We start from the raw sequence: 71,064 nt of genomic DNA, 5'->3' as shown, positions 1-71,064 counted from the left end.
ACTTCACCTTCTCCAGAGTCTCAGGAAAATCGGTGCGCTCCTTTGTTCTACGTATGCGGATTTTATTCCAATCCGAACCACTTTCACTCAGTCCATAGGCCATGAAAGCGCCGTCTTCGGAGAATGTTTTCTGGCTCAATGCCGTGGTTCCATCCGCGGATAAGCTATTGGCATCCAGGAAAATCACCTCGGGGCTGTCCAAAGTCTCCTGCTGCATCAAAACACTCTGATTCTGCAGGCCCGTGTTCTTGAAGTAGTAATAGTAACTTCCGTAACGCATGGGGCATCCATACTTCGGGAAATTCCACAGCTTCGTCAATTTATTATTGATACTCTCCCATTCCTCGCATTTTTCGAGAAACGGCTGGCTAATGTTGTTTTGCGCATTCACAAATCGTTGAGTTTCTTGCGAATCAGGATCTTCAAGCCAACGATAAACGTCTCGTATTCTGTAATCATGTATCATTTCCTCGGCTTTATTATCCTTCCGTGCTTCTGGGTACACAATCCTCGCATTCGATTCCTCGACTGACGGACGACTCAGGTCCGTGGGACGATTGACCGAAGCATTCGGTCGGGACATGGTCAAGTGATCCAAAGGTTGCGAGAGTAGGGTCTTTTTTATGGTCTGATGGCTGCGCCTATTTGCACTTAATTTGAAAAATAATTTCAGCATTTGTTTTCGAAAAAAAAGACGAAGGAAGTTTAACGAAATTCAAATTGATGTTCTGTCAAAATGACATTATTTTGAAGGCCAACTTTTAAAGAAATATATCAATAATTTAATCTATTTGTTAAACAGTTTTAATAATTTGTTTTTAATTATCTTGTCGTAAATCTAATTGAAACTATTAAAGTCGTGTAATTTTTTTCGGTTAACTTTAAGCGACAATTTTTTGCTTAAAAGATTTAGATTTTTCAGGATTGTGGAACATTCATCATCTCACATGCAGTTAGGACCAACTTTCATTTTGGGGGTCTCTTTTCTTTTCCTCGCCGACTTTAATCAGCGCCATGTCGCTCTAATTGCAGCAATTAATTGTCCAAAAAAAATGTTCGTGGCATGGCACGTGATGAGCCAAACTTTCAGCTGTGAATTGATGAAAGCCTGTGGAATGTCGTGAGGTGCCTGGCTGACTAGGGTAAGTCTAGTGGACCGGAGGTCTACATTAAACTATTGAAATTCCAGTGCAATGTGTCGTGGTCGCGTCGTTTCTGACCAAAAGGGAGGCCGGAGCCCCTTCCACGACATATTGACATCCCTGGGACGTTTCTCTGACCTCGTATTGGTGGACTGGCCGTAAGCCTAAGCATGCTGAGCATGTCAACAAGCCGGGCCTACACACAGCCGCAGAATAAGAAAGCCAGAAGGGCGGAGGGGAGCGAGGACCGGGGCAACAATCAAGAGCGCTGACAGCCAACATGAGCGCAACAGCAGCAGTAACAAGGAGTGCACTGAGAAGAAATCGAGGAATTCCCTTTCCTACCACGAAAATACATATTATTAAAATTAGATTTCGCTATATTGAATCCGAATCTGGCTTTTAAGAAAATGTTGGAATAGCGATACTTTGAAAAGAAAAACAAAGTCCACGGCTTTCTGAGATTTTATAATTCCCAACAGGTTTTAACTAATGCCAATCCCTTCGATTGCTGAGTGCTGATTGAGATCAAGACCGACTACTGGATTTATTCAAAGTCATAGTTTGTATAATTTGATTTAGATAATTTAAAATTACGTTTCGAACCAATTTAGGGATCTTGTTCTTCTCAAGATTTATATTTATTTGCAGTGTATACTGGTAGCCTGTAATCGTTCCACGTTGTTGCATCGATTGGATGCTGGACTCGATGATCGTCATTGGGGATTTGTGGCTCGATCGAGATCGAGATTCTCGACTTTGGCTCATCTTCATCTCTGCAGTGATCACACGCACGCACAACACACACACACACACCGTTGCGCAGTCCTGAATCTGTATCTGTATCTGTATCTGCATCTGTATCCGAGTTTATGGAGATGGAACCGCGTGTGTTTTTGTCGCAAATCGCCAAGATTGCGATCTCATTAAAGCGAATTATTTGTGTTGCTGACTATGTTCTGGCCCGTTGCATCTCTCACTGCGTTCTCCGACTCGCTCCCTCGCCGATTCCCTGGAGAATCGGGAACGATGGGACTGCTCCTGCTGCTCCTGCATTCACGATTGTTATCGCTGGAACAAAGTTGTTGCTCTTCTGCGAGTCCCCAGTCGCTTTTGCTCCCAGTCAGCGATTTGCCAAACGTTTAAGCTACCCGGGTTGCAGTCCAATTCCTGCGAGTTAAATGTGCGATTAACGCTCTGCCGAGGCCATAATTTATGCCCTGGCCCTTGTCAATAAGTTTTAGACTTCTGTCGCACGATCTCTGGCCAAGCCCAATTTATGTTTCTTAGCTGAGCAGTATTTAGCCCCAATGAAAATTTAAAAAAGGTAATCCCGTCTGGATTTAAATATATTTAAGTTTTTTAACCTAACAAATAAAAAAACTGTTTTTATTTCCTTTAAGGGGGGGTAAAGTATTTAAATTTTTTATTTTGCATTTTTTTGTATTTTTTTTTCTGAATGCACAATAATAATATTCTTGAGAATATTGTGTTAAAATTTTAGATTGATCCGAAGTTATGGGCAGTTGACCGTAGGTAAGTTGAGCTAACTTTTTGTATTCAACTTTTCGGTGTCCAAAACTTAAAAACTCTCTCCTGAAAAGTTACCCTTTTCAAAGTCGGTGTACACGATCCTGCAAAATCTAACGGATGGATCGTTTTGAGATTTTGTACAGTATTTCTCTACTAAATTCCTCAGGTAATTTTTTTTCTTTTTTTTTAATTTATTATTTTTAGAGCAACAAATATCTCGACGGTTTGGGCAAAAATATGGGTTTTGACCTTAAAAAATCGAAAAAAAAAAAATAAAAAAATAAATCTCGACAGCATTACCTGAGGAATCTTATCTTTTAACAAATTTTCATATCAAATGATTCTGTGACTAGTTATCGTGTACACCCCAAAACGTGTTTTCTTCTCACTCAATTTTTAATATTTTTGGATGAACAAATTCACACATGTTGTTTAAATGTTGCCCTATAACATGCAAAAACCAAAATTGAGCTGAGACTTTCCGTATCGCCTTCAAAAATGACCGATTTTGCATCGAATTAACTATACCCCCTTAAAGAGCTTAAAAAAAGAATGTCTTTTCCACTAAAAACAAATATGATTATATTTAGTAATCACTTTTTATAAGCTTCGAAAATAATTTGTTTTTAATTAATGTGCTTCGTAATTCTGATGGATCGAAGATGTTAATTAACATCTAAATACTTGGAGAATGTTTGTCGTCAAGCTCGTCAGACTATAACATGATTTGCCTCCATTTAGATATCCCTATTTCCATTTAGGTAAAATCACTGTGGACTTATGCCCAGCCAGATATTTATCACTTTCGCTTCTCAGGTTGTGCTATTTAGAGGAAGCCGCAGAGCTCATCAATCTGGGACCCGTCGACCCCTCCCCTCCCCTCCCCCCCACACAAAATGTATCTCATAGTCAGCCACAACAGATGGGAATGGCTTTGGACTGGGCGGATGTCCCACGAGTCTAATCAGGCTGTAATTTGAAGGACAAGGCAGCAGCCAGCCATCAAACTGCTTGAGTTCGCCTCTGACTTATTGCAGGTGACTCTTTTTTACGACTTTTCCCACTCCAGGTCACCCCTTTCCGGGGCTTTTGATCCATTTGGGGTCCGTTCTCCAGCCGGACATTTGGCAAATGAATGGCCAGTGATTTGGAGCTTGGCAAATGAATGAATTAGTTCCTTGGAGACGACCAGTGGCTGTGGCCCGTTGATTGATGTTCCCGGGCAAAGTCCAGGCTAAAAATTGTTGCTTATTGATAATAAATTGAATTTTGTTAAAAATACCCCTTTAAATATTTATTTTAATTCGGAACTGAAATATCGCATTGCGCTGAGAGATGAGAGATTTATGCGTTTGCCTCAAACTGTGAGATAAATGGGCGCAAACCCAATCGAGAACGCGTAATGAGAAAGCGCTGGCATCGGAAAATGTTTACACTGAACAGACTCCAGGGGAAATAGGGGGCATAAATATTGATAAATAGAGTTTCCCCTCGTTGCGTAGTTTAGTAGTCTGGTCTCTCGATCTCGATCTCGGGCTCCTAATGAGCTTGAGGGATTTGGCAATTTGGTATTCCAATTCCGAGTGACCAAAACGGACCTAGCACACACGTGGTCGAATGCCAGCTCATGCGTGGGGATCGATGAACGGATCGCCTCGGCTTTTGGCTAGTTTTCTATTAATTACACTGATTTATGTGCTCATTGTCCATTGTGTTGTGCTGTGTTGCCTGGCACCCGGCACGGAACTCTCCTGGTCGCCGACTTTATGATGGTTAACTCTTTTAATGGCACTCGGGGGAGGTGGTTTGGGTGCCCAGCTGAATCAGGGGAAAGCACTTTTCCATTGTTATAGTTTGGCCAAAAGAAAGTTGATTACGATTCTCGACTTGCCGGCCGCAGATGCCAACAGATAAATATGGAAGTTAGCCGGAATCTATTGTTAACCAATTTGAGAACGCATTAGCCACCGATTCGAGTTGCTGGATAAACATTCTTTTCTCTGTAAAACTCAATTTGCAATTCTATCCAAGGGCAAGAAACTCCCGATTTGAAGCGGATTCATGTGCTGATACATATGCTGATACACAACCGCAATCTCCACCGTGTTGTCTGTCTCTGTCAAAATAAATTTGAGGCATGAAACGAGCACGAAGCCGGAGCTGTGGAATAAATCAGTTTGTAAACATAAATAAAACAACAGAATTTATTTTTTTCGCACATTTCGTGCATGGAAAGTCTCAGCTAAACTGCCATCGTCATCGCCTCTGACAATAGGCCAAGCAAATATCCTATCCCAAGTGAGGCAGGGATGTGAGGCGAGGAGCACTGCCAATTAATGGATCCAGATACAACACATTTTCCGATTATAAATAATAATTTTTACGATGCACAATTTATTGGCCAAACGCAGGAGGTCAACGCTAGCGATCATGGATAGATGCAAATTTCTTCAAGATGGAAGATTTCAGCAGACTACAGGTAATTAAGACTTTGGCCAATAATTATGAAACCTATTTTAAAAAATTGTGCACAGATACTCCATAATATGAAAGACTAAACCCACTTACATTAGGGCTTGTTACACTTTCTGATTTTTCATATAAGTTTTTGTTTATTTTTTGTATATGTATAAAGCCCTTTTCTGATTTTTGATTAAGCAAACAAATAAGTTGCCATTTGACTTCAATTACGACTTTAATTATTGACATTGATAGCTAGGACTGTAATATTTTACCTGTATTAATACTTATAAATAAATATGAATTTAACCAAAAATAGATCACTATTAAGTACATTTGTAATAAAGATTTGCAGTGGGTAAAAATGGCAACATTAAGTTCAATATCAGCCCACCATTTCACCTGTCAACGAGGGCCACTCCCGCTATCAGTCCACCAATTTTACACTTGAATCAAACAAATAAACATCGGATTCGATGCCACCTGATGCCCTGCCCCTCCACGGACATCCCACCCCTCGCTTCAGTTTTGTGTATCTTTGGGATGCGAACGAGCCGCGATTTGTGGTGTTTTGATTCCGCTGCTGCGAGTGTTTGTCGATATTTGAATTATTTTCATCGCCACTTGCCCACTTAGTGGTGGGGGTGGATGATGGTGGAGGGGCTGTGATTCTGTGATTCTGTTGTGGGCCACTTTTTGGCCACAATTGTGTGGCCAGTGCTCCGTGCTCAGCCTTACAGGGCCATCCCAAAGCCCCTTCCGCTGCCAGGCTCGCCCGTTGTTGTAAATCAATTGGACGCTGAGAGCCCTAATGTGCTGTCGATGGGTTTACAATCCGTCAAAACAGTTGCCATGGACCGTGGAACTGCATCATTGCCACCAGCGACCTATTAGCGCGCGCTCCAAATATACAATCAATCTGGAGAGTTTTTAATTGCCTTCCCCGGGAACTATAAAAATGCATAGCAGCAGTGGCTTAAGTAAAGTATTTCAACCAACAAAATACCACTGTTTCAAATATGTTAATAGTGAGACAAATATGTTTTACTTTGTAGTAAAATCTATATACACAAAGTGGTTACAATTGTTTTGACAAATAATTATTTTATTGGAATTTAAACACAGACTAGGGCTCACACCGAAACAAGTTTAAGGAAAAAGGATAGGTACAGAATCCCAGAAGACTTTTGTATTTACGTTATTTGTTACGTCAAATGCAGGCGTCGAAAAGAGCTGTAACATTAAACTAAAACATTATTGAAATTCAAAACTCTTAGAAAATTTGTAACCACACCAATAACAAGAAAGGAAAGCTAACTTCGGGCGGAGCCGAAGTTGATATACCCTTGCAGAATACTCTGTAAATTATATTCTCCAAAATTATTCATATGATGCGTTCTTAATACTCATAAAAAATCCCAACGTCCTAACTTTAAAAACACCAAAGTTATAGCATTTCCAATCGTTCAGTTATATGACAGTTATAAGATATAGTCGGCCGATCCTTATGAACTTTGGTAGGTCGGATTGATTGGCCAAAAATAAAACCCATAGAAAATCCCAACTTCCTAACTTTACAAACACCAAAGTTATGGCATTTCCGATCAATCAGTTATATGGCAGCTATAAGATATAGTCGGCCGATCCTTATGAAATTTGGTAGGTCGGATTGATTGGCCAAATATAAAACCCAAAATTCCAACTTCCTAACTTTACAAACACCAAAGTTATGGCATTTCCGATCAATCAGTTATATGGCAGCTATAAGATATAGTCGGCCGATCCTTATGAAATTTGGTAGGTCGGATTGATTGGCCAAATATAAAACCCATAGAAAATTCCAACTTCCTAACTTTACAAACACCAAAGTTATGGCATTTCCGATCAATCAGTTATATGGCAGCTATAAGATATAGTCGGCCGATCCTTATGAAATTTGGTAGGTCGGATTGATTGGCCAAATATAAAACCCATAGAAAATTCCAACTTCCTAACTTTACAAACACCAAAGTTATGGCATTTCCGATCAATCAGTTATATGGCAGCTATAGGATATAGTCGGCCGATCCCGGCCGTTCTGACATATATACTGCGTGCAAAGGAAAAAAGGGTGTGTGCAAAGTTTGAACTCGATAGCTTTAAAACTGAGAGACTAGTTTGCGTAGAAACAGACAGACGGACAGACGGACAGACGGACATGGCTATATCAACTCAGGAGGTGATCCTGATCAAGAATATATATACTTTATAGGGTCGGAGATGTCTCCTTCACTGCGTTGCACACTTTTGACCAAAATTATAATACCCTCTGCAAGGGTATAAAAAGGAGTCTGTTCTACATATACGTATATTTATACCCTTGCAGAGGGTATTATAATTTTGGTCAAAAGTGTGCAACGCAGTGAAGGAGACATCTCCGACCCTATAAAGTATATATATTCTTGATCAGGATCACCTCCTGAGTTGATATAGCCATGTCCGTCTGTCCGTCTGTCCGTCTGTCTGTCCGTCTGTCTGTCCGTCTGTCTGTCCGTCTGTCTGTTTCTACGCGAACTAGTCTCTCAGTTTTAAAGATATCGAATTCAAACTTTGCACACACCCTTCTTTCCTTTGCACGCAGTATATAAGTCGGAACGGCCGGGATCGGGCGACTATATCCTATAGCTGCCATATAACTGATTGATCGGAAATGCCATAACTCTGCTGTTTGTAAAGTTAGGAAGTTGGGACTTTCTATGGGTTTTATATTTGGCCAATCAATCCGACGTACCAAATTTCATAAGGATCTGCCGACTATATCCTATAGCTGCTATATAACTGATTGATCGGAAATGCCATAACTTTGGTGTTTGTAAAGTTAGGAAGTTGGGATTTTCTATGGGTTTTATATTTGGCCAATTAATCCGACCTACCAATTTTCATAAGGATCGGCCGACTATATCTTATAGCTGCCATATAACTGATTGATCGGAAATGCCATAACTTTGGTGTTTGTTAAGTTAGAAAATTGGGATTTTCTATGGGTTTTAGTTTTGCCCAATCAATTCGACATATCAAATTTCATAAGGATCGGCCGACTATATCCTATAGCTGCCATATAACTGATTGATCGGAAATGAAATAACTTTGGTGTTTTTAAAGTTAGGAAGGTGGGATTTTTTATGAGTATTAAAAATGCATCATATGAATAATTTTGGAGAATATAATTTGCAGAATATTCTGCAAGGGTATTTCAACTTCGGCTCCGCCCGAAGTTAGCTTTCCTTTCTTGTTTTTGCAGTTTTTAGTTTAAGCTCAATGAATAAGAGTGAAAAGGGTTAAGAGTTGGCTTCGGAACCTTCTGTTTTCGGGGCGTCTTTAAATCCATTTAATAATCATCTTTAAAAAGTTCACAGTCGGCACAGAACCGCCCCAATATAAGCTACGGTTTTATTTTTGATTTCAGAAATTAGAGTAACTGAAACTATATATCTTAAAGAACATTGTATTTACATTGTACTTACATCAAACCTTTTCAATATAATTTAATCTAGTCAATTTCCAAAATCTAGAAATAGTTCTTTGAAGTGATTTGGAAAATAAAACTAACGATCGCTGTTAAAAATGGTTTTAGAGCCTATAGAACACATGTAAATTCTTAATTAGAATCCATTGGTCTTTACGGTTAATAAACTCCTGCTGCAAGTAGCGCAGATCTCCGATTTGGTGGTAGCGTGGCTTGCAACTAATACATATTACGACAGAGATAATTCCATACAGAGGTAAAAACACGCAGAACTAGTGGTTCAACCTCCGAATGGCTCCAAACCAAAGTCAAACCATCACATCGATCACCTTATTGCTTTCTGCAGCCAATGGGCAGCAGAACAGAAGCCTTCCACTCCAACTGGCAAACCTGTTGGGTTACTTTCGGGAAGCCAAAAAAACGAACTAATATTGTAACAATGGCAGCAGAGCGATCAAAAGTTACAGCCCGGCAATGTATCAATGTCAGAGGAGGCTGGGGATCGGGATCGGGATCGGGATCCACCTCCTTCGAGGGAAAGAAGCACTTTGCCATTGGCGGAGGACTCCGATCCCATTGTCTCGTTGGGATTCGGGGCCTGCCCAAATGTCAACTGTTTGAGAAGTTACCTCTGGGCCTGGCTCGTCTTATTGGTGGATCCACCGGCCAAGTTGGCCATTGTTCGTTCGGCATTCGAGCATTCTGCTGGCGATCTCTATATGGACTCGCCTTGTTGTCGCTGTCGTCGCCGTGTCAAAAAAAAGAGGGAAAAGCAGCTCGCAAGAAATGTAATCCCAAGGCAAACAAAAACACTCCATAAGAAATAATAAACAAATCATTTCGCCAACACCAGCGTAGACAGTCGACCAGGGAATTCTTTCGGTTGTGGCCACCCGCATACGAGGCGATATTGATTCGATCGCAAGGCTGTCAAGCCTGTTGCGAGGTGGGTCCACCCCAACCCCCTCCCCTCCCCCTCATCAGCCCGTTTCCCCCCCTCCAATCCAATTTCCAACTGCGAGCCGTCGAGGCACTTGATTTGAGTTTTCATAATTGCATGTCTACGGTGGAGACTTGTGTGGGTGGGAAAGGGAGGAGAACATCTCCCTCGCTCACATGTGTTTACTTATACTCGTGTGTAATCTGCAATTGCTCTCACTCTTTACAGTGACGCCCATAAGGTTAAGTTCATGCGCTTAAAAAACGTTGCTTAAGTGAGGTAACTATTAAGGTTCAGCTAATTCGTAAAATTATTATCAATCAGTTTTTTTTTAAATTATTTATATTCAATAATAAATAACAACAAATAAATAAACAAGAAAGTTTTTATACCCTTGCAGCTGTTATTCTATATTTCGGTTTCAATGCTTAACAAGAAAGGAAATCTAACTTCGGGCGGAGCCGAAGTTGATATACCCTTGCAGAATACTCTGTAAATTATATTCTCCAAAATTATTCATATGATGCATTCTTAATACTCATAAAAAATCCCAACTTCCTAACTTTAAAAACACCAAAGTTATGGCATTTCCAATCGTTCAGTTATATGGCAGCTATAGGATATAGTCGGCCGATCCTTATGAAGTTTAGTGGGTCGGATTGATTGGCCAAAAATAAAACCCATAGAAAATCCCAACTTCCTAACTTAACAAACACCAAAGTTATGGCATTTCCGATCAATCAGTTATATGGCAGCTATAAGATATAGTCGGCCGATCCTTATGAAATTTGGTAGGTCGGATTGATTGGCTAAAAATAAAACCCATAGAAAATTTCAACTTCCTAACTTTACGAACACCAAAGTTATGGCATTTCCGATCAATCAGTTATATGGCAGCTATAGGATATAGTCGGCCGATCCTTATGAAATTCGGCATGTCGGATTGATTAGCCAAATATAAAACCCATAGAAAATCCCAACATTCTAACTTTACAAACACCAAGGTTATGGCATTTCCGATCAATCAGTTATATGGAAGCTATAAGATATAGTCGGCCGATCCTTATGAAATTCGGCATGTCGGATTGATTAGCCAAATACAAAACCCATAGAAAATCCCAACTTCCTAACTTTACAAACACCAAAGTTATGGCATTTCCGATCGTTCAGTTATATGGCAGCTATAGGATATAGTCGGCCGATCCCGGCCGTTCCGACTTATATACTGCGTGCAAAGGAAAGAAGGGTGTGTGCAAAGTTTCAATTCGATATCTTTAAAACTGAGAGACTAGTTCGCGTAGAAACAGACAGACGGACAGACAGACGGACAGACGGACAGACGGACATGGCTATATCAACTCAGGAGGTGATCCTGATCAAGAATATATATACTTTAAAGGGTCGGAGATGTCTCCTTCACTGCGTTGCACACTTTTGACCAAAATTATAATACCCTCTGCAAGGGTATAAAAACAATGTAGTTAGGTAGATTTTTCAATTGATCGTTACAATAGCAGCTATATATGTAATGTAATTCTAAAATCTTTAAAAATGACTATATCGTAGAGTATATCGGTATATGTTCAGAATAAACGAAGTTATAATTTTCTTTTCCTATTTGCAAATTGTTTTTATGGCAGCTAAATGAAACAGTCGTATAATTTTAAATAAACTAAAACGTTTTGTAAAATTACAAAAAAATACTATATCTCGTAGTATAAAATAATGATATATGTTAAGAAACAACGAAGGTAAAATTTTATTTCACTTTTATCCCGATTGTTCCTATTCGAGCACTATTGTATAGTAGGCCGATCGGCCCGGTCTGACTTTTATAGTACCTGCAAAAGAAATAGGTCCTCTTTCAGAGTTTTATTAAAAAAGCTTTAAACTGATATGTTTGGATCGACTCGTCAAGAAAAAATATACTTCTTAGGGTCCAAAATTTGCCCTGCACTTTTGACTGATATTATAGTATTTATAAGGGAATACAAATCGTTATGTTAAATGACTCAGATTCTTAGGTTTCATAAACATACTTATTATGCTCACAGAGTCTTAGATTTTCATGGCTAAAAACGTACAACATTAAAAAAACAAAAGGTAGGGGGGTATGGCTAAACCGCCACAAAGGCAAATAGCCATAAAGGTAAATAAATTGTTATAAGTAAGAAGCTATTCTATGTAGCTTAATCTGACTAACTAACTATTCATTACTTTTGCCCCTTTTTATAAATAAATAAGATCTATTTTACCACTACGGTTCCAAATTTAATTTTAAGCTCTCCCACTCATACTAATTCTCTGGGCTCTAAAGTAATGCCACGAGCTGTTAGAAATAGATCGCGAACATCTATCAGGAATGCCTGCCAAGAATGCCAACTGGGGAGCGCACAGCAGCACCCGTGGATCGGGGATTGGGGATCGGCGATTGTGAGGGAAGTGGGGGCAGATCCGAGGAGGAATCGCGGGCAGATCCGAGACTGGGACAGGGAGCATTTCTGGCCGGGACTCATGCGAGCCTGTTGATTGCCCGAGTGGAACTGAGTACCGCAGCTGTTGCCGCTGGAGGCGCGATCTGCTTATTTTAGCTGGGCAAACTGTCAAAGATATCCCAGCTTGCGGCGAAGACTCCTCTACTTGCGGAGCTCGCCGATCGCCTGATTGATGATTTGTTTGTTTTGATATACGCCAAAGGGGGGTGCGGTGGGGGGCGGAGATCGCTTCGCACCCCGAGGGAAATAAATTATGCCAATATTTGTGTGTGTCTGTCTGCAGGGGCCAATGTATATTTGGAGCAACGCAACCCCAGAGCGAAAGTGCGAACGGCATTGTTTTTTAATTGTGAATTATAATTTATTTGTCCGATTGGCAACCACATTTCAGCCACTCAAAAAATTTCGCCACCGTTTTGATATACAACAGCAATTAACATGGATCATTCTCAAGGAATCTGCCCACACATAATACGAAACCGAATATTAATTCCAATTTTTGACCTCCCGAGTATTTCAATCATTGAGTGCTGCTATGGATTTTGGCTTAAAAAAATTAAACTGTATTTCTTATTATAAGCTGGTGGTTAGTGGAACTTTCAAGTGATTAATATGATGAAAATTTAATTTTTGTCCATTAATAAAACAATAAAAAGTCCACAATGTATTAACAAACTGGTTTTGATTCATCTTTTTCATTACCGATTAGCTTTTCAATCGTATTAACGGTTCTCCAGATCGCTTTCAATGGAAATTACAAAATTCTGGGCTTGCAAGACCCTCCAAAAAGCAAGTAGAATCTCGTCCAGTAACCGCGACACTAATTGCCTGGGACACATTTCTTATGCCTGCCACTGACACTGACGCCTTCTGCTGCTCCTTGGTCCTTGGTCCTTGGCCGCTGTCGCCGTTAGCTGTTATCAGCGGAATTTGAAAGCGCATCTTGACAAAAAAAAAATAAAGAGGAATGTGAGCCGACTTTGGACATGGGCAATTCATACCGCTCCTTCTGCGGCTGCCTGCTAATTCGCTGGCATTTTCTTTATTTTAGCCAAATGCGTTGTGTCGCCCCCAACTCTTCCAGAGATGACCGTTGTCGTCTTTTGGCCATCCCCTTCTTGGCCCTTCAAGCTCTTCACGGCTTCAATTGCCGCCTTCGCGGCCGCCAAGAAATGAAATTCTTGATATCTTTTGTTTGTCCTCACGCTGCGGCTGTCCTAACGCATCTTAGTCCTTTCGCTTCCCTAATTAAAAAAAGTGGAGGCAAACTAACTTTGAGAATCCGAATCTGAAATACTCTCGAAGGTAAAACAGAATGAGATATTATATGCAAATTATATCAGAAGTAGTTACAAATATAATATCTGATTCATTAGTTGAATAAAACATATCTATCGAAACTGCTTAAATATATAATATATATTTACAAAGGTCATGGACAAAGGTCTTCACAAAATTGGTGTACCTTTTTTAAGGGTATACAAAGGAAAAGAAGGAAAACCAAAACCGAAACGAGCCGAGTGACCGCACTAATTAGCCTCAAAGCCACATTTGGTATGCTTTTGATTTGTAAAAGATTTGCGCGGGATTCCTTAAAAACTTCGGGTTCACCGAATGAAAGTGTGGGGAAGGGCTGTATTTCCCGCAATAATTACAACGAATTGCGACTCCTTCCTCCGTTGGCCGTTGTCAGCAATGAAACAATTCAGTAAACATGTCACATGCAACCGAATCAATTTTCGCATCAATTCGTGGGTATTGTGTGAAATGAAATGCCATGTCCAAGAAGAAGTACAATTCCATTTGCCCTCTCCTCGCCGATTTCTCCTTCTTCGAGGCAAGTTTTGGGGAATTCCTTGGACGAGTGAAGCATTTGAAAGTAACAAGTAGAGATTTTTCTTCTTTGGTTTCGCATCAAAAGTCAACGAAAGACAAAGATTGCACTGGAATTGAAATTGAAAATATATAGCTTAAGTTGTTTTCCTCGAAAACTGTGGTGGCGATTATGAAGGGCAGTTTAAATCAGATTAACCAAATAATAATATTGGTTTTTGTCGAAAACTTTGGTGTCCATTATTGAGGTCACCTTAAATCAGTTTTCTCAAAAAATACTTTTAAAAAAGATTTTTTTTGGTATTTTAAATAATTATTGGGTTACTAATAAAGTATTAAACACAAAATGATCATAAAAGATCGATTGTTTACTTATCATTGCAAGTATTTTACCTAGTCAATAGAATCTTTAATATTCTAAAATGTCTGAAAATTATTTTACTTAATAGTTTGTTTAAATTTCTAAATCAGAAAACCCCATTCAACTTGCCTTCATCCAGCTTTCCCCGCCTCTGCTTGCTTAGAACAACGCTGATTTTTGTGATTTCTGTAGCTGTCTTTCCAGTTGGTGGCCAGTGCTTCTGCTTCTGCTTCTGCCACTTCTGCTGATGCAACGGATGACGCTGATGGCTTGGACCTGGACCCCAGCCTCAACTTGGCCAATGCGACTCGAGTTGTTGTCGACTGTAATTAAAAGCAGTGCACAGCGAACATGCTGGCCAAGAAAAGGGGGATGCATCAACTCGGGGGACTTGCACTTGTTTGCACACATCGAAAATTGCTCAGACACTTGATGACAATTTCAGTTAAAAGAAAAACTTGTGGCAACACATTCCTCCAACTCCAGCTGATGGACCGAGGGGTTCTGGGATTCTCGAGAACATTTTAATCAATGAGCAACCCCAAAGACTAATAACTTTTGACCAGTATCCGTTTGCTGTGTCTGCGTCTTTTCGAAATTAGCAATAGAATGAAATCAAAGGAGAGCGAAGAAAAAAAGCTGGGACAATCACAGATAGACAAGGACAAATAATGACAAGCCAAAGGTCCTGCCAACGTTAGCTATTCCCCCTGTAATGACGGCGGGAACGTGTGAATCGAGAAGCGCCAACGAATCGAAATCAATTAGCCAATTGCACTTGAAGATGTCCAACGACAAATCTCCCCCGAACCGCGAACTCTTAGCGCCAAGATCCCAAAACCCAACCAAAGTTCAAGTCCAATTGTTATGTGACCTGTCTGGACTTTGAACTGGGGGTTGTATTTCTATACAGAGTAAAAAAATATGTATCGATTCCCGGAAACTCTTAAATTATTATAACCTTAAACAATAAGACAACGTTCAATAAAACTTGAATCAAAAGTTGACAATGGATATGTTCGCACTTAAAGTTTCGAACAATTTACATTCCATTTGTTGAAGGAAAACACTGAAATTCTGAAACCAAAAAACCAAAAGTTGTTGATCTCCACCCATCCATTCCCAAATTCCATCTTCAAGCCACAGTTTGATGCAATTTTTATGCACAGCCAAGGACAACAACAATTACAAACAACGGGTGCAAAGTGTGCTTAAATTATTGATGAATACGTCCCAGATGGATCGGCGCCAGCTGAAATCACTCATAGCCCAAAAACACAGGACAAAGAAAAACAAGAGCGAGGCAAACCGTAAACCAAAAACCTCGTTTGAGGTCCGTTTGAATGGATAATGTATTGCACATCATCGTGAACAATGATTTCATGATTTCGCCTCGGCCCACCACTCCATTCAAGGGTTGATTCTTTCGGGGATTCGCCCACTAATGGGTCAAGCGTCACCCGGACGGACGTCCGGGTCTGTAAATCACCCACAGCCCAACAAAAACAAAACAAATCCGGTTGAAGGAGGGGGGTTAGACGCAGAGGTAATGGACATCGACATGGACATTTGAGGTGAGGCTGGCCGACTGGCCGGCAAATACATCATGAAATGGTGAACAAACTGTGGACTAAAGGGGTTTTCACTCCAGACTAGTCCATTTTTTCAGCCCTGTTCTATTTTTTCGGGCCATCTCCTGCCCGTTGTACATATAATAAAGAAGGAAAGCAACGTAAATTACTCTCAACGGTATAATTTAGTTGCTTACTTCACATTCTCATTGTTGCTGCGCCGGTTGTGTGGCTTATCCCATTGCATCAAAGTCAGAGACATGCACGTTAGCCAAGCACATTATTCCCTATAAAGTTTCCATTCTGTCTGCTGTTTGAACCTTCAGTTTGAACCCAACCACTGGCTACCAAAACATACTTTCCATTGTTGGCTCTCAAGTTGAGAGATTGGTCGTCAAGGTTGGCAGACTTATTTAGAGGTAGTTTTTATGGTACACTCAACCATTATTTAATAGAAAAAAAATCTCAATGGTTATGATATGGAAAAACATAAATAATATAAATATTTATTCTTTTACTTAACTAAACAGAATCTAGTTTCTTTTGATGCTTTTTTTAAGTTAAAGGGTTATTTGAATGCATAGAAATCCACTCATTTGCATACACTTACGGCTTTGATCACTAGTCACCTCTCAAACTATCCCAAAAATGAAATGACAAGTTTAATCGCACCCAAATTCCTAGTTATTATACTCGTGAAGAGTTAATAGTTCTAGGTTCTAAGCGTTGCAACTTAGTTTTAAGAGCCTTAGATTTTGAAAGCATTGGCATCGGCTTACTGCTAGATCTCACCTCATCCTTGGACCTTTTGGCATTGCCAACAAATATTAAAAGCCGAAAGCAATATTCATTAAAACTGGCCATAAAAAGAGCCCAACCTGATGAGAAATCCCTCTCCATTTTTGTTTCTTTTCAGTTCCTCTGTCAGAGCTACGAATTAAATTCATTGTTCGTCAAAGAGGTTTGAGACAGGTGGGTGAGGGGGCTAGGAACTAGAGGGGCTGGGTGCAAGGTTGGGCCTCGTAATGTTGTCGTTAGCAGAGCCATCGCGCTGAGCCCTCCAAACGAGGACTGCCTGCACTGGTGAGCATTTCATTTTAATGCGACGACTAGCCATGTGAGCGCTGGGTTGGGCGGGAGGTGGCCGACCCATTGCCCGTTTCGCTTCTTCATATTTCGTACTTGAAACGTAATTACTTTAGAAAATAATCGTTAAAAGTAATGGTCTGTATCAAATATATTAAAATATAACGCAGCGTCGGCGACGACGACCAGAAACAAGGACGAGACCCAGAGAATCGTTGCCATCGCCAGCAGCACAGAGGAAGCCAAAGAAAGCGGGCTCATTCCGGTCGATGGTGTGCGGGGTGTGTGGGGTGTGCCGGGGTGCAGGGTATGCAGGGTATGCAGGGTATGCAGGGTATGCAGGGTATGCGGGGTGTGGCCAAGGAGGTGTCTGGCTCTGGGCATCCACACTCGTCATGTCAGGAGTCGTCAAATGCTCGCCAGCATTCGTACGTCAAGCGAAAGGAGTCCACGCTCCATTGGAAGCCACCGCACAGTGGTTCACCAGCCAATGGAAACTAATTACTGAATCACAATATTTATAATTTTAAAAATTGACGAAGATGTAATACGTCTTAAGCCAAGTTTAAGATAATAATTATTCGATATTGTAACATATTTACAATGACTATTTTTTTTATCACCGCCCTCAAGTTATAAATACAGAGAAAATATAAAAAATACCAATTCAGGTCCTCCTCTGGTGTTAATTACTATGAATATCTTTATAACTTCAAATTATTGGTTTGTCAAACAGCTCAAACGACAAAACAGATGTAAGTTAAAGAACAAAAATCAGACATGTGCATACCACCTTAAATTCCTCTTAAGGCTTAAAGTATTTAAGCTGAAAAATTTTTATATTTTTAATTTAATTTTTAAAGCACATTGAATAAATAATTTTTTTAGGATTTTAAAAATTCACAAATTAATGTGTATATTAAGTCACCCAAAATAAAATAGATTGTTGTATTTAATTTGTGTTTTTTAAACAGTATTATGATTAATGTGAGCGGTCGAGTACGATCTACATCGTATTGCCCAGAAACTATGTGAATAATGCTTAATATTTTGAGGCCAGTTATGTTGAACCCACTGTGACTGGTTAGAAAAATGTTGCAGCTGGAAGAGGGCACTCGGCCTGGGACCTGGGCCATCAGTTGAAATGAGTTTTTATCAACGTCTGTCTGCCGGCAATCGCCAGTGGCATCTGGTGGGGTCAGAGGAGAGTCCTGGGCACATTAGTGAGCAAAAATTTTATTGTACCTCTGGATCTGTTTCTGTTGCTCCGCTTCTATTTCATTCATAATATAATTCTCAATGTCTCCCTGCACTCGGGTTGACATTAAAAAAGCCATTCGCGTTTGGCACTTCATCTGCGGAAATAGTTTTTCCCCACCCCCCTCCCACTCTGGCCCCTGCATTCCCTCCCAAGATATCCGATTCATAATGCATAAGGCGCCAGCCTGTGGCACTACCAGTTCCCATTCGGATTCCCATTGCCGTTTTCATCTCAAGGCATCTCATTCCTATTCGAGAAGTTCCTTTGTATGTTAAATTTAATTTCTTTTGTTTCGTTACTCGCACGTCATTTGCAAAATGAAATTATTACAAAATGTTTTCCTCTTGCCTGGCTCATTTGCCTTCGGTTTGGGCCCTATCCGCTCTACATTTTCATTTCCATTTGCCTTTTTGCGTTTTTCCCTCTTCTGAGGCTCCTTTCTTGGCCTCGTCTCCATCTTCCTGAGCAGCAACAATTCCCGCGGGCATATCATCTGCTCCATCACTGACTTGGACTCTTGGTTTTGGCCTAAGTTCTGGGTCCTGGCGCTAACTTCCCATTTCATTTGGTTTTCGTCCCGGTTTTTTTGCTCACCTCCCCTTTGTGGCGGCATCTTCCTGGCTTTCGTTTCTCGTTTTGTTCTTCTGCGCCTTTCTTAATCATTTTTGAGTGTCTTAATTTAAGTTGCAAGCTTTGGTTTTAATTTGGAGTGTATTGTGAGTGGCTGGACCCTTAACTGGCCCTGATAGTATCATTAGCATTTCCACAGCTCATTCCACCCCCCATCACAAATTTTAGATTCATTAAATATTCCTGCAATTCGCAGGATAACAATAACAGTTCTTTTTTAGAGAAAAAATGGTATTAAAAGTGTGGATACCTTTGTAAAGCTAATAAAATAAGGGGAGAAGAAAATTTCATAAGCTACATTATTTGAGAAAAATGCATAGGTACTTTTACATTTGTTTTAGTTATAAACTAACTTTATCTGCGTGGGTCTTAAAAATGATAATGATAAAAAATGCTAATATCATCAGGCAAACACGTTTTCACTGATTCTGTTCCTTTGTGATATGTCCCTAAGAAGATCCTTCTTCATTTATGGCCATGTCTCATTGGTTATCTTCTGCTGGCATCGTGATGGCCTCATCATATTTTCCTTTGGCTTATTTTCACTGCAACATTTTTCAACACCACAATGCGCGGATCGTTTATCAAGCAGCCATGCAACCATGCATTCAGAAACGGGTTTGGCCCAAAGGATCATCAATGCTGTGTGGGGGAAAGAGACGGCCGAGAGGTGCGAATAAATTACGCACATCTGTCAACTTTTGAATTAGCCATTAAGGCGCAAAATGCGCCCCATTAATAACTGACACCGGAGGCTTGATTTGATTCGTGCCAGAGTGGCTGTAGCTGCCTGGGCAGGACCCACTGTACCGCTCATGTCCCCGCGCTATGTCAATGTCAGCGGCGGACAAAAGTGGACAGTCGGTAGCCGAGGAAGCGGCCATGCAGTTGCGCCTGCGCAGCGGCCTAATTGAAAGAAATTACTTTGAGTCGACCATGTCATTTGTCACCTTTTTGTGTTGCCTCGAAGTTCGTTTCCTTTGCCCTACCGACTTTTTTTTCCGCTTTGGCGGTGATCTTATGATTGAAATGAATACCACAGAAGCTTGTTTTGGGGGAGGCGTTGTAGGCGTTTTACATGCAAGCCACTAAGGACACAAAAGTTGGAGTGTTGGTGGGACATTAATAAAAAAAAGCCTCCTAACCAAATACAATGTTCTTCGATAAACTAATTTTAGGTTAAGTTTGTTTTAAGGGCAAGTAAGTAAACAAAACAGCAGACTCGCTATACTCGAGTGCCCCAACTTAAGATACCCGTTATTCAGCTAACTAATTGCAAAATAAATTAATTTCAGGAAGCGCCATCTGCCGAACTGCACTACAAACATTACAAGATGAGAGCGGGCAGCACACCCTCCCCCCGCTTACAGTTTTCTCGCTCTCTTCCGCTCTTTAAAATATATAAACCCCGTTTTCAAATATGCAATGACGTCATATTAAACAGTTAAAATGTTTTATAACTTATAAAGAAATGGTGCGATTCTGAACATTTTTGAAGTGTATAAGTGCTAGTTCTCACAAATTCCGCCCATTTAGCCTCTACGAGGTCTCTAAAGTGCCTTTTGATTTGTAGTCATTAAACTAAGCAAGGTAACATTTCTTTAATATTCATGCTAAATCCTAAAACCTAGCTCTTGCAGTTTCAGAGATCTCGACGTTCATCCACTCGGCTATTGATCCTGGTCAAGAATATTTATACTTTACAGTGAACAAAAATCTTTATGAGTCTTTAAGCAATACGGATATGAATACTTTAATTCCTGTCCACTAAACGATTCCACACATTAATCATCTATTTAATGTCTGATGAAACTATCAAGCCATCATCGTTCTCGTTTGACAAATCAAATGCCATCAAAGCTCAAAATCCGCAAAAACCTTAACCGGCAGTGGATGTTGATTTGAAGTGGTGATGACATAAACATCAGCGGCAACAATCAGGCGGCTCATTGTGGTCACTCGACACGGCCAGAATCGGATGCCAACGGTCAGCAGCCACAACGCAAATGGCTTAGATTTGCCTTCGGACCACAAATCGGCGGACAGGACACCTGACCAGACGGCCAGATGACCAGATGGGTGTCAACTGGTGGCGTTGAAGGATTCACGATGTGACAATGTACCACCGCCTGACATGCGGCCATAATGCGGCTCTCCAGCTAAACGGCATACAAACAAACATTACGAAAAAGAAAACTAAAACTGCTGGTGACAGCAACAAGGATAGAAACGACAACAACATGCGGCAATAAACTTGAAGTTGACAATTGTAAAAAGTCGGGGAACATGTGAGAGACGGCCTCGAAATGATACCTACCAGCAGTGATGGGAAGTAACTATTTGGTTTTATTTTCATGAATACTTAGACTCATTTTCAGTACCTTTGGCTCAGATCTTTTGGCAAGTACAATGTTTTAATAAGAAAGAAAAGGTAAATTATAAATAAATTGAACTTCAAAAACAGAGTAGTTATTTAATAATACCCCTTTTATGCCGTTTATGCCAAAAACGACATTACTCAGTAATTGTATTGATAATTGTAAAATTCTTAATGACAATTAATAAGGGGATCATATTATCATAATATACTATTTTTAATTCTTAGCTAAAAATGATTTTATTTCAAAATCCATTAACCCAATATTGGGATTATACATTTTCCCGAAAAAGCATGCCTAACATGGTATTAGGAATCTGACTCGTACTCTTTCTAAATAATATCATACTGAATAAGTATTCAATGGAAGGTACACATAAAGCTCAAAACATCTTAACGACCTGTACCTTTCCACCAACCTAGAAACATCACTGACAAACGGCGGCAACAACAACTGCAAGCATCAAAAAACAAGCAACAGCAAACGGCAATCATAAAATCAACAACTATGAAATTCATCACCGCTCGGTGGAAAGGCTCGCCTCGTTGACACTTCCGCCTCGCTTTGGAGTTTGGACGAGTGTATAAAGTCTGGACTGGATTTGGATCGGCCGGCAGTAGCAGCAACAGCAACAGCACGGCAGCAACACTCAACTCTAGACAGACGACACAGCAGCAGCATCATCATCACTCACGGACGAACCGGCAGCATAACGGTGACGGGTAAGTGAAATTAATTGCATTGTTTTTGGCCAATGAATTCCTAGTTGCCAGTTTTTGTTTTCGGCTTAAACGCCTTGACGCCTTTTTGCCAAAACACCAACAGCAGCAGCAACATCAACATCAGCAACCGAACAACAAGGCCAACAACATCGGGGGCAGAGGACATCATCACACAGCGGCCACAGCGCGCTCCCCTGTTCTGAAATCCATCTCCCCGATCCGATCCCCCTTCCGCTCCCCTGCCCCGTGACATTTTGCAGTTCATCACATGTGATTGCCGCAGTATGTTGCACAAAACATTCAATGGGCACAGTGCTCTAAAGGTACCAAAAATCCCTCACAGAACAACAAAATAAAAAGTTTATTAATTGCGACTTATTCTTTTTAAATTAATCTCAAAAAGAAGGCTAAGGTCGAATGTTACGACTGTCAAATACCCTTTAATCTGTTAGCCACTTGCAAATAAAAAAGGTTTATGCTGGCACTGCCGTCATTTCTTAATATTTTAATAATTGTTCGATTTGGAACATTTTTTGTGGGTGGATAGATGTTGACCTACTAAATATATACCGCTCAAAAACAATTTCCTTACCATACTTAAGTCGCCGGAGTAGGGGATTTCAAATTTCTCTTAAATAAGTCGTCTGTAACTTCTAATTTCAAATGCTATGCTAGAGTTCTGGTTGCAGTGTGCGGCAGTTAGTGTGTTTTTAGAGCTGTTCCTCCCGCCGCCAGTGGCTCATCGCTTTATCGCGCATAGACGCAACTCCGGCCTGGAGCGCCAGTTTCACTGCCACAACCATGGCCATGCCCGTTCCTACTCCCACTTCCATTCCCACTTCCATTCCCATTCCCAATCTAAATCCGAATCCGAGCCCCGGCTCCAGCTACCAACTCCCCCTCTTCGCAGGAGTCTGATGGAGGCTCTTGCTCCAGTTAGTTACCATCATCAACATGTTGACATGTCTATGACTATGACTGCATGCATATGTGTGTGTGCCGCTGACACACTGTTTGTGACAGTGTGTGTGTGTGTGGGCCGGGTGTGTGTTGTGAATGCGTTGCAATGCGCTAACCAAGCTCAACAGCGTTTATCACTCATGCTTATGGTCTTGTTTTTGCGGTGATATATCACACTTGACACTCATTCATTCAGTTTCGGAGTTTAGTGTTTTGGGCTCGTTATGTGCCACTCCCACCACCTAATTCCCACCGCCCTTCCCCTTCCCCTTGCCCTTGCCCACATTTGAAAATCATCACATTCTGAGGCAGCAATGCGAACATAAACTTTCTCCACCCCCCCACTCATCATTGTTTTTTGGCAATGGCAATTGCGTAGTTAACAGTCACACGACTATCGTTAGCATTGCACTCGAAAAACTATGGTGCCAGTTAGTAATAAAAGTAGGATAAATGAAATAGATTAGATACTTATGGATGGTCGAGTAATGCTAAAACTTGGTTAAAAGAAAAAGAATGTCGCACAAAAATTACAAACATTCGCCAAAAAACGAAAATCAACAGTTTCTTTATTCTGTTTTATAATATCAAGAGCTTAACTACTTATTGAAATTAAGAAATTAATTAGTTGTCTTTTAATTCAAAGCATAGTCTGATTACAATTCAAGAAAGTCATTGTCACCATTACCTTGATGTACAACTGCACCTCTCTTGTCCAAAACCACAACCTTTTCTTAACGGATTCGCAGGATCATCAGGATGCTGCTTATTCCATGTGCCCCTGTTAATTTGTTGGGCAATATACATATGGAGCCCAAAAGCGGGTTTCAGAAAACTCAACTTGAGAAGTGTAAGGGGAAGTAGCAAGCAGTTCATCTATCTGCATCACTCACATGCATTTTGGAACCCTGCTCGGGTTTTTTTTGTGAGTTATTTGTCTTGTTGTTGTTGCTCGGGTTGGCTCTGTTTGTTTTTAAATTGCTCCACAAATGTTTATGCAGATGAATTGTATTTTGAGTTGTGTTTTCGTCTGGCTTGATGCTGCTAGACAGTTAGAGAAGGAGAGATGAATCGGTCGAAGGGGATGGGCTTATCCGAAAAGGACTCTACTCCTTCATCATTTGATGAATGGTGGCACATGTTTGCTGAGCTTACCATAATGTTGCTGTTAGTTGTAAATTTGAGTCCCACCTAAAAATAATGTTTGTTAGATTTTTACGGCAGAAATATTAGTTCATGAATAAGTTCACTCTCCGTAAAATAAAACAATGAAGTTTTATTGGTTATGAATGAAGTTCACATTGGTTATTTTATTTTTATTTTGTTATTATAGATACATTATACATACAATTAAAAACTAAAACAAAATTTTGAACCAAATTAAAATTTTTTTTTTAATTATTCGACATTTTAAATTTTATTGTAAGAAACTCTTATAAAATCGCTGACTGTAAAAGTATACATTGTTGACGGCATTTACACATCGCACGTTCGCAGTAAAAATATATTAGACACGTTTTAAAGTAATTTTAAGACCCTTGTGTGTAATGTGGAATTTTAGACAAAATATTTAAAATTGTATCCCTGCATGTTGAAAAACATTTGAAGAGTGACAATTGCTTCTGTCATTGAAGCTTTTAAATAGTGTAGTTATTTCCTTCAAAATAACAAATTTCTTGTTCAAGCCAAAATAATTAAAATCCCTAGAAAAATATAGAAAAAACACCCGCGGCTGTGCAAAAATGTTCCGAAAATTTGCCAGCAACTCTGACAGGTACTTTGAACCCACAGCTCGTAAACAATTGCCAAAACCATAATTTGTTGTGTGCAAAAATTGTTAGATAGATTCCATTTAACTTTTGACTCCACCTCGATTGGGGGGACTGAGTGCCCAGGTAGCTGCCATTCAAACCAATTGAGTTTTGGCCTTACATTCAGCTGCAAATGTATCTGAGTGTTCAACGAAACGTATCTGTAATTGTGTCTAAATTTAAAGCGAATTCCATTTTTTTCATGGGCTTAAGGAGGGAGCATGTGGGATGGAGGAGGAACTGGCGCCTGCATTTTTATGGCATTCTGGCGACGTCGCTGTCGCTGTGGTCGTCGTCTGGACGCGTCCGTCACCCCGAAAAAAGGTGTCAGGAATTTTTTCAGCATTCTGCATTCTGCATTTTTTGACAGACGGACAGGAGATGTGTGGGGGTATGAAAATGATTCCGTGGAGTCGCGCGGAAGTTGCAACTTGTGATAAAAATCGTGTGTCAATTTGATTTGTGACGTTAACCGCTGCCTAAACAACAACAACAAAGCCACCGGTTTTTGCCGGCTTGAAAAATGTTTCTGTTGCAATAGAAAAACGGACGCGTTACATGACATTTGTGGCAGCGAATTGGCAGCTTCCACAGGCTGCCTGCTGGATGCAATTGCAGCAGCCTGACTGACAGCCAGCCATTTGCTGAGGGAAGGAGAAAGGTTTTTGAGCTGAATGTGATTGCCTTGTATAGTGGAGAATTAAACAAAAAGCCTTAGGGTTTAACGAAAGTCGGAATTTCTAAAAAATACTTTACTCTCCACCACCAAACAATGCAATTTAAAAGCAGCAGAATTTCAGGAAGCAAATGCATTCGGCTTATTACGACTACGAATTACAACAAAAAAATGCATTGGTCAGTGACCGATTCCTATGACGTTAAATTACCTATTCAATTCTTATGTAATACATTACGGAATGCGTTTAGGTAAGTGCTATCACCTTGTGTTCAACAATAAAAAAAAAAATAAAAAAATATCGAAAATTTCCAATCTATGTATACTAGTTAGTTAATTTTGTTTATAGTATAAAGGTTTTACTTTTCTTTAAATTTTAAGATTCCCATTTCTAAAAGAATTTATATTCTACAGCTTCAGTATGTAAAGACCTTCTACAGAAAATACCCAAAAGTATTTTACCATAAAATAGTTAGGCGTTTGTTTAATGAAAAAAAAAAAATGCTGGAAAATGGTGGAAAATGTTGTTCTTCTTTTTTAAGACTTCAAATAAATAGATGCAAAGTTACAAGCCTAAAAAAGTAATCTATGTACATTTACCAGCCCATTGAAAATCGTCAAAATTTGAAATCGAGAATGGGGGGGTCTTCTTAAACTAACTTAATGCGCGTTGGTCAATTTAAACTTGCCTGTTCTCATAAGAGGCATCCAATCGTTTTCGCGAAGCGGTTAAAGTGTTCATCCTCAAGGCAGCAGTTTTATCATTTAACTCAGTCGTGTTTGACTTATACATATATCAAATGAAAATTCTAAGTAATCCCTTTCTTGCCCTAAATCCAAGACGCCTAGACGAACGCCGTTCGCAGGGATGGCCGTACTTGCGCCGAACCACATCGCACATAGCCCAGTTTCCCGGGGTCTCCAATGTGCAGGAGCAGGATGATAGCCAGAACCGGCTTTCTGCCCGCCACAAATCCATCATTCACATCGTCAAGATGGGCATTCTGTTGCTCCTGTGGTTTATCTGCACATGCATTGTGTTCGCATTTGCCGCCGAGAAGAGTCCGCGGAGCACGATGGTGACCGTGATGCCCAACGAAACTGCTTTCAGGAAGGTGGAGCTGCCCAGCAATGGAATCAAGATCACCCTGCTTGGACCCGTGGATTGGATTCACATGAGGTTTCCGGATGAGCATGAGCAAGTGTATGGGGCGGGCTTGCGGGTGGAGTGGCGCAGCTCCGACTTAAATGAGACATATCGCCGGACGGACATGTGGAATATTGCCATGGAGAGCGATGACACGAAGTACGACGAAGTGTCGAAGAACTTCAGGATTCCACGGGCAGGCGGGGAAGATGCGCAGGCGGTGGTCTCCCTGGAGAGTAGGTGTGATCACCCGGTGTCCCTGCACATGGTGCTGGATACAGGCCCTCTCATCACGGGCATGGGCGTCGTTTACGCCGGCATCCTGATCCTCGGGCTCTATATGCTGATCATTTTCGACGTCATAGATCACACCTTTGCCGCTCTGATCACCGCAACCACCGCCATTGCGATTCTCGCTGTTCTGGACCATCGGCCCAACTTGCATACGATTGTGTCCTTCGTTAACTTCGAGCCCCTGATGCTGCTCTTCGGGCTGATGACCATTGTGGACATCATGGCCACCACTGGCGTCTTCGATTACCTGGTCGTTGGCACCTATAGACTGGCCAGGGGTCGTTCTTGGCCCCTGATATGTTTCCTGTGCATGCTGACGGCCATTCTGTCCGCCCTCCTGAACAGCGACATCATGGCTGTGGCACTCACCCCGATAACCATTCGACTGTGCGAGGAGATGTCCCTGCGCACCACCTACGTGCTGGTCATAGTGGCCATATTCGCGGATATGGGTGGCGCCCTAACTCCCTTGGGAAATCCGCCAAACGCGATCGTAACCACCAATCCGGCGGTGATGGCAGAAGGAGTTGACTTCGTTAACTTTTTCGTACACATGCTGCCGGGAGTGCTGGTCGCCATGATCGTGGTCTTCGGAATAGTGTACGTCACCCACAGAAAGAGCATCTTTGTGGTGGACCAACATCAGCAGGATCTGATGGAGGAGCGGGTCAGGGCGAAGGAGGCGCCCTCCCAGACAACCCTGGAACGCATAGCTCGGCTGAAGGAAAGGCAGCCAGGTAGGTATTGGTTCAAGCCCGTGGATAACTATGCGGAAACGCTGGCCGCCTTGGAGGCGAGTAGCCGGATCCGGGACAGGCCGCTGCTGATCAAGTGCTGCATCGCCCTGACCTTCGCCCTGCTCTGCGTGGTCCTGCACTCGATACCCGGTGTGGCGGCCGGGGCCTCCCTGGGTTGGGTCACCCTGCTGGCCGCCTTCCTGCTGATCATCCTGGAAAACAAGCACGACCTGCACGCCATCCTCGGCATAATCCAGTGGACCAGCCTGCTCTACATCGCCGCGCTCTTTGTCTTGTCGGAGGCTGTGGATCAGCTGGGATTCTTCGAATGGCTCGGGGACAGGACGGTGGTATTCCTGGCGAGCCTGGAGCCGCAGCATCAGACGGCGGTGACCACCATGACGCTGCTCTGGTCGACCGCCCTACTCACGATCCTGATTGACAACGCGGCCGTTACCATATTTATGCTGAAGTTCAGCTTCCAGATGGCCAGCAAGGACGACATTCCACTGCCCCCCATGTTCTGGGCCCTCACGTTCGGTGCCTGTTTCGGGGGAAACGGATCCCTGTTCGCCTCCGTTTCCAACGAGATAATCGTCTTGATCGCCCTTCAGCACGGCTACAAGATTTCCTTCTGTCACTTCTTCATAATCGGGTTTCCACTGATGCTGGTCACCATGGTTATCGGTTCCGTTTACCTTCTAATTGCGCACTCGGCCTTAAGTTGGAATTAACACTGTAAACGCAAATTTCGAAATTTAAACAGAAGGATTAAAGTCTCCCACGATTTGTATACAGTCAGAAAACTTTCCTGCGAATAAAGAATGCGAACAATTCAATTGAAAGAGTAGTTTGTATTACAATTAAGACTCTTTATTATTTAAAAGCTTGAAAATTATTTCAATTTTTATTGTGATTATTCCTTTTCCCACGTAACTAGTAGTCTGCAAAAATGAATATTGCCAAAATTCTTTTATGTCATTATGACATTTCTAGTCCACGAAAAACAAAAACGCATTCAAAAGCACACAACGTGTCCAAGTTTTGATGGCTGACAGCAATTGGTGCTGCATTTTGGCCACAATTGTCAGGTGTCGCGATATTCGACCGCCTGTCAATCCAATTTCAGTCAGATATACATATTCTATTGATTTAAGACAGCCTGAAAGGCGACAGGCACCCAAGTGCATGGAACAAAAATTAACTATTTTCATCTGACTGCAAAAATGCAAAAATTATATTATGTGTTACTAGCCCCACACAAATCACTGTATTTTTTATATCCTTCATTATTTTGTCTTTGACAAAACTGGTTGTCAATGGTAGCTCGAAAAAACTTTTTTTTAAACAACTTTATCGATTTGGTTGTTTTTTTCCGCATAATTTTTTATTTATTGACCAAAAGGTATTGTTCTACTCTTTAGATGTTGATGCTAAGACTTTCCAAAGTCTATTGGTTAAGAAAAATAGAGAGGTAAAGTAAAAAATTGTAATTAAGAAATCAGTTAAAAGACACTTTATACTAGTGTGCCGTATTGATGTATTTAAAGCTATAACTTTAGGGCCACAAGATGTTTTTTGTGCAGGTTTTTATACCCGTTACTCGTAGAGTAAAAGGGTATATTGTATTCGTGCAAAAGTATGTAACAGCTAGAAGGAAGCGTTTCCGACCCTATAAAGTATATATATTCTTGATCAGGGTCACTAGCCGAGTCGATATAGCCATGTCCGTCTGTCTGTCTGTCCGTCTGTCTGTCCGTATGAACGCTGAGATCTCGGAAACTATAAAAGCTAGAAGATTGGCATTTTGCATGCAGATTCTAGGAGTTCCTACGCAGCGCAAGTTTGTTTCAAAAAGGTGCCACGCCCCCTTTAACGCCCACAATCGCTTATATACGATTTTAAAAATTTAAATATTTCGGAAAAGTAAAAATGCAGTTTTATTGTGTTTATCAATACCTATCGAAATGTAGAAGAAATTTTTCAAATCGGACCATTTGTTAAAAAGTTATGCGTGATCAAAGTTTCTATCTCCATCTCCCTCGCACTCCCTTTACCTGAGTAACGGGTATCTGATAGTCGGGGCACCCGACTATAGCGTTCTCTCTTGTTTTTATTAAGAACACTCAACGATTATTCTTTTTATAAACATATAAATATCATATAGCTCTCATACGAACAATCGGAAAAAACAATTCAAAAAAATTATAACTTTGTTGTTTTTTCTTGTTTTGTTTTTTGGGATTTGGTAATATTTAAATATAATGGAATTACGGTTTTATTTAAATTCAAATCGGACAACCAATACAATATAGCTGCCATAGAAGCGATGGCAAAATGCAGCTCAAAATCGACATAGCTTCTTTGTTTTTAGTAATATAGACATAGAAATCGAAATGTAGTCGATTTGTAATAACTGCAAGGGTTTTTAAACTTCGGCGTGCCAAAGTTTGCTTCTTTTCTTGTTGTAACTAAGGCTATACAATTTTTGAACTTCCTTAACTTTCTCTGTTATAAACTTCGAATGTTATTAAGCTATAACACAGGCAACGATTGACCATTACTGTTAGTTTAAGTGAGCCAAAAACTATACAACATTAATCTGTTGAGGAAAAAGCTGTAATAAAGAGAAAAACATTTTCAGGTTCATACCGACATATTTTCAAATAAAAGATTTAAAAAAAAAAATTTAAATGATATAATAATTGAATAATTTATAAGGTCCTATATCCATAAAACATTTTTTTTAGCCTTAGCACCAATTTTACCTCAAAGTGCACATCCTAACCTTTAAAATTCTTTTTTAGTTTTTAAATACAATTATTCGTTCCTGAGATATGACCATTTAAAGAATGTCACTTTAATATTTTTATTGAACCCCTTAACGCCCAAACTAAAATAAGAATAGTTATTTACAGAAACTTTATAGTTCTTTAAATTCTATTATCGAATATATAGCTTGTTGAAATATGCCAAAAACGTCCATTTTCACACTTTTAGGTTAGAATATCTGAAAAATATCTGTGTCGGTGCTGGAACTATTTTGGGACCGCATTTGGATTCAGCGCGAAAAATTGCATAAGAAAAAGTGGGTCCAGTTTTTGGGTCCGGGATTTTTTAAAATTTTGTTAGCCTGTGTTATCTTTGATAGAGCTGCTTAATAAAATATAAATAATTGCAGGATCTTAAAATAACAATTTGATTTCTTTTTTGCATAACGATTTAGCAAAAACCCTTGTTTTTTAAATAACTTTTAAAGTGGAATGTCATTCGACGCGAATTTTCAACACAAACACTTTGCCCTACTGGCCCCAACAGCTCTAATTGCGAAATTTTAATTTTCCACTTTCACCGTTGCTTCTCCTAATCCAATGGATTTTTTTTTAGTATTGTTATGTAATCCTCTCCGATACAGCGAAACCTTTCCGATCCGACCATCACATCAGATTTAGAATTCTGCGACTATATGTAAATAGTAGTCGCCTTCGTCACTACTTGTACTGCCGTCCACAGTGATGTGGTTTTTGTAATGATAAATAAAGTGGCTAGACTTCAATGCTAGTTATTTGATCTCAGATTCTTGTACACTTTAGTCACTTACCAACCCATTTTTTCCTGTTTTGCTGAGAATAAATAAAAACTGTTAAGACTTTTGTCTCCCACTGTATTTTTCTGTGACAAGTTTGAAACGCTGAAGACGAAACACAAAACTAATAAAGATGCGTAATGGCTATCTGCGCACAAATATTGGAAAATAATTACGACAGGGTATGCGTTAAGGAACTGAAAATTGGGGGCAAAGAGATCGAAAAGAAATCAGACACGTATCTAATGTGAGCTTTAAGTCGTCCATCCAATTCTTGAACATTTTCCTGAAGCACAAATCTGCATCCCCCATCCACAGTGAGTTTCGCTATCCTTTTGCGGTGTGCATGCAACAATTGTTCCCTGGGTCACGCATGCCAGAGAGAGATGGCCATATGAAGGGGGCGGTGATGGGGAGGCAACAATAACTTTTTAGGAAAAAAGCAGCGCAAAAATTAATGCTCCTGAAGTGCTTTAACAATTCTCTCTTTCTCTTTCTCTGTCTCACCCTCCCGCACACTGCTTCATTTTCAATTTCAATAAATAACCTTGATTTAAGCGGCAGCGCCGTCGACGTCAGCAGCGCAGTCGCCATTTGACCAGCTGCAATACAAACACAAATGCCACCCCTCCCCCACTCACACACACATAGACCAGACCGGCCCCCTGCCCCCACACAAACACCTGTCACACACTGCTCTCTCTCTCTCGCCTGCCAATCTGCAATCCTTGCTCTCAGTGCAGTGTGAAGAGAGAGGACAGGGAGAGCGCAGGCGTCGGTGAGAGAAAAAAGAGAGGGAACTGACTCTCTCGCAGACTCTCATATCATATATCAATTTAATGGGGAAACGTCGGCAGTCCCTCTCCCGCTCTCGCACAACTCATTTTGATAGCTCTCTGCCCGCTCTCTGCTTTCTCGCTGCTTTCTCTCTGCTTTCTCTCTGCCGCTGCTCGCTGTCAGCTCTCAACGATTCAATTGTCAAAAAGATGTTTTAGTCGACGACTGAACTGAACGCAATCATGTCGCACTTTCTCATTTTGCTGGGGTTTTTGCCAGCCTTCTGAACGGTGGGTGGTGCAGCAGTAACGGTACATCGCTCGACCACCGAAATATTGCAAGTCCAGAAAACAGTTAACCAAAAAACGAAAGACCGAAAGTTCTACGCGTCGAAATAAATAAACATAAATCTTGTGGCAAGCCGTCAATAAATCATCAAATTAATAGCCCCACCAACGAACGCACACACACAGCTGTACTGTGTTCTAAAGGAAAAGAGGAAGCAGAAGGAAGTGAAATTGGCGGCAGTTTGACCGCAACAACAATAACAAACAACAAATACGCCTGCAACACACAACCGCACGCACACACACACCCACACACACGCACGCGTTCGTCATCAGCCGTGGTCCTCCGCCTCCCCCCAAATCGTCCCCTTCTCCCACGAACCATTGTGACATTTGATTTATTTGACGTGTGTGTTTTTGATAGAAGCTCAACACGAAACTGACACACATACAGAACCTCAAGAATTTATTTAGTGAACGAAAATAAAATCACAGTTTTTTTCGCGCATGTTCGAAGTGAAGTGTGACAACAGAAGGGAACCAGAAATATACAAAAAACAAAAAACCAGCCCCGAAACAAATCCATCGCTATCAATGAGCAGACGGAATTAATTGCCAAACAGCCAAAGTAATCTAACCTTCGGAGACTTCGTGCCCCAAAATAATCTCAACAAAATGATGCTTCACGAGGCTGTCATGCTGGAAATCTATCGCCAGGCGTTGAGTGCAAGGTGAGCGGTTCCCCCGATTTTTCCTTTTTTATTATTATTATTTTACGTTTTGCAAGGAGTATTCTGAGTTGTGAAATGTCGAGTGAACAGTGGATGCAGAATGAAATTTTCTTTGGTTTGAATCTTTTACAAACGTACAATTTTCCGTGTGCAAATCGAATTAATCGTCCAACCCCAAATACCTATTTCAGTTGGAAAATAAATAATGAAAGTGTACTAGTTAGTATAATTAAAATTTTTACAATAATTTCCAAAAATAGGAGGAGATTTAATGCTTGTTTGAAGAAATCTGTAACAAAGGCAGAGTCAATTGAAAGAATGCTAGCTAGTGTCGAATTGGACTTTTGAAACAATTTCTTATAAGCCGAACACTAATTTATTATGAAATTTGTTTTAAAATTGACAAGAGCTCTGCGATAAGAATACTTCACTGTAAACACAAAATTTATATTAAAACAAAGCAACAAAAACAGCCATAAGAAAAATTAGTTCGTTTGCATAAGAATATTTTATTCTTACTAAAATTTAAATGTTAATAGATTTAGACTATGACTTATACTGTTACTGTGTTATCGTATTTTTGAATTATAGCTACTTGATTATAACTACATAATTAAAAAGTTTACAATTTAAATACGATGGATTTTCTTGATTTTATGCAATGTAGCAAATGCTCGTCATATGTTTTTGGAATAGCTTTTTAAGCACCTCAAGAAATGTGCTGAATACATTTTGGTTTCTTCAAACACCTTTCTTAAAGAAAACTTTGGTTCGAATTTTGACTTACTGTTCTGAAATCAAGAAAAGATCTAGGCTTTGGGCCTCTGAGCCTTTGTTAATTTTTAATTAGTCATTTTATATCATTATATATTTTAAAATCGTGATTGCTTCGATTCTATCATATATGACCCTACTCTGCATATTGGAATGTTTTGCATATCTGCATTTAAATGGAATTGTAATTAAATGTATGTTGGGTATCTCTTTGCTCACCGTGTTTTTAGATTGTCCTCACATTACTATTTAGTTAGTCGCTTATTCTTAATCCCCCCTTTCACTTCTTTCAATTCCAGTGAGTTGGCCAGCCCGCGATGCCAATCCCGGGAGTCAAACACCTCAGCTGGAGCGGGAACAGGCTCTGGCGACGTGCGATGTCCATCTAATGAGTCGCACTGCTCGGCCAACGATCGTCTGACTCCGGCTGCTACGCCCACGCCCACGGCCACGCCCCTCTCGCCCCACTCCGTGGGTCTTCCCCTGACGGCGACACTTCCACCTGCAGCTGCAGCCGCTCTGCTGCCTCCCCAATCCGCCGCCATGGCCGCTTACCTGGCCGCCGCTCAGCAGAATCACCTGCTGCTGACGAATCCGCTGGCGGCAGCAGCTTCCCTGGTCCAGCAGGCGACGCAGCAGGCGGCGGAGGAGGGCGAGTCGCCGGCCCTGGACTTCAGCAGAAAGCGTCCCACGAGTGACGGCGAGGAGGAGGAGGAAGAGGAACAGCAGCAGGAGCAGGAGCATGGGCTGGACCAAGAGCCCGATCAGGATGTCCAGGGCGAAACGGGACCTCTGGACCTCTCCGTGAGCACGAGGAAGCGGCAGGGACAGGACTCGCCGCCCGCCAGGAAGATTCCAAGGAGTATATGCACAGACTACAAGTCACCTCTGCCACCTGGCAGTTGGATACCCCCATCAATCCCTACTTGGCGGCCGTGGCGGCAAAAACAGGAGGACTGGGCAGCTCCAAAATGGCTCCCAGCGAAGCCAGCAAGGCGCTGGAGAAGATGAGCGAGATGAGTCGCCGGGAGACACCGCCACCGTCTTCGAGGAGCTCTTCAGGCATACCAGCCTCCATGGGATCAGGAGTGTCGGGAGGCGGAGCCTCCGGAGGAGGAGGCCGGCACAGTGCCTGGCAGTCCCACTGGCTGAACAAGGGGGCCGACGCGGCGAAGGACGTGTTCAAGTGCGTGTGGTGCAAGCAGAGCTTCTCGACGCTGGCCAGCCTGACCACCCACATGAAGGAGACCCAGCATTGCGGCGTGCAGATACCCTCGCCCTCGTCCGCTGGAGGAGCAGGTGCCACCACCGCCCCTCCCCCTTCCAGGCTGCCCACTTCCGCCTCCAACTCCGCCTGCTCCAGCAGCAGCAGCTCCACGTCGAGCTCCTCGAACTCCTCGAAGTCGGAGTTGAACATGCTGATCAAGGAGACAATGCCGCTGCCCAGGAAACTGGTGCGAGGTCAGGACGTTTGGCTCGGCAAGGGCGCGGAGCAAACCCGCCAGATACTCAAGTGCATGTGGTGCGGCCAGAGCTTCCGGTCTCTTGCCGAGATGACCAGTCACATGCAGGAGACGCAGCACTACACGAACATCATCTCGCAGGAGCAGATCATTTCCTGGAAGTCGGGCGACGAGCGGGAAAGGCCCTCTAACGGCGGAGCACCGCCCGCATCCACGGCTCCCCCTCCTCCTGCCACGTCTGGGGGGCCAGCTCCGTCTGTCAGTGCCGTGCTCACCTGCAAGGTCTGCGACCAGGCCTTCGGCACCCTCAAGGAGTTGAGCAGCCACATGGCCCAGCAATCGCACTACAAGGAGTCGCCGACCTCGTCCGCCTCTCCACCAGCTCCCGGTGCTGGGAACACCAAGAGGGGCAGGCAAACCCGCAACGAGAAGCGCAAGAAGTCGCTGCCGGTGAGGAAGCTCCTGGAACTCGAGCGTTCCGGCTCGAACTCCAGCCTGGACTCGGCCCTCAAGCCGCTGAGGGACTTTGCCGCCGCCACCAAAATTACCTGCGAGAAGTGCGGCAGTAAGATAGAAACCGCTCTGTTTGTCGAGCACATTAGGAAGTGCTTGGGCGAGAGCATACCGATTCCGCCCAGGCGGTCCAACCAGGGAGTGGAGCGGCTGCCAAGTCCCAGCTCGGGATTGGGCGGCGAGAAGCCCCCTTCGGTCCTCAATGCCCTGGAGCAACTCATCGAGAAGAGCTTCGAATCGAGGGCAGGAAGAGCCATGACTCCTGGCGGCTACTCCGAGTCCGGAACTCCGCTGGGGGCCAGCATCCTGAAGCGCCTGGGAATCGACGACAGCAGCGATTACACGAAACCTCTGATGGACGCCCAGGCGATGCACCTGCTGCGATCCTCCTACGCCTCCAGGGATCGCAGTGCCAGCGAGTCGAGTTCGGCCAGCAGAGTGGATTCAGCCTACACCCCGGACAGACAGCAGGCCACGCCCCGCAGGACACCGGATACCCCTGCCCCGCCCCCACCACCACCGCCCACCATTAAGGCGGAGCCGCCGGAGGCGGATCCTTCGCTGGGTGGCGAGCGCGAGGACTGCAGTCCCCGGCAGCAGATCCACGTGAAGAAGGAGTTCAGCATGGAGGCGAGTCGGGAGAGTCCTCGGTCGGCCAGCGAATCTCCTGCGCCGCAGACCGCAGGATCGGCACCGGATAATGGCAGCTTACTGGCCCTGAACTCCATGTTCGATCAGCTGAGTGGAGTGGAGAACAACAACAACAACAACAATAACTCGGGTAAGTAAAAATAATGCGAAGGAGTGATTAAGTTGGTGGAGAATGAAACACAAGTTACAGGAAGAAGAGGTACTTTTTTGAAGAAATTATTTAGTTTTTTATAAACTGTTCTAAAAATATAATTCTTCAACAAGAAAGATAAGCTTTATAAAAAGAAATAAAAGTATTTAAATCGTTCAACTACTTTTCAGATTCCATATTTATTTTTATTAGTTCACTAATAATATACTAATTGAAGTAATATGTTTTCCAATTAGGCAAGTTTTATGAAAACTACGAAGTTAAGCTTAAATGTGAAATGTACAGACGAATTTAAAATTAAAGTTATCTAAAGCTGAGTTATCGACTTAATTTTATGGTCTCAATTGCCAATTAACTAGTTTCGGTAGCATTCATTTTAAAAAACATTAAGCTATGCAAATTTGATGGGAAAATTATTTCGAAAGCCACAAATCTGCAATATTATTTGCCGAATATTTTTTACATTTTATGGAAATAAGATTAAAACATTATTTTTATCTTTTTACACTTGTTCTTACCTTACACTCACTACTTACTTGAGTTAAAAGTTTCATATCTTCACTGACCATTCATTCTCCAAATGCTGGCAATAAAATATTAATGTTCGCTATTGATCCTTTTTGCAGGACACTGCTACAACAGCAATACGGCGAGCAACCTTTCCGTCAAGAAACCAAAGGCCCATCCCCTGGCTGCGCTGCAGAAGCTGTGTGAAACCACGGATCCACCTGCACAGAACCCTCGCAGCGGCTCCTCCGCCGGACCCACATCCTCATCCGCATCCGCGAACGGAAGCGACCTGGTGGCCTTTAGCTGGGCCTGCAACGAGGCGGTCCTGAGTGCCAGTAGCGGTGGCTCCGGCGGCGACCCGACCATCATCAAGTGCTCCTTCTGTGATACGCCATTCGGATCGAAGGGCGCCTACCGCCACCACCTGTCCAAGGTGCACTTTGTGAAGGACGCGGGCGAGGAGTCGCCCCGGCTCAAGTCCCCGGCTGGCCAGAGCCCCAAGTCGTTGCCCATGGCCTCGCCCAAGAGGTCGGCCTCCCGGAGTCCGGCGACGGGATCGCAGCAGCCCCCTCCGTCGCCCACCATCAATCCCTACGACGAGAGTCCGCAGTCCAAGTTCCTCAAATACACGGAGCTGGCCAAGCAGTTGTCCTCCAAGAATGCCTAAGGATCTCCGGCAGGTGCGGTAATAGTTGACTGGGAGTGGGAGTTGGGGATCGGACTGGAGCATCAAGAACTAAGCGAGAAGTTGGGTATCTTATACAAATAGTAATGCAGTGAAAACTCTATTGGCGAACAGATTCGTAAAAAAGGTAAACAATAGTCAAGAAAGACAGACATGTAATATGGTCTAAGTATGATCTCAGTATTAGTTACGAAACTTACAGAATCTACATAAAAAGGTTTTTTCAATTGAAATATAAATATGATTTGAGCATCGGATTAGTATGTTTTCCTATTTTTTTATTAGACAGAAGTTTTAAAAACCATACTTTATTTAAAATCTTCAAACACAAGGAAAAATTCAAAAATACATTTTAGAATCAACCGAAAAGTGATCTGTTCGCTAGGAGAGGTTTTCGCTTGCAAACATTAAAACTGATTTCAAAAAATTGATTATTGTAATTCCCAACTCCAAGACGAGATTCCGAAAGCTCTCTTCTCTGCATTGATTTCTGATCTGCGCTCTCCTCTCCCGACTTCGCGCTCTCGCAAATCTCTTGCAGACGCTCCCTCTCTCGAGCGCTGCACACCCACACACTTAAAGGGATTTCCCCTACTTTTGCTGAATTTGCCAAGGAATTTCCCCAGTCTCGCCGCTCTCCACTTTGGGTTTCCCCTCTCTCGTGACGTCATGGCGATGCTGGCCCGCTTTTTATTGTTTCCCAATCGGACAGTCGCAGTCGGACGTGCGAGTGAGAGGGGGCTAGCTGGAAATTCAATTACCACCACTTTGACGAACTGCTGTCCATCAAGGCGCGTTGGACAGAGACGGCCATAGTAACGGAGTGACGAAAGGCGACGACACGAGTTCGTCAAACTCGGTCTGGATGGGGGCGAGAGAGACAGAAACAGCGGGTGGGTGGGCAGAGAACGAGAGCGGGAGCGAGATAGTGAGTGAGTGGCAGATTTGAGTGGCAAATTGGATTTCGAGTGCGAATCGGAATAGAATGCACTCATTGCAAACGAGTCAAACGTTATTTATTTATTATGCGGCAGTTCCTGGTCAAAAAGAAAATATAAAAAAGCGTGCCAAAAAATTCGAAATACTAAAATCTAATAAGCTAAACTAAAACAATTAAATCAGTACACCTAAGCAATTACAAAACAAACGCAACGCAGTATACGTAAAAACTTAAACACTTACAAAGTTAACCTCATTTTATGGTTGAAGGAAACTTTTAACGATGCATATAGCCCTCATACGAAATAATGCATTCAGTATATGTAAATATTTAGCCAATAGCACTTTCCTTCCATACGTCTAAAGATTATCAATATTTACATAAAGGTATAGAAAGTCGAAATCAAAATGTAGTCACAGCAACGCATGTATACGAAAACAATTTTAAAAATTATATATACACTTTGAACTATATGTACACCCATGTATACCAACAACTCCAATCTCAACAATAACTAAGAATCTTGAATATCTAACCTAAGATTTAAACCTAAGAGGAGGAGGAACTTTGCAGAATGTAAAACATTTCATTATTATCAACAGCAATCATTATCGACGTCATCTCTCGTCGCGAATAATTTATATCTATGATATATGGCAACTATGTATACGACTTGTATTTGAGTTTTTGTGATATTATTTTTAAAACGAATCCGTTCGCTTCCTTTTCGCCACGCCCCCAAATCCTATATATATCCTGTAACACCCCCACCCTTCCCCCTAGATCTTAAGTGTATGTTATATTAACGCAATAAAGGCGCAGCATTCAAAATACAATAACATGATTTTCTCTCTAATTGAAAACTTTGATTCCAAATTAGTGGGCAATTCTCAATTCTAAAGTAATTTCACCAGGTAATAATGGCAGATGAGGATTTTAAAAAATGTTGTATGTTTCCGATTTAAACAGGTTTTGTGATTCTCTTATTTTATTATGTTTTTTTGGTCGCTGGGTCATTTGATTTATTAATTTCTAAAGACGATTACCATTACCTTACCTTGAATAAAAAAGGGGCCTTTGAAAACTTTTAAAAGTTTTGGATTTATTTTTGTATTTTTAAAAGATTATATACTACATTAAATGACTTGGGATTGAAATTGAACAAAAAAATAAATTAATTCATCTTATGTTATCCATCATAAATAAATTGCTAGTTTAATCAAGTTACAAATAACATTTACGGTTTACGATCTGGGTAAGTATTAATAAACATTTTGTTTCTTTTTATTTCGTAAGGTTTTTCAGATTTGCAAAGGAAAACTTAGGGTAAACGGAGATGTACATCAAAATATTTGCCAAACACAGAGAAAAACATAACAATACATAATTTATATTGTCTTCTTATTTTTCACATGAAAATTATTATATATCAAAATCACATCAAAACAAGCTTTTCATTTCAATAAGAAAGGACACGTTGGTATGATTTGCATACCAAATGTTAGTTCGAAAAGTCTCTTAGAAGAATGGATTGGCTGAATATCTTCAATTTGTGAGTATTTAAGATTTATAAAGGTACTTTGGCATATTAAGGTATATTATTGTTTATCGAACATGCTGCAATCTTTAACAAGTCGATCAATAAAAATCTGATACAAATTAATATCAGCTGGATATGGAAAAATATAATCCTGTTATTAAAAATATAATTGTGACAAATGTGATTTGTGTAGCATATCAATATCTGATATAAGGAAATATTTATGTTCATGCCTCAAAGAGGATAATTTTTTTATGAAAAAATAGCCGATCTATGACAAGTTGGTTTTTTTCTTTGTGTATAGTAAATTAACTATAGTTAGGTTGATGAAAATATTTAAAAATATTTTTTGGCAATTTTATTGCCAGTAGAATCTGCGTTCAAAGTTGTAGACCTTTATCGCTCTAAATTAAAATTTGATTTTTAAAAAAATTGAAAAAGTCAGTAATAAAAGCGAAATCAACAAGTTGAAAACTAAAATAATTTTTGCATGTTCTTCATAGCTTAGATATGCCATCTCCCAGTGGTGGCTCAATTAGCTAATCATGTTGTATTTTAGCCAGCCTTGGGCAGTGGCCTAATCTGCAATTAGCCGGGCTTTTCAATTGCTCCCCAATTGGCCAAATTTTGGGCCCGGCCTAAAGCTCAGTTAATTGTGGAACGATGGTGCCGGAAAACATGGCATATCAAATTGTAAACTAATATTTGCTAATAAACACGCAGAGTTAATTAAACCTGAATTATGGGCACATGGCTGTGTTAACTCCGTGGGGTGGTGTTTTGGGGGGAAGGGGGGAGAGGGGAAAAGGACGATGCAGGAACAGGAACATGCGCGAATGTGAACGCGATTCGCTGATTTATGGGCAACAAAGGATTAAGACAACGACATCCAGATACCGATGGCAACTTCATACGTATACGCATATCCATATCCCTATCCCCGTCTCTTTCTGCGCGCCTATCTGCCTCTCTTTCGGGCGACGTTGATGACGATCCGACGCCAACAAAAATCTCCTCGAAAACTTCAATTGCCAAAGGATTCATTTTCACTTAAAATTTATGATGTGTGCGCGTTGTGGGCGGGCTCTAACATACACAGGAAAAAAATCATATAATTTATTTAATTATATTTTTTTTGGGTTTCATTATCTGTTGCTTTGAATCTTACATATCTAAAAGGTTATTACTAAAGTTAAACACTAATTAAACTACGTTTTTAACAATATACTGAGTTTTTACTTATTTAATATGTTTTTGTCTGAACTTAGTTTCACAACGTTAAACGTATTATTTTATTTTCTTGTCTTAAGCAAGATTTAGTTTCCATTCCTTTGGAACTTTGAATGTATCAAAAACGATAAGCTAATTTTTTTCTGTGTAGAATGTACATATATGATGTGCCCCGGGGGTGTGGGAGGTTGGGGGACATGTGCTGGGTGTCACATTTGTGTTAAGAGATAATTTTTGGAAAATGTTCCAAACAACTTTTCTGGCCCGCCTCAGTTTTCAGTTCGGCTTCATTGATGGCTTCTTTTTTGGGGGGGGTGGCGCGGTTTTTCTTGCCTCCGAAAGTTGCGCACGGGACACCTTTGGGCTGACCTCCCACCCCCGAAAACCCATTGCCCCGCCCCTTGCCGCTGCTCCGCTTAATGAGATACAAACACATAAATTCTGAAAAGTGTCATGCATCGCACATAACGGTTTACTTTTTTGCTCTTTGATAAGCCAACAAAACTGCCGACACTGACACTGTCTCTATGTCTATGTGGGTGGGCGAAGGGGGTGGGCGAAGGGGGAGGGTGAAAGTGGGTGGCATGTGCGAGCGCCCGAAATGTGTGGGCAAAGTTAACTCCTGAGTCCTGAGGCAACAGACAAGGAACTCATATTCATATGGACAAAATGTCAAGATCACAAGACAGTGGCAAATATGAAATGAAATTAAAAATACGGATGGTTAGGAAGTGAAAAGAGGCTCACAGTAAAAGCGATTTATTTATTTTATTTCATTTTCTTATTTTATATTCACCGTCACTTATTTAAATTCGAAAATATTTATTTTAAAGTCCCATTTAGTCTGGTAGAAAATGCAAATGTAATCCAATAAAGTAAATAATTTCTTGAAATAACGTAAGGTATCATATTTAAAATCGGTCCTTTTCAACCAATTTTTAATTTATTTTCTTATTTTATATTTATTGCCACTTATTTGAATTCAAAAATATTTATTTTAAAGTCCGATTTAGTCTGGTAGAAAATGGCAAATGTAATCCAATAATGTAAATAATTTCTTGAAATAACGTAAGTAATCATATCTAAAATCGGTCCTTATCAACTAATTTTTAATTTTTAATTTATTTTCTTATTTTATATTTACTGCCACTTATTTTAATTCACAAATATTTGTTTTAAAGTCCTATTTAGTTTGGCAAATGTAATCCAAAAAGGTAAACAATTTCTAAAAATAGCATAAGTGATCATATTTAAAATCATATATTATCAACTAATTTGTAATGCACAAATAGACTGTCATTTACATAGCCACTTGTTTAAATGTGTCCTCGCGTACTGTAGCCTTTTGCAACGTGTGGCTACGATGTCAATCCGTGTGATAATCCCACCCCACGCCCAGATCCACATCCACCCGCCAAAGGACGAACCCCACTAAATGAGCTTGCGAAAATCTCGGTTCTCGGTGCCAGTGTGTGTGTGTGTGTGTGCGACTCCTGGGTGTTTGTGTGCTCATCAGTGAGCCATACGCTTGCCATATATCCTGTGGCATGCATAAAGAAAAGTGTAATAAAATTTGATTTATTGTAGACAAGATTCGAGTCGGATATGTTTTCCCTCCCCCTTCCCTTCCCTCCCACTACCCACCATCGCCCGTGTGAGTGTGTGTATATAAGCGAGGCTGTTTGTGTGCATTTCGCATGCCCATTCGCTGCTGCTTCCACGCCTGCGTCTCGCTTACAAGGCAGTGTCTTCCGCCCGCCGCCGCCCCTTTTTTCGGGGCACACATATCCTGGCGAATGAAGCGTCGGAATCCAACACCCACCCACCCACACACACAACGCCACCCGCCCCAAGGCGACTCATGCATCACTCGTCTAGATATCATTCATCTCGTTTGCTGCCGTTTACCTCGGCACATTACCCACACCCCATCCACACCCACACCCACTTCCACCACCCACACCCTCACCCACTTCCACCACCCACACAATCGCATTCACATTTTCTGACACTTTTGCTAAACTTTTGCACTGCAGGCGCTCGTCCTGCGTCCTCTGGCAGTCTCATTAGTCCTTGCGGGCTTCTGGCTTCTGTTGCCGGCTTCTTCATCGCCATCATCGTCGCACTCGCATCCATTTCTGGATCTGGAATCTGGATCTGGCTTTCTGGTGGTGGGTGGGCGTTCCTCGCCGCTGTCTGCCAAGAAAAACTGAAAAATCTTCGGATTTGAGGGACAGGGAAAGTCTGCTTCTGTAATTGCCATTTTGTAATTATTTCACTTGAGAATGGGTTGATGATTTCCTGCATAACGCCAAGAGGATCTACGGTGGTTGTGATATTGAATAAAAAAAGACATTTTTTAGGGAGTATACAAATTTATAATGAAACCAGGATGCAGTTTAAGGTTCCTTTGCTACAGCTAAGTTACTTTATTTAAAAAATTCAAGTTGTTAAAAATAAGTATTCTTCTTATTCATTAAGAAAAAAATTATATATATTTTATAATAGCTTTTCATCTATTGGCACAGAACAGACATTTTTAAGGAGTTTTTGTTTTAAAAATAGTAGTACGCATAGTTTAGCTACCGTAGATTACTGTTAATTAATCATTTTTTAATTATTTTATGTAATTTGTCTTTTTTAATGGTCTTTTAAGATTTCATTGAATAAAGATGGACAAAGTGAGCAAACAATACATCACGAATACGCACAGTTGGTCAAGTATTAAACATATTGAAATATTTACAAACATTTTGAAAACGTTTAGCTCGTTTTATTTTATAGGTGTGTCCTCCCGGATGCGTGGTAGTGTGTATTTGAGAACTTTTGCATTATGGTTGGTGGAGACATAAATCAAAATACCATTACGCCCGAAAGGTCCGCCCATATCAGGAGACAACCCATGCCGTGATTTATTAGAAAAACTGCAAGGGAAAACCCCAAAAGAAGGGGGCGAAAGGAAAACAGAAGCAGCAGCTAGAGCAAGAGCCACAGCAGCAGCAGCAGCAGTAACGCGTTTCTTTTGATAAAAATTTTGAACTAAATCAAAACTTCATTTCACATCGGTGCCATTTCTTGCGCCAGGGCCTCAGTTGAGTTCAGTTCAGTTTTCAGTTGAGTTGAGCGAAAACTCCACCCTCGCGCAACAAAAAGCGAGACGAGGAAAAGTGCACAACATCGAAACAAGAAATGGCGGCAAAACTAGAAAATGTAGCAAGGCGAAGGCGAGGGGCGGAAAGTGTTACACTGAGAAAAAATTCGAAGTGGTAGGAGGTGTTTTCCTTTCGATTTACCTTTACCAAGTGGTATTTGTCAGGCCAAAATAAACTATTAGAAGTGAATGAACCAGTTGCATGTTATATTAAACTTAAAACTTAAAAGTATTTTAAATAGTTACATGTTAAGTGCTGCTATTTTTCCGTGTAGGGAAAAAGGGAAGGGGTTAGAGTAGGTGCAGAGGGATGCTCAAAGGATGCCTCGTCCTTTTCCTCAACGGTGTCGCATTCAGCAAACGACGATGCCGCATCGTTGTCCTGCGACTTGACTCGACAAAATTCACTGCTGGCTGTCAGTTCAATAAATCATTTGCGTTTTGACACGTCGCCCCCCTCCCCCTCCCACCACTCTCATCCACGAACGAGCTGCTGCGCCAATGAAAATCCATAAATACAAAAACAAAGCAAAAAGCAGGGCAACAAAAAAAGGAAATAGAAAAATTCAGAGACGCGAGACGGAGAAACAGCCCCAAAAGCCCGGCTTCCAGGCTCCATGTGGGATGCACATAAATTCCGAGCCGTAGGAGCGCTCTCTACGAGGACAGTTCGGCGGAGAGGAGTGTTGGAAGAGCGGAAGAGACCGACAGTCAGCCGGCAAGTCGAACACGAAAGCGTTGCCACCGCCACAGTCCATAGATCAGAGCCCACTCCCAGGATGTCTGCACCCAGATGATGACGATGATGCTGGGGATGATGATGATGTCGCCGCAAGGACGCCTCAAGACGCAGTCCCACCACTCGGAGATGCACGGGTGGTCGGGCAATATATTGCACCTGGAATGTTGTGACCAGCGAACGAACCTCTTGAAGCGCTCTTGCCACTGCCACGCCCATAAACAACAGATCCTGGCCATGTCAGCTGGCCACTTGAATGGGGGCCAAGATGCAGGCGTTGACTTGCAAGAGTTTGCATTTTGGCGGATCATTTAATTTCCCTTTTTATTTGGATGTGCATCTTTAATTTGCAGTAATTCAAGGTAATAAATAAATAAACCACTTTTTCGACATTAAGCATTAATAATTGATTTTAGCTTAATACAAATTCATACCTGTAACATACCAAATACATACCAAACCGAAAACTTTATAATACTTATATTTTATAAATAAATAAATTCGTAAATATTTGAAATCATATTTCATATTTGTTATGTTAAAATTTAAATCCAGATTATTTAAAAGGATTGTAGCACTCAAATAAAGTTAAATATAATAATTATTTACTAACGCTGATGTCATTGTAATGCCTTTAAAATTAAGTTTTCCAATAACATAAAATAAATGCTTGATTTGCTAAACTTTGGTGCGTCGATTGATATTAATAGACAATAAGATTAAAATCTAATCTCTACCATGTCTCTACAGTATTGTGTGAGTATTAAAAAAACGTGCAATGCTAACCTTCAGACAATAATAGTTCTCGAGATTTTGATGTTCATAGTTACGGCGGACGGACAGTCCGCTTGTGGATTTATAACAGTGTCTAAATGTGTACTGAGGGAACTTTCTAACCACTCAGCGCCATTACCTGCCCTTATTTTAACTATAGCCAAAATTAATGTTGCTATGACTGTGTGAGGTCAAAAACAGAAATTAATCAATTTCAGTTCCACTTCATTTTAGCTAAATTACTCGAAAAACAAATTTTTGGTACAATAACCAAGTTTTAATGTCTTACTATAACCATTTGGGTATTATACATGTAAATCAACCATTTTCTTACTAACTGTATGGATAGTTACCAAAAGAAAACCTAAATACATGTATAATTTACTATGAAACAAGAAAGGAAAGCTAACTTCGGACGGAGCCGAAGTTGATATACCCTTGCAGAATATTCTGTAAATTATATTCTTCAAAATTATTCATATGATGCATTCTTAATACTCATAAAAAGTCGGTAGGTCGGATTGATTGGCCAAAAATAAAACCAATAGAAAATCCCAACTTCCTAACTTTGCAAACACCAAAGTTATGGCATTTCCGATCAATCAGTTATATGGCGGCTATAGGATATAGTCGTCCGATCCCTATGAAATTTGGTAGGTCGGATAAATTGGTCAAAAATAAAACTCATAGAAAATCCAAACTTCCTAACTTTAAAAACATCAACGTTATGGCTTTTCCGATCGTTCAGTTATATGGCAGCTATATGATATAGTTGCCCGATCCGGCTCGTTCCGACTTATATACTACCTGCAATAGAAAGACAACTTTTGGGAAAGTTTCAAGCAGATAGCTTTAAAACTGAGGGACTAGTTTGCGTAGAAACGGACGGACGGACGGACAGACGGACAGACGGACATGGCTAGATCGACTCTCCTGGTGATGCTGATCAAGAATATATATACTTTATAGGGTCGGAAATGTCTCCTTCACTGCGTTGCAAACTTTTGACTGAAATTATAATACCCTCTGCAAGGGTATAAAAATATGCCACAACAAAGTACTTGGACACGATCCGTATAAAATAAATTCTTTTTCTAATTTATTCGTCAAAACAGTACATAATTAAACAGCAAAGTAACAGAGTTAGAAGAGTTGGTTCTTCAAATTAAAAAACCTTCTCTGGTATTTATGTTTTCTTTAGACTCCATTAACCACCTCGCAGCTGAACAATCGAGTCAAATATTAGATTTCGTTGTATGTATATCCTAAGGGTGCTATTAAAAATAATGGTGAATTTTAAATAATAATTAAAAAGGTTAGCTGTCGAAATTAAAATCGAAACAGCCAAATAATGGCGAGTACGTCGTTCAATACCTGTCGTTCCGACAACAAATACCACCTTTACAATTGAAGACCAACGAGATAACTTTAAGACTAAAAAATAAAATCAAAATATCAAGGAACTTTTTTTAAATCAAATTTTAAAATGAATGGCCATTACTAAGACTTGATTACTATAAAGTTCCATTCACAAATTCATAAATTATAATACCCTACAAGGGAATAGATATGTTTCATATAACTTTTATAGCTGAACTCATTTTCTCTAACCTTGAGGTACCGAAAAAAAAGGTGAACCACATTTATACGGCGTCAAGCATTTGTTGAAGTACAGCGAAAAAGTTTGTGTTATAAATCAAACCCTTTGGGACATTTATGATCGTAAAGTTGAAAGTAACGAAATAACATTATATTCCAGGCATGAAGATGAACAAAAGCAGTTAATGCGTCGCCGCCATAAATTCATTCGAGCCGAGAGAAGCCGGTTCGAGTCGAGTTCCCTTATCGCATCCTTAACATTAAAGGAAGCCAGGAATTGGCATCTGCAGCCCCAATAATCATTCATAAAGCGTTCGTTCCTTCTTGTATTTTTCCGTTGTTAAAATAAATGATTTAATGAAAATATTGAGGTCGCTGAGGAAACACAGAGCAAGTGAATTACAAAAATGATTTAAGGGTGGGTGGTCGTTGTAAATTATTCGATTAATTACGGACTGTAAAATCGGTACATATTTTTTGATTTCCCTGCAATTTTCCTTAAAGTCGTTCAACATTATTTTCGAATAGTGTGTAGTTGTTTGGGACCACTTTTTCTTTCAAATAATCAATATTGACAAGAACAGAACTAAAAAAAAAATGTAAAACATTTTTAAAGTAATGCCGAATCTACCAAACTTTCTTTCAATTATAACAGAAGAGCAATCAACTTAAATAAAATATTTAACGTCTGCCGTATGCGAAAATATGGGGATCTTCTAAGCCAGCAAACAAACAAACAGCGGAACAAGCAAACAGAATGAAATGCGCCAAGCGACAATTTCTAATTACAAATTCACCACAACATTTAACCGTTTTTTCGGACACACACATACACATACACATAACACCTTCCCAACCGAGGATAATTTTCATACTAAAACACACCTTTCGGACGAAAGCAAACAAAGAGGTTAAAGGAAAAATGTGTGAAAAAGTCCTACATGCGTTGCTCGACTAGAATATTAGCAGTAAGTAACAAAGTAATATTCTGGAAAAATATATTTTTCTTACATTTATGCAGGATCTGAACAGTAAATGCAGAATTTACATGTTAAAATAAAAAATAGTTAAGAATAAAACACAATACAAATTTAAAAGAAGAATTTTAAACGATTTCAGTTTCTATACCATACTTTTTTGTTTAATAATTATAAATATAACACTTGCCTTCCACTAACCAACAATTCAGGAAATCGTTCTTATAAACTCATATCAATCATAAAAAGAAAATTAAATATTATTGAGACTTGTCACGTTCCGAAAGTTATGTATAAAAAAAGGGCAGTGAACAGTATTATATTATTGGAAGGCGCATATGAATTCCAAAAAATCATTATTTATTTTTAAATCCATACCCCTGTATACCATTTACACCCTGCAATTACCCGGGAATTCTAAAAAAGCTCAGCTTGCAACATTTTATGCTGATCCCTGTCAGGCAACAAAACACACATAATCTGCAAAAAGGAAAACAACTGAGAGGGGCTGAATGGGAGCAAAGAAAAGTGGCAGAGAACTAGGGAAGGATGAACAAACAAAATATTTATGTCTCCAACCCACCCAACTTGCAACACGCTGCCGGGCGATAAAGGATGCGGGGTCAAAGGAGCGGATGGGCGGATGGGGCGTGGCGGAGATCCTGGTGGGTTTTTCCCTCGCTGTATGCAAAGTGCAGGCAACAAACATCAACCAATAATGCAGACGCGATTATGTCCAACCAGGAGCAAAAATAGTTACGGTTGCCAGAAGGACAACTCCGGCTCCGAATGTGAAGTTGACGCCAGAAAAGCAGGACACTCGCATACGGACACACAAATCGTTGAGGGAGCCGCACTCACACAAAGAGCCAAAAAATTAAAAACAAACAAAACACAGGAGAACGACAAATGGCAAGTGGGGAAAAAAGAAGGACCCCAACAAAAAAAGAAATCTGGGAGGGAGCTGCAAAAAAACGAAAGTGTTGCACAATGGGCGTTGCTTCAAGTCTCCTGCACAGTCGCACACACACACTCGCACTCACACTCAGAGGGGGCATTCACATTCACCAACTCTATTCTCTGATTTATGTCACTGACGAACACTGCGCAGTAGGTACACTGCCAGAAATACATCAAACCGAGTTTAAATTGTTACTTTTAATCAAAACCTCAAATCAAAATTAGAAAATATTTTTTTACCTAATCCAATATTCTAGGGTTATGCTATCGTTTTAGTGGTGTTTATTCTTTTTTAGAAAAGAAAAACTTTGAACAAACCAGAAGACAACGAAAAGTTACGATGACGACAGCGACGACGACAACGACCACATCGAGGGTTCAACTCGCTAGAGCAACAGAAAAGGCAAGGACGAAGAGGATGCGCAGGAAGGAGCAACGATGATGCCACTGACGAGCTGCTGGAGGAGAAGCCGGAGGCAGGCCACCTCGCAGGAGGAGCTTCCTCCTCCGCCATTCGCCTGCCACCGAGTGTCCTGTCTGGGTGCATCTGTGTGTGCACTTGGATTTCCTTTGTTTCCCGGCTGCCATTTCGTTCACTCGCTCGACAGCCAGTCAGCGGCGTCAGCGCCAAGTCTTCGCTGCTTGTGCTCCTGCTCCGCTGTTGTTGTTTGGCCTGCGTCGAAGGACATTTCGCAGGCGCTGTGTGCGAGAGGTCCTTCTAACAAAATTTAATACTTATTGTGCTTCGCCTGGCGCTCGCTTTGTTGCCTGCCTGCATAAAGAAAGGCAAACAGAATTTATGTTGTGACATTTTAAATTGCGCAATTTTTATGAAATCCTTTGCTGCGCCTCCCCAGCACATCCTTGCGATGTGTACGACAACAACACTTGACTGCAACAGAAATTCTCCACCAATTCGATGCGAATTTTTGTGTGCAGCACTCAAAAAACAGAAAGAAAAAATAGTACGGTCCGGGGAGGAGTCCTGTTCCAAGTACGAGGTCCTGCGCGAAGCCGCTGTCAGCCAGGCGTTTTATTTATTTTTATGTTTAGACTCGACCAGCGTCCGAGAAAACCGAAAATGACCGAGCCATCGCCCAACGAGACGACCAGAGAAAAGCAGAAAGCCCCACCATGATTTACGATGATGATGTGTCCTGGAACGCGCGCGCATCTCCACCGAAGGACTCTGCACTACACAACACAGCCCGGGAAGCTGCAAGATGTCCTGCCCCCGGAGTCCTCCGATTGCCAACCCTGGCTGTGGCAGCTTTACATATTTGGGCACAAGGAATTCCGACAGCAGAACCTCTGGAATGCATTTGTTTGTTTGGATTTCGAATACGACTCTGGAGTTCACCAACTTGAACTACGGGTTTTCCCCTATCTTCTCCGCTCGGAACGCAGTATTTCGAAAATTATTTAACTGAAACAAAGCTTTCTTTCGGTTTTTAACAAAGAAAATGGGCATCATAAGCTTTGAATATTTATGTAAATCAGTTTTTCTATTGACTTTGCCCTGATTTAAAGAAGAAGCGCCGAGTGAATGGAATTGGATCGTTCTTTAAAAGTATTAATCGAAAATTATTCTCAAATTCGGTTGTTTGACAGAAATTCATTTGATTTCTCAAATTAGGTTTTCATCTATAATTTGCATTAATTCCGAGTTATCAAGATCAAGTTCAAGATCTATTAAAAAGAAAAATATATTTTTAGTGAAGAATGTTCTGTTCTTTTATTCTAAAAATTATTTATTATTAATTCAGAATTCAAATCCTAATTGAGAGATTAAGATTTAGACATGCGTTTCCTTATTCTTTCCAAGGGCTGCTAAACTTGACATCAGGGAAAATTGACGAGAAGGGAACTACAAAACAATCAGTTAGTTAATTTATTAAATAGTTATTTAAATTCACTTACGTAATCCTTAGATATCTATGTCTACTTTGAAGCTTGCAGGCTCTCAATCTGGTAACCACAGCTCACTGATCCGAGGCCAATATGTACCCGCACAAAGCATCCCACTACAGTCTGCTCGAAAATGGGTTTGTCCAGAAAACTCTCCAGTTCGTTTCGGGCCAGCACCGCCTGGCTCAACTGCTCCCTGGTGGTCACCCGATGTCAATCGATTCTTGGCCAACTGACATCGATCAAAGATACTCTGATGCCGCTCGAATTCGCAGAGGTTCTTCAGACGTGTCCGGTCCTCGGCAACGCCCATAATGTTTCCATTAAACTGCTCAACTTTTGACTTCTTCGCAGGGACCTCACAGATTTCATTATCTTCCAAATCTTTCACGTTTTCCACTACCCAATTCCTGATTCTTTTTGAGCTAGTGGCCATTTCCGAAAACTTCGAGAATACGTCAAAAATGGCAAAAACTGAAGAGAGATATCAAAGTGAGACCAGACCATCTCAAGAAGGAATATCTTACATGCTTTCGAATATACCAAATTATTGTAATTAGTTACAACCTGAAACTAAGTCCAGTAGCAATGTTCGTCCTCTCCGTATTCCACTTAGGGCGCCGTTGAAGTGTAGTGAGGTACTCCTGATGCCATCTCTTCCAAAAGCCTTGTGGCATTGCTTGTACATTCTGCCAGTAATCCAGTCGGTTAACTGCTATGTGGCCAAGATCGCCCTCGGGAACTGATGTATAAGGGCGTCCAATCAGCAGGTGTGCGGGTGACAAGTAGGAAACCTCAATGTCTGAAGTAGCGAAGAGTGGGCGTGAATTGACGACAGACTCAATTTGAGCCAGAAAATGTGAGGATGTCAAATGTGAGGAATCTCCTGACCACATCCCCTTGGTGATTGTACTAAGAACAGCTGCTCACAAGCTTTCCCGTAAAATACACATCCTTCCTCAAAACGCAAGCGTTTCGCGGTTCCAGGCAGCTGTTAATCAGCTTGTTAACCTCAACATGATCCTAAACGCCCCTGAAGATATTGACGACGCGACTGAGCTTTTTGTCCAAAATATCGACATCGCTGCTGAATCCTCAACCTGTAGGCAAGGTCATGCCCTTTTAAAACTTGAGGTTCTGGAACTGGTGAGGTTGAAGAGCCTTGCGTCGCAGATTCATGCGGTCGACAGATCCAGCTGCTACGTAATGCTGATCCTACAAAAGCATATGGATTTAGCAATCTGGAAAGCAGCTAGAGTTATAAAAAGGCAGCCCCCTCGCAGAATACCTATTAAGCGTACTGATAAAACTTTGTGCAGATCGTACTCCAAAATTTCTCTTGCTTTTACTGACGAACTGGAAAATCGCTTTCAGCCATTTAACTTTGCGAAGCGTGATGACGTTGAAAACACACTGAAATTTCTTAATGCTGCCTCCCCAGAAGCAGAGCCTATTCGTCATATAAGTCCGCAAGAAGTCTGTCACTAAATAAAGCTATAGGATTTGGATTTGAAGGTATTGACAGCAGGGTTCCCAAGGCACTTCCCAAAAAGGGTTTACTGTTATTAGTCCTCCTGTTCAACTCCATGTTACATATCCAGCACTTCCCCACACAATGGAAATGCGCTGTGATATCAATGATACCGAAGCCAGGTAAGCCGGAGAACCTTGTTGCGTCGTACCGACCAATAAGCTTGCTGCCCAAATTCCCTAAAATATTCGAGAGAATATTTCTTAGCAGAATGATGGCAGTAAGAAGGGTTCAGGATGCAATTCGAGACCACCAGTTCGCCTTCAGGAATCACCATAGAACCCCGGAGCAAGTGCACCGAGTTACTCATCATATTTTGGATGCCTTCGAGAATAGGCAGTACAGCTCGGCTATCTTCTTGGACGTAAAGGAAGCTTTCGATAGAGTGTGGCACGATGGCTTGCTATTTAAGCTGAAGACTCTCTTGCCAACTGCGCATATCTGCTGGATAGAAGCTTTATGGTTGAAGTGAGAGGCGAAAGATCATCTATCCGATGCATTCGAGCTGGCGTACCACAAGGTTGTGTTTTGGGTCCTGTGCTGTACACCCTTTACACCTCTGACTTGCCAAATCCCAGAGACCCGGGTACCCTCATCTGAGCCTCAGAAACAAAATTCTGATCTACAAAACAATAGTAGTGCCTTCCATGACATATTGCATGCAAATATGGGGTACGGTGTCCGACTCAAACATCATGCGAGTATAAAGGCTGCAAAACCGAGCACTGCGAACCATTGTAAATGCGGATATAACAAAAGACCTTCACATCGTCACCGTGAGGGAACAAATCAATCGTCACTCAAGTCGCTATAATGCACGGATTCGAGCCCACTCGAACAACCTAGCTTCTTCATTGGCAACCCCGATGATCAGAAGAAGGTTAAAGAGAAGGCATCAAGCAGATCTATAGGAGGATAGGAGGGCGGCAAAGATCGAGAGTCCTTCCACCAAAAACTTCTGTTAATTTTATAGTCGAAAACATATTGATATTTATCGCTGCTGTTACGTTTTTCACTGTTATGATTGTTACTTTTTCTAGTCCCTACGTTTTATAGCCATTTAATTGGCTGATTAACATATAAATAAAATATCTGTTATTTAAAAAAAAAAAAGAACTTACATAAATGTAGACATTTAGCCGTGCAAATACTTTTAAGCGTCTTACCTGAGGTAGTGTCCTGTAGCACAGTCGGATTATGAATAAGCCTCCGTTGAATATATGTCGTCCGGGTTTATTTGTTTTTTTCGGGTCATAACGTTTATTTCAAGGCACACTCTTTGAGAAAAATTTGTACTTAAATTAAGTTCCAAGTTCAAGATCTATTAAAAAGAAAAATATATTTTTTGTGAAGAATGTTCTGTTCTTTTATTCTAAAAATTATTTATTATTAATTCAGAATTAAATGCCTAATTGAGAGATTAAGATTTAGAGATGCGTTTCCTTATCCTTTCCAAGGGCTGCTAAACTTGACATTAGGGAAAATTGACGAGAAGGGAACTACAACACTATCAGTTAGTTAATTTATTAAATAGTTATTTAAATTCACTTACGTAGTCCTGAGATATCTATGTCAACTTTGAAGTTGTGCAGGGAATACAGATCTAATTCCGGAACATCTTGCATCTCGGCTCTCTCGTTGGGTGATTTTGGGGGCTCTGGTTTCTGAGCAAGCTCCTGCAAATCCGCAGTTTCGCCTGCCACTTGACAGCGACTTACGACCGCACTTTTCTTATATTTGCGCCGCATACACTGCTCTGGGTCGAGTTCCTCCGATTTCGAGGTCCGTTCCGGCAGGGATTGCTTGGAGCAGGAAGGTGCCATTAAATCTAATCGGTGAACGGTGGGCACATGGGCATCGCGAGGTGAACTGGGGACTTGGACGCGGTGCCTCAGACTACCCATCCTCTCAGTTTGCACCAGCCTTTCCACATCCGCCTCGGGGAACGAATACTCGGCGGCCCTTTCGATGTCCATCTGCTTCTTGGCGATATGCAGAAGGGTTGGCTTCTCCTGCGGGATCACTGTGCTCCACCGAAAGAACTCCTCGTCGGTAACCGGATGGTTGGACACCACGTCCATGCGGGAATAGCGTTTTTCGGTCCCATATTTATAGCCCAAGATGAGATTGCTCCTTTTGCTGCCTAGTTGGTAGCTGTATCTGCCCTGATGCAGGCTCTCGATCTGGTACACAAAGTTCACCGATCCCAGGCAAATATTTACCCGCACAAAGCATCCCACTACAGTCTGCTCGAAATTGGGTTTGTCCAGAAAAGTCTCCAGTTGGTTTCGGGTCAGCACCGCCTGGCTCAACTGCTCCCTGGTGGTCACCCGAGGCAGTTCCTCAGGTTCTGCCTGCGGGTTTACCCGGGGTATGATCTCTCTGCCACTGCCACTGCTGGGCACGGAATCATCGGAGTACTGGTCCGTGGTTCTCAGCTTATTTTCTTTTGGCTGCGGTACAGGGCAGTTCATTCCGTTATCCATCTGTCCCACACAGTCCTCGAAATCATTGACCCTCTGGTTTCCAGACCGCTGGTGATCCAAGTTCTGCCGCCTGATCTGCGAATCCTCTTTCGTTCCCGAGTCCTCCTCCTGCTGAGATGTCAATCGATTCTGGGCCAGCTGGCATCGTATGTTAGACTTGCGCTCCAGGTCCTCCCGCCTTAGACATCGATCGAGTTCGCAGAGGTTCTTCAGACGTATCCGGTCCTTGGCATTCCCCATAATGTTCCCATTAAACTGCTCGACTTCTGGCTCCTTTGCAGGGACCTCACAGGATTCATCTTCCAAGTCCTCCACGTTTGCCACAACCCATTTCCTGAATCTTTTTGAGCTAGTGGACATTTCCAAAAACTTCAATAATACTTCAAAAACTAAAAAAAAATTACAAAAATTAAATAAAATTAAAGATGTTACATAAATTTAGACATTTTGCCGTGAAAATACTTTTACCTGGGGTAGTGTCCTGTAGCACAGTCGGATTAAGAATAAGCCTCCGTTGAATATATGACGTCCACGTTTATTTTAGTTTTTTTTCGGAGCATTACGTTTATTTCAAGGCACACTCTTTGAGAAAAATTTGTACTTAAATGAAGTTTGCTTGCTCCCGGAAATTTGTTAACTCCAATTAAACCACAACATCATACGCTTTTAACGTTTGCATAACTGCAATATAATTATTAATTATAATTATTAATTATTAAATTTATTAATTCTGAACTCGAGCATCTGTTTTTAATCACTATTTTAAATACGAAAAAAATGTCTCATCATAAAAGGAAGCTCGCAGTTAAAATTTTATTATGAATGTTTCAGTTTTTATGTTTGATGGGTATAAATATTATGTATTTATTATTATTTAATAATGAATTTTACAGATTATGTTAGGTAAGAATGAAAATGCATCACTAAAACTATTAAACTAAAACAATTTTATATAAATATATATGTAGTGGTTCAAAAAAATTGTTTATTTAAATTGAATCACTTCATCAGCGTTTAACATAGTTGCAAATTTGTTAAATATTTTTCAGATTATTCTGCATTGCAATTGATTAAATTTTCTATCGACAACAATTCATATAAGTGAGGAAAGTGGTGGGACTCTCATAATTGTGATTACTTTTGCTATGACATTTTTTGGCAATTGCAGCTTTGCTCCTGTTGTGGTTTCCCTTGTTTTTGCACTTCCTTGTTAATAAAAATTTACGATTATTGTTTTCACATTTTTCATGTTTGTCAATATTAAAAACATTATTTTTCACACGAATTGGCGTCAATGGATGGATACGCACACATCGCGATCAACGTTCGACAGACGAAGGATGTGTCTCCGAAATTTTATTGAAATTCGCTGATGGAATCCAGCCCAAAAAAGGCGCAAAAGCGCGAGAAAAACACTCGAATTGCAATGGGAAATCGCATTCAATCGGTCGCCAGCAGCATACACCACTCATAACTCAGTTCGGTGCGGCGCCAGGACATTGCCGAGCCAGGGACACGGACATGGACACAAATCCATTGGACGATGGGCATCGACGTTGGCATTCCCATTGTTGTAGCGCTGGAGGATTCGGGACAATTGTCAGGCAATAAATCGATGTGTGTAGGGCTGTAAATTTTTGGCGGATGGCCGATGAAAAAGTGCATATTATGCAATTCGACAATACGCCAAACATGTCGACCTACGCACAGCCACCCGAACACCACCCCGCCAACCGCCCCCCGCCCCCGACCCATGGCAATGCAGCGGAAACGGAAACGCGCACACAAGTTCTTCTCTTCTCTCTTCTTCATCTTCGGCCTGCAACAGCGCTTTGCATATCAATGAAAATGCATAAATTTTTATTCGCCCTCAATTTCGCTGGCGTTTTTTCTTCTGCGCGGTGCACTCGTTGCATCCTTGCCCATTGCCCAATCCTGTCGTCCATCAAGGGGCATAAATCAGTTTGGAGGTAGCGTCCGAGAGCGGCGAAAAAAAGATTTCCAAACACGCGTAGCACCGGAAGCTACTGAAAAAATTGGAGCCCCATCCCAGGCAGATCACTTCTTTGGGGAAGCCCCAGTGACGAAACGTAATCCTTGTCGAAAAGCTGCACCAGAGCAAAAACACTGAAAATCCATAAAAATGCATCATAATTTCCCGGACACTCGTGCAACTGGAACTGGATCACCATCGGCAGCAACATCATTGTGTGTAACATCCAAATGGCCAGCAGAGCAATAGTGAACGGCGGAAAAAGGGGTAGAGTCAGTCGAACTAGACCCCCAGCGAGTTGTGAAAAATATTCAGTAGGGCTACTCCACAAGCAGCTTAGAAATTTTCGCATAATTGTAAATGAATTTTCATGTCCTTATTATTAGTCAGTTTTGCCAGTTTTTCACAAATTGGTTTATCTCAAAAGCGTTTAAAAAGTTTTCTATTTTAAATATAGTTAAAATTGAATTTTATTGAGTTTATTTTCTGAAAAGTCTCTAAATTAGGGCATTTTAAATTACTTTTAAAGTCATTAAAAAATATGTTTTTAGGAAAATCTTCTGAAATTAAATTTTTGTTCGAATTTATTAAGGTTTTAATAAACATATAAAGAAATATTACTTTTTAGAGATAAAAACCCATTTGAAGGTTCTCTTTTTGGGCACCATATTTTTTAGTGTTTCTTATTCTCAAATGGATAATGATAATATAATAATTTTAAGGAATTCAAGCTATAATTTTTAAATATAAATTCTAGTTTATAGATCTAATTGGTTTCTTGAATAAAAATCTTGAGCGACCCTGCCGGGCATCATTTTCATGCAAGTCTCCCAACCTTCGCTGCTTTTTAAGCCCAGTCGCAGGCTGCACTGAATCCGAAAAGGGCGCATCAAAATCAACGCGTGACCAATCGGGAAAAGGGAAGGGGAATCGGAATCGGATGAAGGGAGTGCAAGCTGCAAGGGGAACTACCCGTTCCACAATGCGTTAATAGATTTGCAGTGCCTCCGAACCTGTACAGCTCCCCGTTCCCAAACCATCCAGCCGATTGCATATTATCACAGGATACTCGGTCATTTCGGCGGTGGCCCTTCGTTGTTCTTTTACTTGGACAAAAAGCGGCCGTAAATTTTACTTCATTCATGCAGACACTCCACCTAACTCCCACAAAGGAAACATGGAACGGACAGCCAGCCTGTGCACAATTTTGAGTGCACTCGATGCGATACGTTGGCGGCCTGTCCACATGTCATCCTTGCATTTATTTATTGAATTACGACTCTGAGCCGCCAAAAAGGTAAAAACCGAGAAGAAAGGCGAGGATTGTAAATAAAAAACGGCGAAAAATGATTGAGAACTCTTTGAGGTTGGGTCCTTTCCATTGAGAAATGATATATAAAAGGTCAAATTTCCTTAACTGGAATTCTTTATAAACAGACCTATATTCAAATTAGTTATATTGACAATAGACAATATAAATTTATTATTATTTTTTTTAATTAAAATTTTTTTTTGAGGCAGATACCCAGTTGGAAAGGCGACTATTTAACCTTACAGAAGACTTTAATGTAAAAAGTAATGATAAATAGCGGAACAATGGACACATACCGAATTTAGGACACGCTTTTGTTTTTACATATTTTTATTACCATATAAAATTTAAAAAATAACAATTGGTTGTGCATAAAAGCCCTTCTATAAGTTTCGAATCCCCTTCTCTAAAAATCAAGACGTAAGCTTCCCCTCTGCGGATCTCAATTCGGTCCACGTGTTGTTTGTCTTTTGCGTCTTGCAAAGTCAACACGGCGAGCAGATGAAAGAACAGCAGCTGAATTCTTGAGATTTTACACAACTGGCAAATATTTAAGCCTGGCAAACAGCGGCGCCGTCTTTTTAATTGTTTCTAATTTCTACTGTTGACATGGCGGTGTCGGAGGTGGTCCTCACCCAAGACATCTGTCCTAGGAAGTCGTTTCTAGGCCGCCGACATCCCCTTCTCTGCGCTATCACTTGTTGACACACACCCACCTATGGAGATGCGTTCCAGTTAACCGAAATCTTTTCATATTGTTGACTTTGGGTGCCACACATTTTTGAGCGGAGATCAACATTTTAATTAACGAGGAGTATGAGAGTGGACTCAGGGATCTTTAAAGACGCCGCCAGTTAAAAATGTACAGTTAACTGGCTTGGCTGCGAAGTTTGTTTTAAGAATTTGGTTTAGTTTGTATTAGGATTTCTTTATAATTAACTGATGATGTATAATAATGTGGGGCGTTGTTCTACTGTTTGAGATATACTTTGAGCTGTAAGGAGGTATTCTCTTTGATCTTACGCATGGCTTTCGTTTAAATGATTAATATTTAAGAATGGTCTGATTGATATAAATTAATAATGTATTAAAGATTTCATATTGCTCCACAATAGTATTTTTAAGGAAACTTTAAAAATGTGTTATCACATATTTAATATTAAAGGCTTTTACGATTTTAAAGGTTGTTTGCCATTTAAACAACCGTCACTAAAAACGGTACTTAATGGTTCAACTAGCATCACGTTTGGGTATTAACTTTAACGTTTAATCATTTAAAGCTGGCAAGCAAACTGACGAATATGTTCCAAAATATAATTTATTTTTGTGAGCTTCGAACGGCTCTGCGCTAATTCACACAGTTGGTCACAACTGGGTGGCTAGATAAGATCCCCAAATCGATTTATGGCTGAGCTCCGTTGGCCGTTGCCAGAATCATCAGTGTCAGTTCGGTGGTCAGATCGGAAGCTTCAAAAAATAAAAAATTAAACAATGGATCAGTCCCGCATTCTGAGGACTACAAATGTTGTGCTTTTACTCACTGCCTATCAGATGCATTGGTTTGAGAAGAAGTCGCAGAGGTTCCGATTCTCCCTACCCGGAGTGGTCTACATCTTTGTGCTCGGCTGCATTTACGCTGCGTGCTTTTCCCGACATTTTGATCCGTCCTCATCTCTACTGAACGTTCTGAACGATGTTTCACCATTTCTTTTTGGATTGACCAGGATGCAACTGTTGCTGGGAGCAAAAGCATTCGCCTATGCCGTCTACTCCTCTGCGAAGTCTGTGCGTGCAGTCAACTCCTTGGTGGAATCACTTGCCTCCAGAGACCGCGGATTTGGGAAAAATGAGGCAATAGCCTACCTTTTACTAGGCTCAACTTTTTGCATTCTCTTCGGTTTTGTGCTCTACATTTCATATGAAATGAAGTTCGAGCTGCCTCCGTTGCAAGATGCGATGGTCGGAATGGCCCTATTTCTTCCTCATCTAATTTTAGCTGGATCTGTGAGATTATACGTAGTGTTGGCTTTTTTAAGTCGCGGACAGTTGAAGCAGCTTAAGGAAGATGTGGAGCAGGAGTTAAGAGCTAATTTAAACGAAGGCGAACCGAATATCGCCTCCACTTCTTTCACTATTTCCACAAAAAACTCAAGTTTGGAAAATTTGGAGAGTCTAAAAAGAAAGTTGGAGATTCTGGGAGCCAGTTTTCGTAACTTTTTCCAGTCATTGCAGCACTCTTTGATATTCTATTTTGCCCTGAATGGAAACTGCCTTCTCGGAGGGATATATTCCTTAACCTACTACTGGAATACCTGGCACGTTATCTTCGAGCATCGCAAGCGACGAATCTTCTACGCGGCAAATGCATCCATATATGCCTGTATTGCCAGTGATTACATCTGCCTAATGTTTGTTCTGTTTATGATGGAGAAAGAGGTAAAATACAAAATTACAATTCTTTATTATTTTAAAATAAAAGCTTTATCTTGCCTATTTTCCAGCGTATGGGTTTCATTAAGTGTCTAAATAACTTCCTGGCCCAGCGTACTTCTCTGTCGAAGAAAATAAGACCACTTGCCAAAGACATAAAGGGGATTATTAAAAGAACTTTTGATCTCAAATTTTACTCGCTCATTCGTTTTGATCTTAGTTACGTCAGCATGGTAAGTTTTTACCATATATCTAAAATAAATCTTTTCAAAGTGTATATTACAGATAACATTCGTTCAATTACTGATCATTTCTTTGATTGTGATTTGCCATTACCTGAATGATGCAATTCTTTTGGTGAGAGAAGAGTTAAGCAGCAAAGACGATGAGTAACTTAAGACAATATTCACATAATTTGGTTTATACATTTTAATTGTCTTAAAATCAATGATGTGGTCTATATATTAGCTTTACTCGGTCTGACTTTCCGCTCCGGTAAGAACTTCATATTAATTACCAACGTATGCAAACTTAATCCATAAATTTATCCGTTTGCCAGAGCCAAACAGGACGGAGCAACAAATCACGATTATGTTGCTAATAAAATGGTTCCCCAATCAAAGTAAAATGTGTGCGTTTTCTCTAGAGATGAACCAACTAGTGGAAAATCTCGTTTGCTAAATAAGTTGTGGTGAAATTGAAGCAATTGCTTATAAACATTTTGTATTGTTTTAACAAATTTCAATACCTCTTACTTGATGCATTTTAAGTTTTAATCACTCTAGCGTTTTTTCCTAATAATAATTCAGTTGTTTAAAGAATAATAAATTCTTAGTAGTAGTTTTGAGTTTCTTATACTCATCTCCAATATTTCCTAAAATACTCTGTCAGACTACGAGACCATTTTGCCTACGGGTTTTTTCATAAACTTTTCGCCCATGCAAAATTTTCCACTGTGGGATAACAACACACAGAATGGCGGCAAATGAACATAATTCGTGTTAGGAAATCTACATAATATTTACTGAGATGCCAGCACCCACCCATCCAGCCCATCCAACCCACTCACATCCTCAAATCCTCACCTCCTGGGCGGTGCACAGGCCATGGCCATGCGTGCAAGTCTGTGGAGATGCTGATGAGCAGATAAATTCATTAGGCAAACCCATGTAATTGTTCCACCAGGGCGACGACGACGCCGGGTCAAAAAGAGACCGGGGCGGGGCGTAAGGATGTGGCGGACACTTGGCTCAGCTGGCAGAGCAAGCGGCAAAGGCAGGCCAGACGACCGCAGATCTTAAGTTTTCCCCCGGAGGATGGAGTTGGGAGTCACGTAGTCGGAGTTGCCTGGCGAAGCCTTACTAAATACAAATTAAACAAATCCATAAATAATGTTTAATAATATTAACAAGGATATTAGCAGAGACTACAAGCATACACTCACCCACTTGGGGAGCTGCAGATGCGCTCTTATTGCATCCAGTCGTAGTTGTTGCTGCTGTGGGAGCCCTGACTCCAAGTGCATTCCACTGGGCGTGGTCGTCGTGGTTTATGGACATGTCGCCTCTGCCACCTGGCTGTTTGCCCTCGCAGGTACATGGGTGTTTACACGGCCAGGATTTATCAATCCCATTTAGCTTCTGGGCTGCTAGACTTTCCGGCTTCGATTAGACCAAAGTATGACACCAAAAGGGTTAGATTATTTACACAACATGACTAATTACCATATAATACTTCATTTGTAACCCACTCCGAAATCTATTTTAAATTCTGGGTAATCCGAAATGGTATATATACCAGAAATCTGTTTTTATTAGATAACGTAGGAAAAATATCTATTCTTAAAGTTAATAGTATAAATGAGGACTTCAAACATAAATCGTTAATTTGTTGATCTCTTCAGAGCTTTCAATCGCTGCTGCTTTTTTTTTGCGATCTGCTCCTCGACGCGTAAAAGTTGCAAAAGTAAATATTTCTGTCGAGACTGTTTCTTTTTGGCACTGTAAGAATTGTCCTCAGCGCTATGTCCTTTTTTTGGTGCAAGGGGAATAAGTTTTGGAGGATTTCTTGCAGGAGTTTTTGTAGAAGATTCTGAAGAAGTTTGTGGTGATCGTCGTTTTGAGATATGTTTTTTTGGATACTTCGACGAAGATGCTTGTGTGTGCGAAGAGTATCTTTTTAATTTTTTTGCTCTCGATGACGTTTTGTTTTTTTTCCCCGTTCGCCTAGAGCTCGTGCCTCTGGTATCGGAATCTGAGGAAGATGATGCATCGTCGGAGCTTTCGGTAGTGGATTCATAGCTGGATGACTCGGAGGAGTCACTGCTATCAGGACGTTGTCGCTTCGGTTCAGGACGAGTGCTGACACTGGAACGCGTATGCGGGCTGCGAGATGGAGTGCGGGGTCCACGAATAGAGAACCTAGGAGGACTCGGCGAGCGCTGGCGTTTGAGGGAGTGCAAATGTGACGATGAAGCCGTCGTTGTTGTGCGGATAGTTGATCGGTTATGTCTAGCACATCGGGGTGGTGATCCCTCAGGAGAGCTGCTACTCGATGGCGACTCTTGCAAGGTGGACGTTGAACTGCTGCTCAGTCGACTTTCCCACGCTATCGGTCTTGGCTTCGAGGGCATCGCAGTGTTGCGAACTGACCGTTTCAGCGCTACCGATTGCTGATAGTTCTTCTGCATCATCAAAAGCTCAATGAATGTCGGCGTGGGCAGCAGAGGAAGTCGCTCCTGCACCTCCGGCTGATCCTTTGAGTAGTAGGGATCGGTGTCCATGTCGTTTAAGCCCAATGCTGATGCAGCCGGGCTCCGAGGCCGTCTTACCATTTTCTCGGCCTGATTTAGTTGATGGGTGTCCGCACAGGGTGTCATAAAAGCAGGCCATCCTATGTATTTGGTTTGAAAACAATTAATATTTGGATCAGTTTTTTATTTATTATATTGCTCTAATTTTTATAGGAATAAAGATGGTCATTTTGACCAAAAACTGTTTAGAAAGACTTACCTCGTGGAATCAACGCGGGAGCTACTGGCAGAAACTTCTTTTCAAACATCACATAGTTGCCCTTATTGTTCGGCTCCGGATGGCGGAATCGACAGTTGTTACCCCAAGAGCAGGCGTTGCGAATGTGAAAACGACAGATTGGCATACCGTTGACCTCTTTTTTTGATACATCTGTTGGGACATTGTCATCTTCGCCAGATACTTCGCCGTCTTCCAGATCCGCCGACTCATCATGCTCCGCTCCCGAAGTGTTATCTTCGGATAACTCTCCAGACTCTAATAGCTTGCACATTTCGTTGTTGGACAATGTGTCTTTGTCTTTGGGTTTCATCTTCTGATGGCTTATTGAGATTTGGCTGCCCTCAATTTTTTGAAAATCATTATCTTCACCAGTTACTTCGCCATCTTCCAAATCGATGGCTCTCTGTCCAATTGGAATCTGTTCTTGCGGACTTTCCAAAAAGGTCGTTTTCTTAAGTTCATTTATATTTTTCTTGGGTCTTTCGATATCTAACTGTTGAAAGATTAAATTGTCGCTGGCCTCTTTTAAAACTTTCAAATCAGTATCCTTGTCAGCAGATTGATCCAGATTATTTTTAACTTCCAAATCAGTCTCTTTAGATAGCTGACCAGACTCATTGAATTTACCTATCTTGTTTTTCAGCAATGTGTCAATATTTGGTTCTTTTTCAACGGTTTTCTCAAATTCTTCAAATTTATTTCTGAGATGTTCAACACCATTTTGATGAGGGACTGGCAAACCATTGTCCGCTAGTTTTAGCGAATTGCGTGGGACGGTATCAATATTTTCCAAATCGTTGTCCGAATTAGTTTTGCTACACTTTCTCTTAGCATTGCTTTTCTTAAATTCTTTATGGTTCTGTATAGGATTATCCATATTTTTTTGATAATACATTTCTTTATGAGAATCAGTTGTTTTTAGGGTACCCCGATTACTTATTTCAGTCTCATCTACTGCAAACATGGAATCTATTTCCTCTGGGTTAATCATTGTGGAACAAAATATATCATTAAGATCAGCTTCTTGATCTAGAGTGGCATCATGATTTTCTAATTGGAAAGAGCCGAATCGTTTGACAGATTCTTCATTGCGAAGCGACTTAGCATTAACCGTTGTAATCGTCCTGTTTTTTGTTAAGACTTCAGTAGTATCCTTTTGTTTATCAAAAGAGAGAGCACAATCCGTCCCTTCCAAACTTTCTTTTGTCACAGAATAAATGGTTTGATCTTCTAAAGATTTAATGTTAGAAAAGTTCTTGTTTCAAGAAATCAACGCTTACCGAAGTCCGTCAAGCCATGCAGAGTATAATCGAACGGTTTGTATAAAAAACTGTTGTTTGCTTCTTCTTTAGATGATGTACATTCTTCAGTTGAAATATTTGTTGATGAAACATTTATAGCATCTTTTAGGTCGTCTTTCATGGAATATGTTGTGGTACCATATATTATTAATTTGTTTACTTAAGCTAATTATATCTCACCCAATTCTGTCTGTCCAAGGTCAAGACACGTGCTCTCCGATTCTGTGATGGGTGGCAGCATCTTATCGTTTTCATTTGGCTCTGACATCGTTACCTCAAATATATTTCTAAGGCGTGCAAACACAATAATACAAATTTAAACACCTAGAATACTCTGGTTTTGCGTTTCAATTACGTACCTTCCAATTCTTATTTTGGTATTCCTTATATTGAGTACGTCTTCACTTATCTGGTATATCAACCGATCGCACACAAAATTTAATAATAAACTGGCAAATCTTATTTTATTGACATAAAAGACAAAAGTCACATTTTTTGTTGGCATCGAAGCTCGATAGCACCTTCAGAGAGTTGCCACTATTAAAACCGACTCACACTTAAACAAGTTTCCTATCGTTATCGGAGTTTTACTAAATTCGACGTTCAAATCTGTAATTTTGGCAGTGCACGAAAAGTGGCAACACATATCGATATCGGAGTTAATTACCAAACTCGTATATGGTCTAAAAAAAAGCAACTGTTCTTTGTTTTAATTTGAAATAAGGTCATAATAAGTTAAATAACAATTTTACAAACAGATCTTGATTGCAAATGACAAAATAAACAAGAAAGGAAGAAAATTTCTGCAAGCCGAAAGCGTAAAAGCGTAATTCTGATATAGTAAATAATTAATATATCTCGAAATAATATTTTGATAAACATAAAAATAAATTTGTTTTAAATTTTTATTTAAAAAAATTCTTTTTTATTTTTTCATGGGAGCTATATGATATTTCTGCCCCGGATTGTTAGCCCTATCGCATCACTTCATCCTGTCAGAACAACAGCATCAACTTCTTTGTTGATTCGATTAAAAACGACTATCCTAAAATAATATAAAAGGAATATACAAAAACATATTTAGTCCGAAGCGACAATGGACGTTGTCAATCAATCGCGATCTGTTCAAAAATGCATATCCCCTATGCTAAAAATCAAAAATCTCTTACAATGAAATAATAATATGTACATTGTACATTTGTGTTGAATCGCACGTTGGCCGGGATACAAATTAGACACAGACAATCACCTCAGCCCCTGGCCAAACGCTTGGAGCAACAGCATCAATTTCCACAAAATTGCGCCACTAAATTACCATAACGGTGAGGGGACCGGCACCACCCCGCGCAAGGAAAAACCCAGCCCACTCGAAAACCCCCAAAACTAACGTAACCATATTGGGGCAACTCGAGAAACCAAAGAAAAAGGCGACAAGTGAGAGACGAGACGCAGAAGAGACACAGAGTTTGAGTTCGAGAGACAAATGCCGAAGCCGCAAACAAAGAAAACAGCGCGAAAAACGCAAGCATCAGCGCAATGCGGCAATGGAGTTACCTGGTGGCAGGTAAATGGGGGGGTGGCTGGGAGGTGGTTGTCCCACAGGACTTGTAAATAGCAACATGGCAAACAAGTTAAAAAGTTTTCCTCTTGTTCTTTGGTATTTCTTTATGCCCGGGTCGCGGCCCAAACATAATCGTTTCTCATTTCAATGCTGTTCCCAGATGACTCTAAAGTCCGCCCCAAAATACACTAAGAACATTTAAAAATCTCAGACAACTAACTTTTAAAGCAGTGAAGAGGAAACGAATCTGGAGATCTAAGGTTCATTAAACATAATTTTTTAAAAAATTTACCAATACCTCTTTTTTGAAAATTAAGATCTTGATTACGAAATATATTTCTTATCCATATTCAAAATATAACAAACAGTCAAACTGCGTTTTTTGTTCTAAATATTTAAATTTGTATTAAAATTTGTTCTGATCTGGTAAAAAAAAAATTTTTTTTTTATTTTATGTATATCTAATAAAAATTTGATTTAGAGTATTATCGCCTTTACTTGAAAGCTAACCATAGCTTCTTTGAAATTAATTTGTGATCAAGAATTTAGATCCCTATAAGGTTTTTTAGTTTGAGAGTACCTATTTCCCCGAGTGCATTGCCTTCTGGTGTCCGTCGCTCACCTTTTCGGCGGCCCCCGGTCCGCAATTTAGTTTTGAGCGTAATTTCTTTTAATAGCGCCAGCCGAAGATAAAATTCCGCTGAAGTAGAACCCCAAGCCCGAACCTCGCGAAGATGTCCCTTCCTGACACTGACATTGTTGTCTTCTCGCGCCCAGTGGCACTCCCTCCCGCTCTCCCCGCTCCCTCAACTACATCGCGGGTCAAAGGGGCGGCCTGTTTGCTGGCGGATATCGCAAGTAAATTGCTTAATTTTGGCCATGTCCCGAGGTCGGGGGTTAGGCGTCTCTTCGGTTTGTTTTATTGGTGGCAAGGTAAGGGCTTTTTGGTGGGGGAAAGGGCGCTTCAGAGAGCCTCCCCTAAGGCCGCTCAGGTTGACGTTTTCTGGGCCATGACGATTTCATTTGCATTTTATGATAATTGAACTTCATAAATATGTCACGGCAGCATCTTAAAAGTGCCAGAGGTAAGTACACACACTCCGAAACAAAACATCCGGTTCCTTTTCCGGTGGAGGTCTCTTCCCATTCTGGGTGCCATGTGCTTCATAATTATTTTGAAGTGTCGCCATTAATTTGAAATACTTATGGTCGTGTGGGGCTGGACCATAAACTGCTGAACAAAAGTGGATAACGACGGTTGCAATTTAAATATGTTAAATACATTTTATACACAGGGTACGACAGGGTCGTTAAGAGGTTATACTTAGTGTTGGTGGTGGTTATGTGGTGCAGGAGGACCTTCACTATGAGGGACCTAACACTATGTTGAAGTGCTGGGGATAGTAAAAGGTTGGTATTTCTTGTTTTTTTTCAAAAATATTCGTTTCTGCTTTTAGGATCATTTGTAGCGAAACCATCAATAATATATCTATCCAAAAGTTTGGAGTGTTTTAAGTATGCTGACAAAAGTCTAGGTTTCACCTACGTAAACATCCTCTAAATTTCCTTTAGGGAGTCCTTCAACCAACCTCCTTGCTGAGATTCGTCGACAATAACTCACCTAGTCAGCAAGTTAACTTGTTCACCCTTCCGGAGCTGAAAGAAAAAATGAACATTTAACGCCTCATTAGAATCAGGACATCGAGCCATCGTCGACGCATCCATCTCAGGGTTGGGACCACGCAACTACACAACAGGACGGAGGCAATGAATAAACTCCGGCATAAACAGGATATATGGCCGCAAAATCCCAGCAGCGCCTTGCAGCAGCGGCAATGAATATTAATGAGATGTCATCAGTCTTTCGTCAAATTAAAACGCACAGCGCCAACGGGGCAGAACGGTGAGCCAGGATTACTCGGAGACGGAGATGGAGAGTCTGACAGGAGCAGACACATCTTCTTGGGTGTTGTGCGCGCACATCCTGCGGTAACTTTTCTAATTGTTGCCAGCACAACGCGAATAAATCAGCAGCCGGCACGAAGGGCAACTACAACTAGCTGAGGGCCTTGAGGAATTTCGGCAATTTGTTTTCCACTAGTTGAGTCGAGTATTTCGGAAACGGGGTGGCAGGATGGGTGGGGCGCCACTTAACCCTTTTGGGCAATGCGTCGTCGGCAGTCACCGTCACCGTCATCGTCACACGTCAGCGCACTATCATCAGCTTGTTTACACGCATAATTATGTGTGCCGGATTCCGGGAAATGCTTCAGTCTCGCCTACAGCAGGCTCATCCCCCACCCACTCCCCCCTCCCCTGCCACCCCTCGTCCTGTTATCCTTGCGGCTTTTGGGGGCCGACGATTTAATGCCTCGTGACAGATTTCTCACTTGAACTTAAGATGACGGGCAGCGTCACAACTTGATGCTGATAATATGCTAATGAGGTTTGTTTATTTGATTTATATTCCCCTTGTCATGGCTGCGAAGAGAAGGTGTCGAAGCCGCTGGGCCAACAGTAAGGTCAGGTCCTCGAGGTTCACTCAAATCAGAGTCAAGTGGAAGTTAATCGCCTGTCGGAGAGGCTTTCGCAGCTCGATTGTACAAATTTGAATGAATTGATAGCGGGTAATGATCTTGGGTGCCTATTGAGTTAAATAAAACCGAGTCCGATTAGGAAGTAGCTGTATAGTTGATTAATGGTTAAAAATAAGGTATGCTTAACAAAGGACCAGCAAATGAAGCTCATTGACTTGCTTACATAAATGAACCTGTTACATCAAAAATTAATTTATTTTGGTTTATTTTATGTTAGTTGTCAAATCATTATTTGCGTTTCAACTAAAAAAATTGGGGAAAAAAAATATAATTAATTATAATTAGTAGATTATATATATAATTATTATTTGAATTGTTATGATATTTTGATCCAATTGCACACGGATCGGTCATGTAGCTCAAATCGAAAAGAAGGGAAATAAAATTACAGCATACCCTTTTCATACCCTTGCACAGTATCTTTATTCTAAATAACTTTAAAGTCATTAGTAAATCGTAAGAGATATTAAATGAATAATTAATAATAAAACTTCGGCAATCGAAGTTGGCTTCTTTTCCTGTTAAACTTAAAATATTATGTCTACTTGGATAATATGTCAGATTATATATGGGTATGTAAAATTTAGATGGATTCATTCTTTAATTGGTGTTATTTATATACACTTCGCATAACAAAATGAATGATCAGTATTGTCTTAGTCGCTCTCCATGCTTAAACAAAAGGTCCACAATCGCATCTAATAGGCTATTTTCCTTACGGCAATCGGGATAAATCGAATTAGAGCACAAGTGACGGCGAATACTACCAGATTGGCTCGGACCTCCTCCTTGGAACGGTCCTCTATTTTAGTCGGCTCAATAGACAGTGTCCGAAACATGTTGGCTGAAACAATACACAGTCTTTTAGTTGTAATCTTTCACTGTTTAACGTACTTACATAGCTATAACAATTTGTAACTGAATGACTTTCTGGATAAATAACTTGTGGCTTACTCGCCTTGAACGATTTGGGAATGTACTGGGTACCAAAATCAAGGTAATGACAAGCTTTAAAAACCTTGAAAGATAAATCAAGGATAGAATGATATTTTTGGTTAAATACTTAGCTAAGAAGTCAAACGTAAATAACTGGTATTTACCAAAACTATTTTATTTTGGTCCTGAACCATGTTTTTAAGGTTTTCATTCAAGATCAATTTCTTATTTGTATTGTAAAGTTTTTTTTAAACGTATCCCGATTTTAATGCGTTCTATTATTTTTTTTCTGCCAATCTTGGATATTATTAAACGGACTGGCCCAAATTGGCCCGATTTGGATATTTTGAAGTTTAACTGTAGTTAAACCTTGAAACTTAATACTTGTAATTTACTT

General features: G+C 40.9%; 7 protein-coding genes across 7 annotated transcripts in view; 3 read left to right on the top strand and 4 right to left on the bottom strand.

Moving 5' to 3' along the window:
• Positions 1-713, bottom strand: part of LOC108047262 (prolyl endopeptidase) — a 2,477-nt gene extending 1,764 nt beyond the window's left edge. Inside the window, exon 1 of the mRNA XM_017127371.1 lies at positions 1-713. This exon is cut by the window's left edge and continues 1,764 nt beyond it. Within this exon, the coding sequence (XP_016982860.1) occupies positions 1-676 (676 nt within the window). The 5' untranslated portion in view covers positions 677-713.
• A 25,437-nt stretch (positions 714-26,150) lies between these two features.
• Positions 26,151-28,381, top strand: LOC108047264 (P protein). The gene has a single exon (XM_017127373.1). It carries the CDS (start codon positions 26,165-26,167, stop codon positions 28,274-28,276), a length of 2,112 nt encoding a protein of 703 aa, XP_016982862.1. The 5' UTR covers positions 26,151-26,164; the 3' UTR covers positions 28,277-28,381.
• Positions 28,382-32,136: 3,755 nt separating this feature from the next.
• LOC108047292 (protein tiptop) lies at positions 32,137-39,423 on the top strand. Its single transcript, XM_017127406.2, is given in 4 exon segments — positions 32,137-32,923; positions 33,997-34,610; positions 34,613-36,454; positions 37,102-39,423. Coding segments are annotated over 4 exon segments (3,063 nt in total). The 5' UTR covers positions 32,137-32,867; the 3' UTR covers positions 37,653-39,423.
• A 14,980-nt stretch (positions 39,424-54,403) lies between these two features.
• On the bottom strand, positions 54,404-56,072 carry LOC108047267 (RNA polymerase-associated protein Rtf1). The gene is made up of 3 exons (XM_017127376.1): positions 55,974-56,072; positions 54,572-55,894; positions 54,404-54,518 (listed from the first exon to the last, which is right to left on the bottom strand). Exons 2-3 carry the CDS (start codon positions 55,863-55,865, stop codon positions 54,463-54,465), a joined length of 1,350 nt encoding a protein of 449 aa, XP_016982865.1. The 5' UTR covers positions 55,866-55,894; positions 55,974-56,072; the 3' UTR covers positions 54,404-54,462.
• Positions 56,073-60,270: 4,198 nt separating this feature from the next.
• Positions 60,271-61,662, top strand: LOC108047270. Its single transcript, XM_017127378.1, has 3 exons — positions 60,271-61,246; positions 61,312-61,473; positions 61,526-61,662. The coding sequence occupies exons 1-3, from the start codon at positions 60,302-60,304 to the stop codon at positions 61,631-61,633; spliced, it is 1,215 nt and encodes a 404-aa protein (XP_016982867.1). The 5' UTR covers positions 60,271-60,301; the 3' UTR covers positions 61,634-61,662.
• A 1,460-nt stretch (positions 61,663-63,122) lies between these two features.
• Positions 63,123-66,034, bottom strand: LOC108047260. The gene is made up of 5 exons (XM_017127370.1): positions 65,933-66,034; positions 65,754-65,860; positions 65,553-65,687; positions 64,252-65,502; positions 63,123-64,132 (listed from the first exon to the last, which is right to left on the bottom strand). Exons 2-5 carry the CDS (start codon positions 65,839-65,841, stop codon positions 63,123-63,125), a joined length of 2,484 nt encoding a protein of 827 aa, XP_016982859.1. The 5' UTR covers positions 65,842-65,860; positions 65,933-66,034.
• A 4,279-nt stretch (positions 66,035-70,313) lies between these two features.
• Positions 70,314-70,746, bottom strand: LOC108047277. The gene is made up of 2 exons (XM_017127385.1): positions 70,630-70,746; positions 70,314-70,575 (listed from the first exon to the last, which is right to left on the bottom strand). Exon 2 carries the CDS (start codon positions 70,568-70,570, stop codon positions 70,430-70,432), a length of 141 nt encoding a protein of 46 aa, XP_016982874.1. The 5' UTR covers positions 70,571-70,575; positions 70,630-70,746; the 3' UTR covers positions 70,314-70,429.
• Positions 70,747-71,064: the final 318 nt, after the last annotated feature.

Source organism: Drosophila rhopaloa, unplaced genomic scaffold (genome assembly GCF_018152115.1).
Source record: "Drosophila rhopaloa isolate 14029-0021.01 unplaced genomic scaffold, ASM1815211v1 contig_2, whole genome shotgun sequence".
In the NCBI taxonomy this organism is placed as follows: domain Eukaryota; kingdom Metazoa; phylum Arthropoda; class Insecta; order Diptera; family Drosophilidae; genus Drosophila; species Drosophila rhopaloa.
Note: the sequence above shows the minus strand (reverse complement) of the source record. Positions and strands in the feature narration are given on the sequence as shown.

What these genes read in the sequence shown, in the direction of transcription:
- LOC108047267 (XM_017127376.1), bottom strand. Translation starts at nt 55,865, where the DNA reads ATGTCCACTAGCTCAAAAAGATTCAGGAAATGGGTTGTGGCAAACGTG. An exon ending in CATAGATATCTCAGGACTAC is followed by an intron (nt 54,519 to 54,571) that starts GTAAGTGAATTT and finishes ATAGTGTTGTAG; the next exon opens with TTCCCTTCTCGTCAATTTTC.
- LOC108047270 (XM_017127378.1), top strand. Translation starts at nt 60,302, where the DNA reads ATGGATCAGTCCCGCATTCTGAGGACTACAAATGTTGTGCTTTTACTC. An exon ending in TGTTTATGATGGAGAAAGAG is followed by an intron (nt 61,247 to 61,311) that starts GTAAAATACAAA and finishes CCTATTTTCCAG; the next exon opens with CGTATGGGTTTCATTAAGTG. An exon ending in ATCTTAGTTACGTCAGCATG is followed by an intron (nt 61,474 to 61,525) that starts GTAAGTTTTTAC and finishes TGTATATTACAG; the next exon opens with ATAACATTCGTTCAATTACT.
- LOC108047260 (XM_017127370.1), bottom strand. Translation starts at nt 65,841, where the DNA reads ATGTCAGAGCCAAATGAAAACGATAAGATGCTGCCACCCATCACAGAA. An exon ending in CCTTGGACAGACAGAATTGG is followed by an intron (nt 65,688 to 65,753) that starts GTGAGATATAAT and finishes ATTCCATGAAAG; the next exon opens with ACGACCTAAAAGATGCTATA. An exon ending in TCCCGCGTTGATTCCACGAG is followed by an intron (nt 64,133 to 64,251) that starts GTAAGTCTTTCT and finishes CCAAATACATAG; the next exon opens with GATGGCCTGCTTTTATGACA.
- LOC108047277 (XM_017127385.1), bottom strand. Translation starts at nt 70,570, where the DNA reads ATGTTTCGGACACTGTCTATTGAGCCGACTAAAATAGAGGACCGTTCC.
- LOC108047264 (XM_017127373.1), top strand. Translation starts at nt 26,165, where the DNA reads ATGAAAATTCTAAGTAATCCCTTTCTTGCCCTAAATCCAAGACGCCTA.